General features: G+C 31.0%; 6 protein-coding genes across 7 annotated transcripts; 4 read left to right on the forward strand and 2 right to left on the reverse strand.

Moving 5' to 3' along the window:
• Positions 1-4717: 4717 nt before the first annotated feature.
• LOC114391936 (NAP1-related protein 2-like) lies at positions 4718-8628 on the reverse strand. The gene is made up of 10 exons (XM_028352958.1): positions 8411-8628; positions 8086-8208; positions 7943-7993; positions 7675-7746; positions 7337-7450; positions 7178-7239; positions 6403-6463; positions 6227-6283; positions 6047-6088; positions 4718-5137 (listed from the first exon to the last, which is right to left on the reverse strand). The coding sequence occupies exons 1-10, from the start codon at positions 8525-8527 to the stop codon at positions 5060-5062; spliced, it is 777 nt and encodes a 258-aa protein (XP_028208759.1). The 5' UTR covers positions 8528-8628; the 3' UTR covers positions 4718-5059.
• A 2239-nt stretch (positions 8629-10867) lies between these two features.
• On the reverse strand, positions 10868-13459 carry LOC114393107 (activating signal cointegrator 1). Its single transcript, XM_028354370.1, has 4 exons — positions 13199-13459; positions 12066-12743; positions 11865-11963; positions 10868-11490 (listed from the first exon to the last, which is right to left on the reverse strand). The coding sequence occupies exons 1-4, from the start codon at positions 13352-13354 to the stop codon at positions 11128-11130; spliced, it is 1296 nt and encodes a 431-aa protein (XP_028210171.1). The 5' UTR covers positions 13355-13459; the 3' UTR covers positions 10868-11127.
• A 1092-nt stretch (positions 13460-14551) lies between these two features.
• Positions 14552-18823, forward strand: LOC114393105 (putative pentatricopeptide repeat-containing protein At1g74580). 2 transcript variants are annotated; one of them, XM_028354368.1, is made up of 3 exons: positions 14552-17266; positions 17946-18205; positions 18304-18823. In XM_028354368.1, exon 1 carries the CDS (start codon positions 14791-14793, stop codon positions 17110-17112), a length of 2322 nt encoding a protein of 773 aa, XP_028210169.1. In that variant the 5' UTR covers positions 14552-14790; the 3' UTR covers positions 17113-17266; positions 17946-18205; positions 18304-18823. The 2 variants fall into 2 exon arrangements, with proteins under 2 accessions (XP_028210169.1, XP_028210168.1); XM_028354367.1 differs by having other exon boundaries at positions 17946-18144.
• Positions 18824-19005: 182 nt separating this feature from the next.
• Positions 19006-22034, forward strand: LOC114393106 (pentatricopeptide repeat-containing protein At1g74630). Its single transcript, XM_028354369.1, has one exon. It carries the CDS (start codon positions 19150-19152, stop codon positions 21070-21072), a length of 1923 nt encoding a protein of 640 aa, XP_028210170.1. The 5' UTR covers positions 19006-19149; the 3' UTR covers positions 21073-22034.
• A 1307-nt stretch (positions 22035-23341) lies between these two features.
• LOC114393817 lies at positions 23342-27924 on the forward strand. Its single transcript, XM_028355274.1, has 5 exons — positions 23342-23459; positions 23535-23747; positions 24392-24707; positions 25571-25730; positions 27148-27924. The coding sequence occupies exons 1-5, from the start codon at positions 23412-23414 to the stop codon at positions 27614-27616; spliced, it is 1206 nt and encodes a 401-aa protein (XP_028211075.1). The 5' UTR covers positions 23342-23411; the 3' UTR covers positions 27617-27924.
• A 6451-nt stretch (positions 27925-34375) lies between these two features.
• LOC114392759 (myb-related protein 306-like) lies at positions 34376-36408 on the forward strand. The gene is made up of 3 exons (XM_028353984.1): positions 34376-34769; positions 34918-35047; positions 35418-36408. Exons 1-3 carry the CDS (start codon positions 34628-34630, stop codon positions 36121-36123), a joined length of 978 nt encoding a protein of 325 aa, XP_028209785.1. The 5' UTR covers positions 34376-34627; the 3' UTR covers positions 36124-36408.
• Positions 36409-57914: the final 21506 nt, after the last annotated feature.

Here is a 57914-nt window from a genome sequence, read left to right on the forward strand (position 1 = left end):
ATTCTCCTTAATCCTGAGTTCGAATCTCTATGTTAAAAAAAACACTAATAATTAATATTTGCTGATTAAAATTTATCTTTAGATTAAACAAAATTATTTCATGCACCTCAACCAATACCTATCCAATAATAAATGAGATCTAAAAGAAATTTTAAGAATTTTTTTTACGTTAAATAAAAAGAATATAAATTAGACTTTGTTATCGAGACATCTGATACCCTTTTTGTTTTATAAAAACTAATAGAAAATAACCTTTTATATTTAAAGCTAATTTTCTTAAACTTTAGTTAGTTTATCTTTAGTTAAACTTTAACCTTAGTTCAAACATCAACGTCGTTAATCACATACTAATATATGCACACCCACGAGTGGAAGAAATTTGAATATAAACGGTGACCCTAGTGTTGTTAAATTTTATACAAATTATTATTTACTTAAACAACAAATGACCATTTCGAAAATAAAAACAAACTTATACTTAAAAAGTGATTGTCGCTGGCCTGTTTCCAAACATAACATGATAATTAAGTCATTTAATCCAACAGTCTCTTGTGTTTGAACTATATATGAATGGCAATGCATGGCGTGGAATAGTGTGAATGCCCTCTTTGCCCTGTGCTCAAACCACTCTCACACCCTTGTATCCTTTCCGGCCATGGCCTACAGAATAAAATAAAATGATTCTCATTCAATTCTATTCCCCCAACAAAAAATTAATAGGGTAACATATGTTCTATCCTCATCTCCATAAAGGAATAAGAGCATCTTCATTGAGCTCGAGTTGCTTATGAGATTCTTAAACTCAAAAACAATTGACGTAATAATTCTTATATATAAGAATTGCCACCTATATAAGTAAATCAATTTTAAGAATTATGAGACACATTTTAAGTTATTAAAAAGTATAACCGTAATTTGGAGGGAAGAAATTGTTAAAGTTCTTGAATTTTATGTAATATCATTAGAATCACTAAAAGTGAATTAAGCAACTCTACCATAATTACACTATTCAAAATGCTTGATGATGTAAAGTCTTTAATTTCTGATATTTATAGGATAATATCTTAAGAGAATTATTGAGATTGAAGATTTTTTTTACAATCTAAATGTTTGAGATGAGTGATCAATTTGAGTACTTGATGCTTTGGTAATAGATACTTTCATTTGAAAAAAATCTAATAACAAAATCATATGTTAGAATGCATACATATGAATGCCAAATGCCAATACAATGCTAAATTGACTTATTGACAGTAATATCATATATCATGTAATGTAAACGAAGATAAGGTAGTTTTGATAAAATAGGAAGCGTAACATACTATTTATTCCACTGAGAGGTAGAAAAAGATTCATGAAAATCTGTGCTTTCTACGTGCTACTTTTTCAGTGCACAAATATAGGATTTGGTCACGGCTTGTCACTTTATTCTCCAAAAGATGAATTCTGAATTGACCTTTTACTGTTCATGTTCCAGAATAATTTTCAGCACAGCATAGGGCAATGGGGCATTCATTCGATTCAGCATCAGCTAGCATAATCTCTCTCTCTCTCTCTCTCTCTCTCTCTCTCTCTCTCTATATATATATATATATATATATATATTTTTATTTTTTTTTCTCTTTTTTTTTAATCTGAAAAAAAAATTGTCTGCTTTTGGCTTTTGCATTATGGTAGTTTCACTGTCTCCAAAAATAATTTGATATATGAAGATGCCATGCCCTCTCGTGTGCCACACTCTGCCACAAAATTAAATGCCAAAGCCCTCTGTTACAATTTTGTTTTTGCTGTGTCTGAAAAAGCTGCCTCAGTTTCTAAACCCTCCTCAAGGCTGAAAATAACACTTCATTCAAAACATTTCTCTCTTTTTTGGACAACAATGCTTTGAGAGATCGATCATGGATCCACAAATGTGTATCAGTTTTGGAGCTGAACTCCAACACATGTTAAAATGTTGTATTATGGTCCTGTAGATATTAAACCTATAGAAAGAAGGAAGAATGAAACTATTGGGTGAATATTAGCCACAGCTAGATTTTCTTGCTCAACTGGCTTTTTTTGTCTTGGCTAAGATTTTATTTTAGGAGATCATAGTCTGTTTGGACACATTGTCAAAGTACATGTGATTCTAATACATGCCTGAATGTTGTAATATTTACTTTTACACAATTATAATTATAAAGGAGACTGATATGTAATTCTAATATTTTGGGCTGAGAAATGTCATCCAGTGCAATTTTTCATATGAATATGTTTCGCGACAATTTCAATCACATTTGTCTGCAACTCCAAAAGAGATTAATATGTTTCATGAAGAGTAATTGTAAATTATAATATCCACATTAAATCAATACCATATAACAAGTGAATAGTTAGTAAGATATGATATTTTTTTAAATATATGGTATTGAAGTAGTCTCTTCTTTATGTTTATAGAATATTTTGTAACCGAAAAATATTGTTGATACGATATTTTTTGAAAAAGGAAAAAAATACTAAACATCTTTTAATTTATTTAATTCATTTTAATTGAAATTTTCACTATTTTTTTAGTTTAATTTTCAGTAAAGTGCACTAATCGTCTGAAAAGGAAAAAAAATGCTAAACATCTTTATTTTCTTTTACTTCAATAAACATCTTCTTTTCAATACATCAATAAAAACATAAATATAGGTGAATGTTAGCATAGCAATGAGAATTGATTCTGGAAATGTGATAAGTTCCTACAAATTGATTGATCACGGTTAAAATTTTCCCTAACAAAGATTTTCTATTTAATGTCCAACTGTACTTCATTGTATTTGCAGAATTTTGGTTTTAAGAAAGTGAATCTAAGCACAAAATTTTATACGGTTTAGAATCTAAGGTATAAAATAATCTTATTTAAGTTGAATAAAATTAGACTATAAAATTCTGTCTCCGAGATCACAAAACCATATTGATAATGCATATTAATTAATATTCTTTATCTATATTAACATTGCATACTAGACTAACTACATATTTTATCAAGAAATATTTTCCTGGACAAAAAAGGCTTAACTATCAGATCAAAGATTACTCAATTTGGGGAAGGAAAATAAATTGATGTTAGCAGCCTTGTGGCCAGGTTGGGAACACTGATGTTGACATGATGCTTAACGCATTATATATACTTTTCACTGGCATACTACGTCGTGGTCAATTCGAAAATGCCACCGATAAAACTCCATTTTGATTTGATGTGGTGCAAAGTTTGTGGTCCATATTATCCCCGCATAAAACACGTGGGTCTTCAATTTTGAATTATGTCTCTCCTTGGTTCGATGTGTCTCTAAGATGATATATACAATCCAAGTGAAGCAACAATTTTACTAGAGGCAACAAACATTGCTGGCTACTGAAGAATGAATATCCCAACTTGTTCCACTGGGCATTGCAAACATACTCGTAAAGCACCGACCAACCAAAAAGGTTACAAATATCCTTTGATTATGTTATGGGTATAATAGTGCACTAGTACAATTCAGCTGCTCATGACTTCACTTCACTCTATTCAACCCGGTAAAAGATTTTTCGTTTGCAAGTACATTTGCCAATATCCAGGGGCCACTGAGTAGTCAATCTTCTGAGCTTGTCATACCATAATAATAGATGCTGCTTGTGGTAAACTCCACAGAAACTCATGCAATACCATGCAAAACCTTTTTTTATGTCCATAATAGAACCCACATCAACATCATCTGATATATATTTGTGCCCCCAGAAGAATTCATGGCCTCTCATGTCAATTTGCAATTTCGAGTTTCAAATTGAAAGGATGTTGTTAAGTTTTGTCCAAGATACGGTCGGGCTTAGTCACCGCATGGTTAAGCCCAATCGTGTAGTCTAGTTCCGGTTGAGCCTTCAGCCTTGTGTATATTTTTTTTAAAAAAAAAAATCCTTGCGATTATTTTTGTAAAATCTGTCATAACAATTCAAGACACCAATTATGCTATTCATGCAAGTTGATGAATAGAATCGAACAAAATTGTGAGGAACTAAAACAAGAAAATGTCTGACAAAAAAAATGAGAAATCAAGATAATCAAGACAAAATAGAAAATAATGAGTGGATGATTTGTAAAAAGAAAAAAAAGAGGAGCGCAATCAACCAAAATGAAAGTACATATATAAGTGGACAAGTGGGAGTTAAACAGAAAAAGTACCGTAATGAAACTTGATTTCTTACAGAGATAAAGCAACATGCCCCAATAAATGTATAGAAAAATCGTATTAAAATTCGGTGAACAAGCGCTTGAAAAAAGCTAAAATCTAGAATACCTAGAATTGTAAAGAATACCTAGAATTGCCTGCATAAGTTCAAGGTACGTTTGAATCCCATGAGCCAAGAAGGAATTTAATTTCACATTCAAATGCTCGCAGGCTTCTGAAAACAGTAAATTTGGGGATATGACAATCTTGTTCCGTAGTGCAAACACTCATTATTGCATCAACATTAAGTAATTACATGTCACAATTTGACGGCTCCACACGTTAACATGTATTGATGCTAGTTGCATAGAAGTCATAACTGGCCACGACTGCATGTGTGACTGTATCTATGTTTAACATAAATTCAAATGAAACATGCAGTTTATGTCCAGTTGTGACAGCAAACTGTGTTATAAAATGGTTCTGTATCGGTAGAAAAGGGATGAAAGGATCATTCCATCAGGTCGAAGGAAAACAGATCAACATAGCATTTGAAATGGTTCTATATCGGTAAAATGCCTTGAAGGGTAATCCTTATGCCAAGAAATCCAAATATACAATAAATACTGTAATTTTAATATGTAATTCCACAAAAAAGAACCGATAGAGAGCTAGTATGTTACTAGTATCACAAAAAAAGTGCATGAAGGCTGAAACCAGCGAAACAACTTCACAGGGTAATTAATAAATTATATGGTCAAAGAACCACTTTCTATATAGCTCCACCTTGAGTTAACACCTCGAAAAAATGGAAACGCTCACCACGCCTAAAAGCCTTACATACTCAACCAGACAAATAAACAGGGAACAGCACCATAATGCATTTTTCAACTGTGATTGCCATCCTCACTCCCAGCGTCATTCTCCTCTTGGTCATCATCTTCAGAGTCATCCTCATCGTTTTCCTGCCAATGAGAATTATACTTGATATGATGATATTTTGGAAGTGGTAATGTCATTAATTTAAAATACAAGTTAACATGACTTGAAAACTTTAAGAATGCTATTCTTAGGTAAAATAGCAATCAGCCGGGTAACTCTTCCTTTTTTCTTTTGGCATCAAACATCTAAAAATGAGTTCATCTTTGTTATTTTCAGATCATGAATATGATGATTACAACTTTTAGCATTTTGTTGTGTGTTCACAAAAAAATCTCTTGTTATTGTTGAAATGATATACTTTTAGATATTGAGGGAGGAAAACAGATAAAAGAGAATGAAACACTGCGTTGATATTAACTTAGATGTATTAAAACATTTGTATATTTGATTTGATATATTCATAAAACCTATAGTACTAACCCTTATATACGAATCATAATCCTAATTAAGGAAACAAGTCATGATAAGATAAAGAAATATGGTAACTATTCACAAATTCAAGACAGATAAAGTGAAACTAATACTAAGGATAGTCTAAGATATTCTAAGAAGATATAATAAAATATTTTCATATATTCTAGCAGTTATTAAAAAGAATTCACATCACATAGGTGATTTGACAATCTAAACTCTCAAGTTTCGTTTTCTAAATATATATACTACACAAAAACAGGAACAGCAATTAAAGCATTCAGTTAAACCTCTGGAGTTCAAAATATGACTCCTAGAAGTGGGTTGTACATGCTCAACATTAAACTAGGCCTCCAATAATTGCATATTAAATTGTGTATCCATTGACTGAATTTAGGATGAATTCAGCATGGATCCAGTAATTGTCATTTGTCAGATTCCATAAAACATAAAAATCAATACTCCAATCATATTTGTCAATCACCTATACTTTTTGTAAGAAAAAATGGAACTTCAATTACCTCATCATCAGCTTCAGAATCAACATCCTCTTCATCAAGCTCCTGTTCCCGAGTCAATTTTTACGCATTAGAAACACAATGAAAAAAATAGCAAAAATAAAATGAATAAATATGTGCAATCTGAAAGTACAATAGCTATTCATAAAAGAGAAGATACAAAAAGTGAAAAGTTTAACTTACATTGTTGAAATAAGTGAGTGGATTTGGCCATAAATCATCCTTGATTAATTCTGCAACCTGCATTTAGAGTGAAATATTGCTTTAGGACTAATGTGATTATGTGAAGAAGAAAAAAAGAATATACCTAAAGAACTTCAATCTGGAAAGAATTTTATAAGACCAGAAAAAAAATATACCTCGTCATGAATTTCATCCACATCATCTTTCTGCTCACAGTCACTAAACCAACTAAAGAAACTGCATTTATTGGCACAAGAAAATTAAAATAATAATCATTGGTTTCATGAACTATTTACGAAAGGAGCTTTAATAACATTTCCTTCAAAATATAATTAATAATTAACTAACAATTAAGATGTCCACACACAAAAGAAGTTTTATTAAAAGCTGCAGTATCTGCTTCACCAACTTATTCTATGTCTTGCTCCAAATTACCCTGTTCAAATGGTTGGTCAGGGCATCAAGGATTTGCATGCTTTCATCCTTGTTAAGATTTCAAAACAAGACTGGAGACTTGTAACAGGTATAAAAAGATTATTCTACCAACACTTCACAGGTCAATACTTTCCATATTCTAATCTTTTAAATAGTTATTCTCGTATAGAAAAGTATGCTACAACATAGAAAAGTTTTACAGGTAGAAGCGTATTGAAAAAATGGATACTGTAATGCAGAACATGTCTTCTGAATCAAAAGTGGAATATGGTTTAGTAATCCAATTCCAAGCAGGCATCACTAACTAGGTGCCCTTTCTTGATCTGCTAATTGATCAATTCAAATGTAATGCATGAAGTTGTGATCACGGACAAATTTGTAGGTCAAGAAAACTCCAGCCTCCAGCAGTAGATTATGTTTTCTTTTTTTCAAAAAGAAAAGGCTCAAGTTGATCTGCTTTCTTTGTTTATAATATTAATGTGCTAAAAAATTAAAACTAAAAATTTAGGCATCAACCTGATATCAATACGAGCCCGCTTGTTCCCATTCTTGTCATGATCAAGTCCATTGGGTAATCCCTGTGCATTTAAGGATTATGTTTCAAAGTCAAAAAAAAAAAGCAAAATAAAAATTGTAGATGCTGATAGGGGAGAAAAAGTGAATTCATAGCCTTACATTGCCCTCTTTCCATTTTATGGGGGTAGCAGTTATCTTTGTTGTTCCTTCTTCAAGGAAGGTAAAAGTCTTTGTAAGCTTTGTATTCTCAAAATAGGGATTGGGATTGAAATTCTGAACAAGAAATAATTAAAAAGTGGTCATTTTGTCAGTAGAAAATTAACATCTGGTTATTCTTCAATGAATAAAACAAACATTGACTTCACACAGACCATAAATTTTCAGGATGATCTAAAAGTGATTTCTAAATCCCTTCTACAAAGAAAAGCACCACTTAAATAAATACAAGGGAATTTTTATTTTCAGGGAGGGTGAGAAAGAGAGCAAGGAAAACTTACAAAGGTGATTGAGTAGCCTGATTTGACATCTTTATTATCTTCAACATCAAGAGAACCCAAATACTTAAATATCTACCAAACAAAGGATGCCGGCAATGAATTAAACTTCATCAACAGGTATTATCAGTAATCAAAGGAATAAAAACATTGAATGCATGCACTCTCTCATGTAAACCTCACAAAACACCATAAGTAAATAAATAAACCGAATCTAACTAAATTTAACATAATTGCAAAACTTCAGCAAGCGTAAGGAAAGAAGCCAAACCTTTTGATCCTCTACGTTCAGAAGTTCACAAAGGGCAGGATGACTCATAAACTACACAAGCAAAAAAGAATATAAATAATTTTTAAAATTTTTTAACCATCCTAACAATAATCAAATTAACAGAAAGAAAGAAAGAAACTCACAGCAGTGAACCAGAAATCAGGAATAGATTTGACGACATCATTTCGCTTATCGTAAACTGGCTTCCTTATCTCATTGTACTTCTGCTCTACTTCGAGGACCTTATCACTCGCCTCTTCATTGATCTACAACGACATTCAAATTCAAATTCACCATCAATACACAATTTATACAATTCATACTACGCTAGGTTTACGTTAATTCGAGGAATCAGTAAAATTCACGAAAGTACAGAACGGAGAATGAAAACCTAAAAAGGTGGAAAACATGAATTTTAATTGAGATGTTGAAAAATTGAGAGTTAAGCATAGAATGGTGACGTGGAACCTTATCGAGCTCGTCTTGGACTTCTTGCAGCTTCTCGATGGAGAGGACGAGTTCGCCGTCGATGCTATCCTCCAAATTCTCGGCGACTTTCAACTTCTTCGTGTTGTCGCCAACCATCTTCGCCTGAAACGCGCGTTTTCAAAAGCGAGGCAGAGGAAGCCAAATGAAAAGTGTAGGAAAAAAAGAAAAGTAGTGTATGGTTAGGGTTTTGCGGGTTTAGGCTCGGAATTCTCGCTGACGAGTATTAATAGGGTATCTCGGACAAGTGTACATTGAAGGGTGCTTTCGTCATTTGAAGAAGGTGACGTGGGTACATAAATTGTTATTAATATTCAAGCTTATATAATTAGACAGTAGTACTTGATATTTATTCTAATTTTATTTTATAATTTCCATTTTTGTTAAATGAAGAATTCAGATTAAAAAAAAAATTTAAATTTTTTCTAAAAGAAATTATTTTTTTAATGAACAAAAATGTTAAAAAATCACAAACAATTTGAAAATGCTTTTTATAAAAAGTTGTATGAAGGAATTTATACTTTTAAAGAAAAGGATATTTGAAAAATCAAAGTCAAACATTACTTATATATTTTATTTGACTTATTTTACATAATTTATATCTTATCAACTCTTTTAAAAAAATAACAGGCTTAAAAAATATATTTATTTTTTTTTATAAAAATACATATGATTTATGTTTAATTTTTAGTTTAATCTTATTTAAACTAGTTATATATTTTTTTAAAAATTTAAAATGTTTATTTTAATATTTATTTTAAATATTTTTCATGAATTAGTTATGTTTTTATAATTTTTAAATAATTTCCTTTAATATATATTACATATTTGTTTTGGTTTACACTTCTTTATTTTTTTCTAATATTTAAAAATATCAATACAATAAATTGTAAATATTCAAGCTGTAGACAGTGTTTATTCTAATTTTTAATTTCCATTTTATTCAAAGGGAGAATTTATAGTCAAATAAAAGTTTTGTTTTTTTTCTTCTAAAAAATAGTCTTTAAATGAACACAAATTTTAAAAATACACAAAATTTAAAAAATAGTTTTTGTGAAATTTATATGAAGTAATTTTTATTTTTTAAAAGGAAAATTGAAAAACACTAAATGAAACACTACTATAGTAGTATTTGGTTTGAATTTATTTTATAAAAATAGTTTTCTATCTTGTTAACTCTATGAAAAACATTAAAAAAATATTATTCATGCTTAATTTTTATTTAAACAGGTTATATATATATATATAAAATATTTTACATTAACTAATTATTTATTTTTCATAATTTAAACTAGTTTCTTTGAATATATATTATATATTTCTTTTGATTTTTACTTCTTAATTTTTTCTTAAATTTAAAAATATTAATATATATGAATATCAAATATATTTTTAGTTAATATAATTTTAAAGCACGGATAGTATAAAGAGATTTACTGTATCAACCAATAAAAAATCATCTCAAATATAAATTTTAAACTAATTAATAAAAAGTTTCAGTAAAAAAATTAAAATGTAAATAAACTTATTATAAATGTTATTCTCTAATCAGATGACAATATAAAAAAAAATATTATAAGTACTTGATTATAAAAGTTAAGTACTTATTCTCGTTAGTAGTACAGTATAATTAAATTCAAGTTTAATATTAATATTATGGTATTAGCTTATCAGTTAAAAGTTTTAGTAAGTTCAAAACCAGCTTCTTTGTCTAAAACAAATACAATAATGATAATATTGCGAATAACTTAAGTAGAAATAACAATGAAGAGTGGGCACAAATAGTAACACACAGCCACTTATTCTTTTAGATGTAAATTTGTCTCATACCAACATGTGTATTTGTTAAACAAGTTTCTATCCATCAATATTTGTCAAAATATACAATTTTTTTTAAAAAGTAAAAGAAATCAAACAAAACATAAAATAAACAATTTCAAAACATATTAATATGGCAACTAATTTTATACACGATTAAGAGAATTTATGTAACTTTAAATTGTGAGTACTTGCGGATATGAGTACCTTATTCCTGCACCATCAATAAATAAAAATTACTTTATCCGTATATACTCGTCAAACTATCTAGACCTATTTTGTAACAAATTTTATTCACAGATACATATCAACACAACTATTTTTGTCATCTCTAAACTTAAGATTAGAAGCAAATTATTTTGGAGTAAGTGTTTGTAGTTTCAAGAATTCAATAATGTAAAATAAGTATCACATGTTGATTTGTTTTAAAATGACGAAAGGTATTTTTATGAAAAAGTGTATTTGTCAAGTTACTCTACTTTACTAGCTTATAAACTCGTGTGACCAAAACAATCTTGATTAATATATGAAAATATCAAACCATCTTTCGTAGTTTTTTTTTCTAAAAAGAAAATTCAGACACCATTCCTTCAAATTAATGGCTCGTTAAGAGAGATACTCTGGAAGGCAAGGGAAAACCTGAAGTTACATTAAACCAATCACTGTAAAACATAAATACAAATAGATAATAGTAGTTGACTGATATTTAATATCTGAGCAGTGTATAAACAAAAATAGCGCTGCCTAAAATTCTTAACTTTCTTTCTGAAAAAAGTAATTAGGACCATCAATTTCATGGCTTAGACGCGCAAATCAAAAAGAAAATGGGAGAAAGCAAATGAAGAATGTAACAGTAATCGCTAAAAGCTGGATAAGGCACTTTACTTATCATAGTTCAGTAAACATTGACCATCATCTTCCATGATGTGCATTCCATTTCCTGAAGATACTTGCCAAACATTTTCATTTGAAGCTGTTGCCAATTGGTTTTCCATCATAACATACTTCTGGTCATTTCTATCATGCTGCACTCGCCCTGTAATCTCCAAGCACAAGCCCTTGCTTATGCCTTTATGTGATTGCTTATCTTTAGTGGATTTCCTACCAAAGCCCAGGTCCACAAAAACAGGTTGAAACGTTAGAGTTGGATTTGGTTTGATACGGTTCACTTCCCTTGCATCCGGAGGACGCAATATTCTATTTTCAAACTGTAATTCTGAAGCTTCATCTTTATTTACAAGGACCTGCAAGATATAAATCAGAATCCAAAATAAAAAACAGGCACTCTGCATAATACTGCATATGAAAACTGCTATATAAGCAACAGTATGGGGAAAAAGGTGAAGGTATCTAAAACAACAGATAGCACGACCTTAAAAAGACTTTTGCTGTTTTGCATGTCACATTCAAGACTTCAATTCTATAGAAACTATAACATGTAATATGTAAAATCATCAAAACAATGAAACAAGCATAATAACTTGATATACATTAGTAGATACCAGGAAATAGTCACATAAGAAAAGACATTTGTTTCCAACTCTACCCATAAGATAGTTCATGTTGCAGCAAATCCAACTAGTAACTTTAGGCAAGACCATATGGCTAAAATACAAACCTTGCGGCCAACTAGATCAAAAGTCACAACAACTCTATTACGTTTGGCTTTCTCAGCTTCTTCCATCTCCTCTTGTTTCTTCTTCAACAGTTCTTTCTCCTAAAGAAAAGAAGACAAAATTCAAACACTCAAATGTGGCATAGCTAACAAAAATAGTATCACATGTGAGCACAATTACAGGTTGTAGTCAAAATAGAATACCTCCTTTGACAACCAACTGTTTCCATCAATCTCATAGTAGTCACTTTGGTCATCAATAACTGTTGTACGAGCTGCAGAGTTTCGGTCATATTCAACCAGTCTCTTTGCATAAGCTTCAGCAACAGCCTCAGACTCTGACAAGGGAGGCAAACTTTCTTCCAGACCAGCATACGAGCTGCCCTCTCTTAACACAAGTGCACCACAAAAATGGCAAGGCCCCTCTCCTTCTTGTTCACAGACTATTTTGCCACAAGATAAGCAGTTGCTGACCAGCCTGTGACGACGTGCTTGACAGGAGCATGGTCTTCCCTGCTGGAACACAATGGATCCTTTGGCAGCCTCAGCAAGTGAGACAACTTTCCCGGCTTTCTTCTTCTTGGAATTCACTTGGTTCCCCTTTTGCGATGTTTTTGATTCACTAACTACAGTTGGAGTCTGATTTTCCTGATTACTGCTACTCGCATTCTTGTTGGGTTCTGCATGATTACCGCGGCCTGCCACTTTCGGTGTTTTAAATGATTTCTTAGTTCCACTAGCAGATGTCTCAACTGAAGGCGGTTTGACATACGCATGTAATTTGGTAGTTGGAACATTTGAGCCGATGCTGGATTCTGAGTAACCTCTCCGTCGTAAATATTCTTCAATCACAGTTTTCCCTGCATCCTGACCGATTATATTCTGCAAAGGAAAGTAAAGATAAACCTAATCAGAGTTAAATCTTCCATTAAACAGAGACATAATAAGATTCCATTGACAGATATAACAGAGAATCTGCTGCAAGAACCAACACAAAAATTCAGTCAAGCATTCTTCATTAAAATAAATGCTTTGTAAAGATATTCAAAACAATTCATCCATACACTTCAATTTTTGTCGTTCTAAATCAAAATATAAGTGGTTAATTAATTTAATCATAATACAAGTACATTAAACCCTAAGGTCCAAGATTTGCAGCTAGTGGAAAGGTCTGAAACTTTGATCACTTGCAGAATAAACTAAAATAAAAAATCATAAATGGATTTGTAGCAATTGGGATCTAAATTCTATAAAATACAATTCGCTATGGTTAGTGAAGTGTAATTGATACCCAGTGAAATAGAAAAGAAAAGAAAAGAAAAGAGGAAAAGGGTTACGTCAAGGTACTCTTTGGCATCTCGTGGCTCGGCAAGGTCACAGTAAGACACGAGGCCTTTGATGATGTCTTGGTCCAAACCTAAACCCAAGCCAGTTTCAATCTTGGAGCACAACTCCACCAACGCCTTCTCCAGCCACTCCCCCGCCGATTCCATCTCCTTTCTCTGCCGCTACTAACCGTGTTCGCTTATTTGATAGAAGATGGGATTCTTGATCTTTATTCTTAGGTGCCCTTTTTTCTTGTAAATCTCTTGAGTTGCTCGCAATTTTTACAAAAGCTCTTTAGTTGTTATTTTATTTATATTTTAAAATAATATATTCATGATTTATCTACAATTATGGTACAAGTTAGTAATATATTATATATTATTTTTTTGCTAAATTATGTTTTTTTAAATGGGGAAATTTTGATTTTTGTTCCTACCAAATTTGTGTTAAGTTTTTAATCATTCTACTATTAAAATATATATGTTATAGTTTTGCTAAATCGATGTTTTCTTTACCGAAAATAAAACCAAGTTTTAACCGACCATAATTTCGGACTAAACCATGAGATATTTTAATTTCAGAAAGAGTTAAAAAATAATCTATTAACCTTTTGTACTTTTCTCGTATTTGGTCTCCTTCCACCCTATTTTTTCATTGTTTCTACGCTATCAAACACGTGCTTTTTTTTTTTAGCATATTTGAAAGAATATTGTCGCAACACATCCATCATCAAAATCATGTTACCAAACACAAACTCTATAACACTTGTTCTTCACCTTTATGGTGAAAAACTATTTTATGTAGAAAAAAATAAGTTATGCAATAATAATCTAAAATAATTTTATATTATCATTTAATTACAATTAGGTGAAACTTGCATTCTTTCTAATCACATCGGGTGAAACTTAAAACATTTGCATGTTATATATATATATATATATATATATATATATATATATAATTTTTTTTTTTTTCTGACATAAAACTTATATCATACCATTGATCAACTCACTAACATTATAGGGGCTAGTCCAAGAAGTATACACCTTGCTAAAAAATATGAGCAACCACATTCATATGTTCTTTATTCATATTTAAAAAAAATGATAGTTGTAAAAATAGAAAAGGTATATACTAGAAAGGTATTTTTTTTTGTACTATATAGATATTTGATTAAAAGAATATTTATATTTAAACATCTAAGAAATAAAGATGAATATTCTTACATGAAATGCCATATCTGGTGTTTACCTAAGAAAAAAAAAGAGTATTCTCATATTATTTAATTGTTTTAGTGAAAATTTTCATTGTATGTAATTCACAATTTGTTTCCTAAAAATATCCTTGTATCATTCTATCACCTTTTAGTTTTTTCTTTTTCACATCAATTTCCTTCCTTCCCGTCTCATTTTCATGCTTTGCAAGCAAAGTGTTGGTTTCCATGAATTCAAACGTACCATAACGTTTCTTCGCCTACCAGTCGCAGAAGAGTTAAAATCATGAAAACGATTTCTGACTGAGAGAATCAAATTCATTCTCTTGATTTGATTTCATTACGACCGAATGTGGTAATCAAATTTCTTCTTTCTCTGTAAATTTTGCAATGAGTCGTACGTTGCTTCCAAAGCACGTTGCCGCGGTGGTGAAGATCCAAACGGACCCTCTGAAAGCGCTCGAGATGTTCAACTCGGCTAAAAGCGAGGACGGCTTCAAGCACACGGCATCGACGTACAAATGCATAGTCCAGAAGCTCGGCCACCACGGCGAGTTCGAGGAGATGGAGAAGCTGCTTTCGGAGATGAGAGAGAACGTCAACAACGCGCTTCTGGAAGGCGCGTACATCGAAGCCATGAAAAACTACGGCAGAAAAGGGAAGGTTCAGGAAGCAGTGGACACGTTCGAACGCATGGACTTCTACAACTGCGACCCCTCTGTTCACTCCCACAACGCCATCATGAACATTCTCGTCGAGTTCGGGTACCACAACCAAGCACACAAAGTGTACATGAGAATGAGAGACAGAGGGGTGCAATCTGATGTATACACCTACACCATAAGGATCAAGTCCTTCTGTAAAACCGCGAGGCCTTATGCTGCTCTCAGACTCCTTCGCAACATGCCCGAACTCGGGTGTGATTCCAATGCTGTGGCCTATTGCACTGTGGTTGCTGGGCTGTACGACTCCGGTGAGCATGATCATGCACGCGAGCTGTTCGATGAAATGCTCGCGCGGTGTTTGTGTCCCGATGTTGTCGCGTTTAATAAGCTCGTGCACGTGCTTTGCAAGAAGGGTCTTGTTTTCGAGAGTGAGAGGCTTCTCGGCAAGGTTTTGAAGAGGGGGGTTTGTCCGAATTTGTTTACCTTTAATATCTTCGTTCAAGGGCTTTGTAGGGAGGGTGCTCTTGATAGGGCTGTTAGGTTGTTGGCTAGTGTGTCGAGGGAGGGACTGAGTCTTGATGTTGTCACGTATAATATACTTATATGTGGGCTGTGTAGGAATTCACGGGTTGTGGAGGCTGAGGAGTACTTGCGGAAAATGGTGAATGGTGGATTTGAGCCTGATGATTTAACCTACAATAGTATTATTGATGGATACTGCAAGAAGGGGATGGTACAAGATGCAAATCGGGTGCTGAAGGATGCAGTTTTTAAGGGTTTTAAGCCTGATGAGTTTACTTATTGTTCCTTAATTAACGGGTTTTGTAAGGATGGTGACCCTGATCGAGCAATGGCGGTCTTTAAGGATGGACTGGGAAAAGGTTTGAGGCCAAGCATTGTTCTTTACAATACCTTGATTAAAGGGTTGTCTCAGCAGGGTCTTATTTTGCCAGCCTTGCAATTGATGAATGAGATGGCAGAAAATGGTTGTCTTCCCAATATATGGACTTATAATTTAGTTATAAATGGCTTGTGCAAGATGGGTTGTGTTTCTGATGCTAGTCATCTTGTAGATGATGCTATTGCCAAAGGGTGTCCACCGGACATATTTACCTATAACACTTTGATTGATGGCTATTGTAAACAGTTGAAGTTAGACAGTGCAACTGAGATGGTAAATAGAATGTGGAGTCAGGGCATGACTCCTGATGTTATCACATACAACACTTTGTTGAATGGGCTCTGCAAGGCTGGAAAGTCTGAAGAAGTAATGGAGATTTTCAAGGCAATGGAGGAGAAGGGATGCACTCCAAACATAATTACATACAACATTATTGTAGACAGCCTTTGCAAAGCTAAGAAAGTAAATGAAGCTGTAGATTTGCTTGGGGAAATGAAAAGCAAGGGTTTGAAACCTGATGTTGTTAGTTTTGGCACATTGTTCACTGGCTTCTGTAAGATTGGGGATATTGATGGTGCATACCAGTTATTTAGAAGGATGGAAAAACAATACGATGTCTGTCATACAACAGCAACATACAACATCATAGTCAGTGCATTTTCTGAACAGCTCAACATGAATATGGCCATGAAGCTCTTTTCTGTGATGAAGAACAGTGGCTGTGACCCAGACAACTATACTTATCGGGTTGTGATAGATGGCTTTTGCAAAATGGGAAATATTACTCAAGGATACAAATTTCTTTTGGAAAATATGGAAAAGAGGTTTATACCATCACTGACGACATTTGGACGGGTTTTAAATTGTCTTTGTGTAAAGGACAAGGTTCATGAAGCAGTTGGTATCATCCACCTTATGTTACAAAAGGGTATCGTGCCAGAGACTGTAAATACAATTTTTGAAGCTGATAAAAAGGTTGTAGCGGCACCTAAGATTCTTGTAGAAGATTTGTTGAAAAAGGGCCATATAGCTTATTACACTTATGAACTACTATATGATGGTATTAGAGATAAAAAGATACTTAAAAAAAGACTCCCAACTGTGAATTCTCTTCATCGAGGGGCCAGTTCGTCAGCTGTTGATTAGAAGATAATGTCTTTGGAAAGTGATCATTCATGACCATCTGCTCAGTTCTAACTTCCAAAGATGTTTGAAGGTTCCAGTAGATACCTGTTATATAATGCTGACTTTCATGGTTTTTCTCCCAGATTGCATGTCATGCTCAGAAATTTTGGTGCAGGTATTTCTTCTGCCATCTATACTGTTGCTTCTTCATTAATAGTGAATAGAATGTTGTATTGATATTCACATTTTATGACAGAACACTGTTTGATTTCAGACTCTGGTAGTCTATCCTATGCATACAACCTTTACACCACTTGATGAATTGAAATGTCAAATGCTATTTAATGTTTTCTTCCTTGACCTGATTTCCTTTCTTTTCAGTTGATATTCTTAAACAGAAAAACATTACGCAATTTTTTGGCATTTAGAATTCATTATCAACCATTTCTATATGATTCTTTCAATGCCACCATTTATTATTTATTATTAATATATAAAAGTTCTACGATTACATAGAGATAATTAAGATATTGAGACTTGTAGGGAACAGAAACACTTGAAGCATTTGGAGCCTGTTTCTACTATAATGAGGATAATTCTACACAACTGGTTTTGTGCCATGTAATGAAATGTTTTAAATGTGTTACCAAATTTTGTATTTGAAATGTGATGACTTGATGCTATCTGTCTACAAAATGTAGCTGCATTTTTGTTTTCTCCGTGCTAGCTAGTGTAGGTATGTCAATGGGGTGCTCTTGAGTTCTATGAACTGCAGTATGCTATTTTTTTTCATGTAAATGTCAATAATGATGGGACCATTTTTGTAAAAATAACACAAATAATATCAATTTCAGGACGAAGTATGCAAGTTGCAATGCTTACCTACCACACTTGAGTCTTCGTGCCAGATTTTACTTTCACAGTGGTACATTTGAAGAATGAGGAATAATGATGCTCACCTGCATACTCAAGTCCTCAATAAACAAGAAAGAAAGATAGCTGCTAATCTGTAGCATGAAAATTATAATCCAAATTGTACTTGTATATCTAAAGGTAAGCTCCTTTCGAGTTTTGACAGATGTACTGTGTGTAGTCAATGATGGTGGAATTTTAGGTACGGAAGCATAACTGTTAAGGCAGATTTTTATTTTTATTTTTAAAAAAGCATGACTGTTAATGTCCTTATGTTCTTTGTTCATTTTCATATTGTAGGTTACCTCCCCTGTCACACATGATCCCAAAAACTGTTTCTTCAGGGAAATCAGACAAAAGAACCCATATACAGGATTTGCAACATCTTGATACTACTTTCAGATTGTTATGAATGTTCTGCTTATTCAGTGTGGCGTAATTTAAGTGTGGGTAATGAAGTCCCATACATTTGTCAGGAAGAAAGATTCATATAATCATATGCCCCTGAGACCTATCTGCTATGATTTATGAAGCAGAATAATTTTAGTTTCATCGTTGAAGAATATCCCGTGAACTATATTGTGAAACGATAAAGCTAAAGAGGAATAGAATTATCTTGCAGAGATGATATACTCTGATAAGAACATTGCTAACTTTCATTATTCTCCACTGGACTCCTCTTTGTTTACCAAATGAGAGAGTAAAGTTGGATGCCTTGCAGTGCATACCATCTCTTTTGCTAGCAGTTATGTTGACAAATCATGCGAACAATTGTGAACAAATATTTTTTATGAATGAAATTTAAGGAGAGGAGATATGACTTCTTAATCTAAGGCGGGGAGTTGAAAGAGAACGTAGAAAGAGATTTACATTTGCCTCACTTGAAGTGAGTGGAAGCTCGAACAATGACTTGTTAAATCAACTCCTTGGTTTAAAATTAAAATATAAAAACTTTCATTGGCATAAAAAAATTATATTTTCATTTTGTTTATTTTATAACAAGTCAATAGACACAATTCACTAAAATCTGCATCTGACGATAGCATTTATTTATGTCAACTGTATGTGCTTGATATGCATGAGCAAAAGTGATTAAAAAGGAAAACTATTGGCACTTAGGCTATGTTTTGATACGTTTGGAAGGGAATGGAAGAAGCATGGGTTTCACTGCTGAGCAAGTGCAGCAGCCTGAAACCCACGAAGCAAATCCACGCCCAAATCTGCAAAACCGGTCTTCACACAGACCCTTTGGTCTTCGGCAAGCTCCTTCTCCACTGCGCCATCACCATCTCCGACGCTCTCCACTACGCTCTCCGTCTCTTCCACCACTTCCCCAACCCCGACACCTTCATGCACAACACCCTCATTCGCTCCCTCTCCCTCTCCCAAACCCCTCTTTCCTCCCTCCACCCCTTCATCCAACTCCGCCGCCAACCCACCCTCTCCCCTGACAGTTTCACTTTCGCCTTCGCCCTCAAAGCGGTCGCCAACTCCCGCCACCTCAGACCCGGCATTCAGCTGCATTCTCAAGCCTTCCGCCACGGCTTCGATGCCCATATCTTTGTCGGGACAACGTTGATCAGCATGTATGCAGAATGTGGTGACTCCGGTTCTGCGCGACGGGTGTTCGATGAAATGTCTGAACCAAATGTGGTCACGTGGAATGCTGTTCTTACCGCAGCTTTCAGGTGTGGCGACGTGGAAGGCGCGCAGGATGTGTTTGGGTGCATGCCCGTTCGGAATTTGACCTCGTGGAATGGCATGCTTGCTGGTTATGCCAAGGCAGGTGAGCTTGGATTGGCAAGGAGAGTTTTTTATGAAATGCCTCTGAGAGATGAGGTTTCTTGGAGCACTATGATTGTTGGGTTTGCTCATAATGGTTGTTTTGACGAGGCTTTTGGGTTTTTCAGGGAGTTGCTGCGCGAGGAAATTCGGACAAATGAGGTGAGCCTCACCGGGGTGCTGTCTGCTTGTGCACAGGCTGGGGCGTTTGAGTTTGGGAAGATTTTACATGGGTTTGTGGAGAAAGCTGGGTTTCTTTATGTTGGTTCTGTGAATAATGCTCTCATAGATACCTACTCCAAGTGTGGGAATGTGGCTATGGCTAGGTTGGTCTTTCAGAATATGCCAGTGGCGAGAAGCATTGTTTCTTGGACATCAATAATAGCGGGACTTGCGATGCATGGTTGTGGAGAAGAGGCAATACAGCTTTTTCATGAGATGGAAGAGTCTGGAGTTAGGCCTGATGGTATTACTTTTATATCACTACTGTATGCTTGTAGCCATAGTGGCTTGGTTGAGGAAGGGTGTGGTTTATTTTCTAAGATGAAGAATTTGTATGGTATTGAACCTGCCATTGAGCATTATGGTTGCATGGTTGATCTGTATGGTCGAGCTGCTAGGTTGCAGAAGGCCTATGAGTTTATATGTGAAATGCCAGTTTCTCCTAATGCAATCATTTGGAGGACTCTCCTCGGGGCTTGTAGCATTCATGGTAATATTGAAATGGCAGAGCTTGTGAAAGCAAGGCTTGCTGAAATGGATCCAGACAACTCTGGTGATCATGTACTGCTCTCAAATGTTTATGCCGTTGCAGGGAAATGGAAGGATGTTTCCAGCATAAGAAGAACGATGACTGAACATAGCATGAAAAAAACTCCTGGTTGGAGCATGATTGAAATTGACAAGGTCATTTATGGTTTTGTTGCTGGTGAAAAGCCTAATGAGGTTACGGAGGAGGCTCATGAAAAACTGAGGGAAATAATGTTGAGACTCAGAACAGAAGCAGGTTATGCACCACAGCTAAGGAGTGTCCTGCATGATATTGAAGAGGAAGAAAAAGAAGATTCAGTTTCTAAGCACAGTGAGAAGCTTGCTGCTGCTTTTGGAATAGCAAAACTTCCCAAGGGAAGGATTTTAAGAATTGTGAAGAACCTGAGGGTTTGTGGGGACTGCCATACTGTGATGAAGCTGATTTCTAAAGTTTATCAAGTAGAAATCATTGTGAGAGATAGAAGCCGCTTCCACTCGTTCAAAGATGGATTTTGTTCTTGCAGAGATTACTGGTGACAGAGTTGATTGATGAAGTAGTTTATCCAGACTTGACTGCCTTAGTTTGTAAGGAAAATACACAATTGTTTCCTGATTTTCACCAAATTGGCTTATTAGCTCAATACTAATTACATCACAGCAATTTAAAATACCTAATGTGCAATGCATGATGGTCTAATAAAATGCCTACTAGAGAAGCATTTAGTTGTCCTGTCAAGTGATTTTCTGCCATTAATGGAGAAGTATGGTGAAATGGTAATGCTCATTAAATGAGAAGAAATATAGCTAATAACTATTAGTCTTTCTATGGCACCATTTGGAGGACAAAAAGAGAAATGATACCAACAAAGTCAAACAAACTAGAGAGGACCAACACTTCATTGATGTATTCAAAATGCAATAACTATGGTCAGAACAAAAATAATTGTCAAAACATATCTTGACCCTCAGTGGTAATGATTCTTGGGGACAAAGAAACATGGACTGTTTCAATTAGTTGATGGATGAGCTGCTTAAGGCCTCCCAAATATCCTTTGATTCTTCATGGTGATGATGATCACCATAGTGATCCCTTGCTCCTTGTTCCAGTGCACCCGCCTCTAAACCAAGGTTTGATTGAATCAACAACGTGGACATCCTCATGCCATTAGAATTGGAGTTCAGTGGTAATTGTTGCCTTTAGGGACATTACGGAGGACAATGCCATTGGTCCATCATCACTGGCTTCTCTTGCAGAAGTAGTTGGTCCGGAAGAGGTTGCAGTTGTTGTAGTAGCAGCTGCGAAATGAAGTGGTCTATGATTGTAGAGGCGGATCCTAGTTGTGGTAGAAACATGTTCAATGAGAAGATGATGGAAAATTTCATTGCAACGGTTTAGTGAGCATAGTTCCATGGCATCCATGGTGCATCAAATACTAGTAGACAATGCAATAAGAGTGTTGCTCTCCATTTATATAAATTTTGTGAACTTTTAACGTCTATACCTCTTACCTACCTTTTTGGTTGACGCCTATAGTTAAATTGACATAAACAAATATTCACTTAATGACCAGGTTTGATTCTTAGTTCTGTGTAGAGAAAATCTTTTGTTAAAAGAAGAAAAATCTACTTTGATAATCTTTACTCTTAAAAAGAGATTAATCTATTGTTATTAGTTAGAAAATATCCTCTCTTTTTTTTTTAAAAAAAAAGGAGTTAGAAAATATCCTTGATGTTCATAAAAATAAAGCCTTCCACTAATTAATATCTTCTTTCTCTTCCTAAAAACTCAAAAGGAAATGATGGCTGAAAAAAAGGCAAGGCAGACCTATTATATATCATTATTCATTACTGTATTACATCAAATAGTAAGTTATGGCTACATCCTTTTTATTATACAATAAACCAAGATGCAAGACAGAGCCAATATGCTAGATTTAAGAATCTACCCTCCTTTTGCTTCATAATTTCCATTCTTTTTACTCAGCACACTTTACTGTACATTGAAGTTGTATGCTGGGACATGATGCAGAGATAAGAGGGCAGGCATAATTAAGATGAACATGACATTTATTCAGCATCCTTTTCTATCTATTTTTTCTTCTTACTACTTCCTGAATCCAAATATAGTGCAGGTGAGTAGGTGACAAATGGACTAGCATAGAAATAAAATGCAAATATAATAAATCAAATCAACAAAGAAAGCTATGAGATCAAAATATTTACGTACGTATGAGAATTAACAACTTATTTAAACCTTAAAAAATAATAACGATGAAGTTTAGGTAAATAATTTAAATAAGCATTCGGGAAAATAAAATAAAAGAACTTATACGAAATTAAACTTATTTTGATTAAAGTAGCATATGATCTCCATATATTATTTTTAGCTCAGCTTAACGAGTTTCGCGACTAACTTATAAAATAACTCGTATATTTAATTATGCTTTTATCCAAGTATATCCTTATTAATAAAAGTTTTTCACAAAGGAGTTTATTTATAAGTTTTCCTGAGAAATCTATTATCCGAACACACTCTTTAAATGCCTCTTATAAGAGCTGTAAAAAAAAAGCTGTAAACAAAATGCCTCTTATAAGTGCATTATAGAAGCTTTATGGACTAAGTGATATTTTTTAAATGAAAAGTAGAAGCAGCACATTTTTAAATATATTTTACAATTATTTGAAAGTTTAATTTTTTATTTATTTTTATCATCAATGATTTATAATAAGTTATTTTTAAAAAATAATTAAATAATGAGCTAATAGCAGAATATTTTACAGAATATGTGCTGATTTTCTGTTCCAAAAAAACATGAACGATCGATGAGATATTTCGAAATATAGTGTTGGACACCCAGTTAGCAATTAGCATAGCTATGACTGTGATTTTACCAACCCCGACCAAAAATCTCATAAATTTCGCGGTCAGCATTTTCTGCTACGGTTTTGCATTCCTAACCTTGAACTTTAGGTCTCATTGTTGAATTTTTCATTTTCAGCTTTCACCACAACCCTTTGAAGCTCTGCATCCTCTAATGGCTCTCTCCACAACATTTATGCCCCCTTCATCCCCAAAATTGAACCTTTACTCCAAAATTCGAAGACCCTTTTACCCTCACTCTGTCAGATTCCTTAACCCCCTAAAGATTCGGGCTTCAACTACTCTGGATTATTCCAACGTCTCTACGAACGACAAATCCCCCCCTTTGAAGGTGAGAGTAACTAGCCCCTCTAACTTTTAGTGGCTTGTGTTCTCCAAATTATTTTCTTTGTTTCTTTAAATTGTTGTACTAAATTCATGGATGTGTGGAAGGTTATTCATTGGACATGTGGGCTAAGTGGAATGATTGTGTATTGGTTCCTTTTCTTTTTATCGGCAAATGTTACTTGTTAGTTTGGGGGATTCAAATCCACGACCTCCCCCCTCCCCTTTTTCCTTCACCACCAAGCCAGCCTTATATCTCCTTTGTATTGGTTGGTTGTTATACTTTATTTTCTCCGATCAATTTAACACTGATCAATTTAACACCCCCTTTCTCTCTTTTAAAGGATAAAGCAAGAAACCGGACTGATAGGTAAAACTTTGAATGTTGTTTAGGTTTAGTGTTTTGCTAGGATTTAAGAAAGAAGACTACAGTTTATCAGAAATTCAGATGTCCATTATGTTGTTGATTAATGTAATAAACATTCTATTGGTTTTAATTCGTTGGCTTATAAAAACAGTTGTCCTTTCATTTGATTATTAACAGTTGAAATTTGGAGCCTGTTTGATTGTGAGAGAAAATTTTGCAGACTTGTGTTAGAATTTGTTATCATTTCTTGCCTCACACCTAATGGTTTTTTATTTTCCCATCAGACTAGCAATTGGCAATGGAAATTCAAGGACAACCTTATAAACATTTATTATGAGGAGCATGTAAAGGAGAGTCCGGAGCCTTCCCAAAATATCTTGATGATGCCAACCATTTCTGATGTTAGCACTGTTGAGGAATGGAGACTAGTGGCTGGAGACATTGCTCAACGTAATGGCAACACCAATTGGCGGGCAACTATTGTTGATTGGCCTGGCCTGGGTTATTCTGATCGGCCAAAGATGGACTACAACGCTGATGTCTTAGAAAAGTTTCTGGTTGATTTCATCAATTCACCCAATGGTCCAATGAAACAACCAGGTACTGGTGGGGAGCATTCTATTTTGTAATAATTTTCACTTGACAGTTAACATTAGATTAATCTGTATAGTTTTGAGCTATATTTCTTTTAATAGCATTGTAGATTATCCATATATTTTTAAGAATATTTGCTTATAATTAATTTCATAATTTACTTATTTTGGGCAGTTTCAATTTGTTTACCTCTATATCTATTTATGCATGATTTTTTAGTTAAGAAGTTTAGAGGCTAAAATCCAATTGTCAACTTTACTGCATTGGATTATGTGTTTGAGAAATTTTGCTCAACTATTCTTTTATTTTTCCTTTTGAAGATATAATTTCTTACCTACTTACCAGGCTTCAAAGCTTTTAGTTTTGTTATTTCCCCTTTAATTGTTGATTATGAGAAATCAACTTTCAGTGCAATAGATTATGTTTGAGAAAATTTGCTAAGTTATTCTTTTATGTTGTTTTTTAAATATATAATTCTTACCTGCTTGCCAGGCTTCTAAGGCTTTTGGTTTTGCTCTTCTTCATGTTCTAGTTTTTTTGATTGGTGGTGAAGTGTATGAACGATCTTTAGAGAGTATTTGTTTTTGTTTCATTCAAGCTAGCTCTAGGAAAATGAGAAGGTCTTTACACACTAGAGCTAGGGGTTGTTTTATCCATTAAGTAGATATTTTCATGTTACCATGTTTTTTAATGTCGTTTTATCTATCGTGACACATTGTGAATTGTGGGGGCCAAGTATGTCTTTTGTTTCACTGTCTTCTGTTTGAGTGATATTTTCTGGGATCCATATTTGCTTACACAGCTAGTTGAATATGTCCTGTCTTTGTATTGATTACTGTTTATGACTAACATAATTCATATTAAACTAGAAAATGATTTGATAATTTTTGGGGGAGGACATGCTGCATCTATAGTAGCCCGTGCTGCAAAAAAGGGTCTGGTGAAGCCCAAAGCTATAGCTGCTGTTGCACCAACTTGGGCTGGTCCACTCCCTATCGTGTTTGGTCGAGACTCTAGCATGGAAACAAGGTACTTTGATGCTCTCTTTTTAAGTGTAGATACTTTTCCTTGTCGAACACCGTAGGTCCATAGCATTGCTTTCTAGTTTCTACTGAAAGGAAAATAAAGTTAAGCCAGTTAGCCTAAACATTTCTATACTGAAATTTAAAATAGTTAACTTTGGGGTAAAAGAATTTCTTTGTAATTGTTGAGACAGTAAAAGGATACAGTGCTGGTTTTGTTATATCTGTCTCTATCAAGTTTGGATTCATTAACCGTCAAGCTCATATTTGAACCTGAATTGTAAGATTCATTGATAAAATGAAAAATAGCTTGAAATGTATCGTGTAAATGTTTTATGGTGCTCGATGTAATAATTATAAACTGGGAATTGAGAAAACAGTTTATACAGTAACACCTAGTCTCAAGCAAAATTTTAAGTCATAAGTCACAACCAAGTCTCACTATCAACTTAGATAGAACTTAATAAACAAAACCCCATGACACAGAAGTACCCAAGCAAACTCACAAGTTGTAATTCTTTGTATGTTCCTACTAAATGGTACTGGTAGCTCATTGCAAGAACTCTGAACGACATTGTTTATAGACGACGACGACAACAACAAAAGCCTTATCTCATTGGGATAGACATCCAACTGTAATTATGTTTGGCTGTAATCTGATGTCCAGAACAGTACAATGTTCTTCCCCTTATTTGCCTTAGGAGACACATGAAGTGACTGCACGAAGCCAATATTTCATAACAATGAAAACAAAACATTGATATAACCAAATAAGGTTATATATAGAGAGTGACTGTGAAGCCTGTATTAGAAGAATAAAAAGTTGAATAATGGAATAGCCTAACAAGTTTCATAGAGTGAAGGAGTGAGAAACTGTGTTAGTAGAATGAAACCAGAGCAATGGAATAATCAAATAGGGTGTGCTCCATAGCATTCCGATTGTTCTTTTTATTTGGCAATTTAAAGCTTTTATGATTTTTGAATTTGGTTTTTGGTGAGAATTGGTTAAACAAAGCAGCAGCAACAAGACAACCAATAATTATAAATTGTAGACTCGTATGATTCATATTGGTGATATGAAATCACACCGATTCATGCATGTATTGCATGATTCAAAGTCATTTGTGATTCATCACATGATATGAATTGTTAGGTTTCTGAATATTGTGGATTTTTGTGATTCAAATTGTAAATTCTGAGACTCTTAACAACTATGGTGTATCTCCTTGCTCTTGGTAACAGTGTAATATACTGTGCCTCTTAAAAGATCTTCCTATTTTTCCATCCATCAATTTTCGTTTAATTTCCCATAATATTGTTTTCATTGATATATATTCAAATAGCCATGTATGTGACGATCACCTTACCTTGTTTCACAGCATAAATAACTGGCATTTTTTCTCCCTTTCTCGTAAACCTGACAGATATGGTCTTCTAAGAGGCACATTAAAGGCCCCTGCAGTTGGCTGGATGATGTATAACATGCTTGTTAGCAACGAGAATGCTATCCAATCACAGTACAAATCCCATGTATATGCCAACCCTGACAATGTGACTCCAGGAATTGTGGAAAGCAGATATGCATTGACCAAACGAAAAGGAGCACGTTACTTGCCTGCTGCGTTCCTGACCGGTCAATTAGATCCTGTAACATCTCGTGAGGAGTTTCTCGAACTCTTCACAGCTTTGGAGGGAAAGACACCAGTGCTGGTTGTATCAACCAAAGGATCTCCCAAGAGGTCTAAGGCTGAGATGGAAGCTCTCAAGGGAGCCAAAGGGGTGACCAAGTTTGTGGAAGTGCCAGGTGCTCTTCTTCCCCAAGAGGAGTATCCTGCTTTGGTGGCAGAAGAGCTTTATCAGTTCTTGCAAGAATATTTTGGCACTGTTGCTTAGAATTGACATTTTCTTTCGGTAATTTATCATCTATCAAACGGGGAGAGTCAATCTCATTGATGTTCTGCAGCTTTTCACTTCAGTATGTTGGTGCAGCTTTTGGAGGCACAAATACTAATTGATGGAAAAAGTTTTTCCAAGGGTATATACATGTTTATGTAGTTTGATTTTATCTGATTATTATTGATTATAGAACCCCTCGTGTATATGATGCTTACAGTTATCATGTCCGACTGGGCTGATGACTTGAACATTACTTCTCAGCTGAAAGATATTAAAAATTTAAGTTCCCTTTGATTCGAACAAAATGTTTTTCATTCCCAATATCTGCCAAGTCATAAGCTCCTATCAGATAGCCTAACCAAGATGCTTGACATATTACCACCCGATGACATGAGAGTGATCCTGTATCCATGACAGCATAGGTTACTAATGAGTCATGTCTGAATTGCACGTTGAAAGCATAGGGTCTATGTATAAGCCACATTTTACATAAAAAAAAAGAAAAAGAAAAAAAAAATCAGCCACTAGCAGCATTCAGATTGGAGCCAAAAGGTAACGACGACTAACATGTGGTCATTTCCATGATGGTCAAACGGGCCTAATCACGTTATATTTTTTTATGATCCTGGGCCAATACAGAATACATATGACACACTACAGAACAAGTTCGTCAGTGTGAAAAAAGTATGAAGATGCATAATTAAATTCTGCCAACCTGTAATCTTAGTGCATGCAGTTTGCCTGTAAAGAAATGAAACAGCAGTAGTTTTTCCTTTCTTCATAATTTCTTGATTGCAAAGCAGCATGGAACGCGATTTGGTATTTTTGTTCGCGATGAGGAAAATTCAGATTCTGCCAGTGGTTATTTTTTAATTGATTACTTATATCAATTTCTCTTGTGACTTTGTGATTTGCAAAGCGTGGATATAACATAGCATCAAATCAAAACCTTTTTCTTTTTATCTGGTTATAATTGAATTAATAGGTCCAAAACTTTATGGTATAGTACCTAGATGGAAATGGGAAAGAGAAGAATAGATCGAGATGAGAAGAATAGACGTGAAATTGAAATGAAATAATATCATGACATTGTTTAGTTTGAATTGAAGGAGACTAGTATGACCATGGGAGGATTGTTTAATACCCTCAACCATTTTTGCCCACATTAATTAGTTGTATTGCTATAGCTAGGCTACAACATAGAAAACAGCTTTTTGATACTAGAAGATGATCAGTGAAGAAACTGAAATATATAGAAAGGTCGTACTGCAGGTGATGAGGTTGAGATTATATGATAGTTAGATAATGATTGTCAACTGCATATGCATGCAATATTTTCGCCATGCAAAGACGAATTCAGGTGGCTAGCACAATTCATAAAGTGGCCCTTGGCCCAATTAAAGGAAAAGCAAAACTGTCAATTGAATACTAAACTAGGTCCAAAATCTTTAACCATTTATAGATCACACCAGAATTTCTAAACAAGGCCAATGTCATTCTTACGAAGCCATAAAAAAGACCAAACAACTGCAATTAAACCAGACAAACCAGACCCAAATCCAAGCCATCCTTGCACGTACAGTACAGTGTTACAGAAAATGCAACTTAATTATTACAATCCTCATGTAGCAACATTTGGAATCCTAGCTAATTGTATATAACAGTTTGTCTGATCTTTTGCCCATGATAACACCATGAAAGATAATAACCTGAAAGAAATTAAAGATTAAATTAATGCTTTGTGGTTTCCTCCTCTTGTCTGCAGAAAACGCAATTGCGATGATAGTAACTTAGGCACAACAATGCAAAGTAGCTAGCAAGCGTTGACCAAAATTTATTGAAAAAGGACTTGTCCACAGGTCCCTCTGTACGTATATATGTACGTTCCTCTAATAATTCCCACTTAATTCTTCCATGCATGCATCCTGTTTTTGGTAAGGTACTGCATTATTCATCTCTATTATTAGTACAGTTGCTAGCTCCTCCTCATGAAGGATTTTTCTTTTCCCATTCAAAAAATCTCCTTTCACTCCCACCTACCATCCCCCCAACATCCCATTCTAAAGTCTACGACCTTATCATATATCTTCTGACATATTGAAAAGTGTCTCAAATTTTGTTTTAAAGTTTCACTTTCACCTCCAGCTGCATGCTAGCACACCCACAATACAAATCCTCCTAAAAAAAATATCCCACAAATCCTCCAGCATTTTCAGATGCGTAGAGTGGAACGAAGAGAGACATGCAAAAAAAAATGAAAAAGGAGACCAAAAAAATGGCTGATGTAATAAATAAAATGCAACAAGAAAAAAGAAAAGAAAGATGAGATGAAAATAAATTTATATTGAAGGCTAGCACATTCTATACCTTCTTCCAAACAACATAATTCTCTACAGAAACTTTCCTACTGCATAAAATCCTACATAATCCTTCAATAATTTATTTCTATTTTAAAAAATAAATAATGAGATATGGTTAATTTTTTCTTTTTTTTCTGCTGAAAAAATCCATTCCCTCTCCCGTATTTTGAGGCAAGCACTTATCAAGTTAAGCAATATTATTTAAAGTGTCAACACATCTTGATTCCAGACCCACCCATATCTTTGTTCTACAGACATATTCCCATCTTCCCCAAGCCATCTTCTCCCGTTTCCACTATTCCCTACAAAAACTTCCTTTGAATGGATTTTATACATTAATTAAATGATATATATATATATATGGGTAGTTTATAAAAAGACATAAAAGAACAAAGGTACAGAATAGAGTGCCAAATACATGAGGAAAACACAACCATAGAATATTAAGATAAGACAAAAAAAGAATCATTTTGATAATTCCATTATTTTTCTTAAAATGTAATTGATTTGTAAATGTAGAGCCAAAACATATATATCAGTAGTTTAAGTTTTATTAAATATAGGTAAGTTTTTACGTTTTTTTTTTGTCAGTGAATGATATTTTCTATATTAATAAATTAGTAACGGGTGTATATATAGGTTAGACTATTATTTATTTTTTCCAATACTACAGGTATTTTTTATTAAAGATAATCTTATTCGAATTAAATATAAAAAATATTACGAGTGATAAAATTCTTGTTGGATGTGGTTAAACCTTTTAAATAGGCTAAATAAGTTTACACTAATATGAATATTTATTATATGTTTATTTTATCCGATAACAAATACATCGATCCTTTTATTTGCTTAACATTGATTTTGGGTCATAAATAATGATGATGCATGGAAAAAAAAACTAATTAAAACCAACGTGAGGATTCGGTATTAATTTGGGTTTTGAAAGGCGTATCCACATGCGTCGGTTATATGTATGAGAGACAAGAATAAGCTGTTTGGTAGGATCAATCTTATTAAAATTGGTCCCGCATACTACCATTATCAATATTACACGAGAGATAGAATTCCTAAACTTTGTACCTCAATGAACAACAACCATTGAAAGAGCTATTTGTTTCATGGTTGGTAATCAAAACGAAAGCACAACTTAAATCAAAATCAGCCATAGATTCAAACTTCCCTTTCCCCAATCGATTGGCCCTGGCAAGATCTTAATTGGTGACTCTTTTTTGTTTAAAGTTAACCAAACAAAACCAAGTTACGCTTTTCCTCATTCAACCATAAATTAACCTAACAATAGTATTTTGGCCCTTATTCAGTTTTCATCCGAAAGTTTCATAAAATATTATGAGTTTAATGATTATGTATTAATAATATAAAATTATTTAATATTATCATTTGATAATTTTAGTTATTACAGTAGTATAAAAATCAATAAGTTTATTATTTATGATCATTTACGATTGAGTAATAATATAAAATTATTTTATATTAATATTTTTTCAAAATGTTGTTGAATAGCTATTATAGCATACTAATATTGTGTCATTAGTGTGGTAACTCTTTTTCAACAGTCACATTTGCAAATAGTATTAATGGCTATTTCGGTCTGTAAAAGATGTAATACAGTATATTATAACTTTCGTCTACGAAATTATTAAAATTTTAAAATAGTTCTTTAAATTGGACATCCGAAGTTAGTTTTTCTATTAACCTGATTAATTGATGTATGTAATATTGGAGTTATAACGTTAATTTGGTGATTAAAGGAAGAGGGAGAAATTATGGATTTAAATTCTTTTACTAACAAAAACTAATAAACTAACAACTAATATTTACTATTTAACCTTATACACATGATAATATTGTATACAATAATTTATGCAAAATCATTTCTTTTTTTGTTTTTCTCTCTCCATCACCTCATTTATATCTCAAAATTTCTCTTGTGTCTATCTTAATTGTATAATTTGTTGTATAAGTAATATTTCTCATTAACTAATGACATCGGATACACTAATTAACGTAGCATGCATGCATGTACAAGTAAAATTAATTAATATTACATACTAATTAATATGTTGATCACAATTGAATTGAGATTTTAACTTATAATATCAAGTTGAAAGTATAATGTTATTAGTTTTAATAAAAAATAAACTCAATCGATAACTGAGGCTAAATTAATTTCACAAATAAAAATATATATTTATTTGTTACTGTGAAAATTCATTTTTTAATTACTTAAAAAAACCTTCTAGGTTTATCATAGAAGTTTAGACCAAATTTTCACTATCAACATCAATTAATCATAAATTTTTTGCTTGCTTAAGTATATTTAAAAAATGACATAAATATCTTCAAATAAAAAATGAGATTGAATAATCTTGTTTGTACATATTGTCATTATAAATGACACAATATTACTTTTTTTAAAATATATATGACACTCATAATTTTTTTAATCAACCTGTATTCCTTTCTTTTCATTCTACGACTTTTCAGCCGTTCCAAACGAAATAGACCGGAGACTATGAAATTTTTTATCATGGTATTGTGCTCCCGGCATTCATATATATACCTTCTTTTTTTTTCTTTTCTTCCTTTTTTAAATTGTCTTTTTAATGATTATTTAGAAATGAAAAAATATAAAAAAGAATAAGAAATATTTTCTTTATCTTATATATTTATATACAACTATACAATCAGCATGATAAAAAATAGAGATAAACATTAAAAAAAATCATTTTTATTTGATGATAATATAAAGATATATAAATAGAGAAAAAAGAAGATATAATTTTTTATAATATTTTTTGTGTACACCATTAGTATCATTCACTTTGAGCCAATTTTATTAGATAGAATAACTATGGATGATAACTCTCTGTAACATATTATTTAATTTTAAAAAATATAATGTTTGTATTTTGCATTTAATTATAAAATTAAACAATCACTAAAAAAAATATTTCCTTTATATTGGGTAATGAATCGTAAAAATAATTTCAGATCAGATGAAGTGATATATATATTATTATTTTCCTTAAGTTAATTTTTTACCATTATTTAAATTTTGTATATTAAGTAATTAACTTACATATATATTTTTTTATTTCTTAAATCGTGATATTTTATTTTTAAATTATTTCACTTTTATATTTTTTGGTTTTAGTTTATAAAAATTATTTTAATAAAAAAACTAAATAAATAAATAACTATAAAATCTTTTAGACAATATTAATACGTACCGTAAGCGAATAATTAATTCTAGTAAGATACATCAGATGATTTTCTATCCACATCATGATCAATCATACATCACGAGGTTAATTTTTATGTACACCAAAAGTTACTTTTTCTATATTAAAGCAAATAATTAGGAAAAAAAAGGAGAAAATGGAAAATAAAAAATTGCTAAAAAAATCGATATTATTTCCTTAATTGACGTTAGTTATTGATTAGTGAAAGCGAGTATTTTATTCAGTTGATGGTTTTGTTTTTATTCACACAAAAAATGTTGATGGTTTTTTAAAATGACCGTTTATTCAAGTAAATAATCAGGAAAACAACTGTTAATATAATTGAATTCAATCCTTTTACTTCCACACGCTACAATTATAATACCTGAGCTAAAAATTTATTTGAAGTTTTAATTTAATAAATTTTAAGAATCTTTTATGGCATTCGCTACTGTTTCTTAACATTAGTATAACATGCATCTAATTAACCATACTATATATATATAATCGATTACTTAAAAAATAACATATAACTTGATATGTTTACATATGATACCATGTTATTAATTGTGATGATAGGAACTTTTTAAAATATAAAACTAACTAAAAAAATTTAAAAGATAAAAATTGCTACTGTAAATTTTATCTGCATTTACAAATTCAATTCATTATTGATGGGTATAACAGCAACATCCGACAATACAGTACTAATAAATAGATGTTTTTCCTTGTGCCAAATGTAAGGTTTTCCCAATGCTATATCGAATGCTTCCGCCACTGTTGCCATTTAATGCCCCATGGATTTGTTATTAGTTGTAGTTTGTAATGTTTTACCAAGAAGAGAGAGAGATGGAAGAATAGAGAAATTCTTACCTAGAGAACAAAATCAATATTTGCCATATAGTACTATTAACCTATTTAACTTTTAATGTTTTAATTGCTTACAATATCCTCATGCTTAAATTGGCATCTACGTGTACAAAAGTTACATATATACGTCGGTTAGGGAGAAATATATTATTTTTAAAAATATTTATTTTATACATTTTAAGCATTAATTTGAGGTGGTTACGTTACCTCAAGTTTGTTCTTAATAAAATTCCCAGCTGACATAGCTGGCTTTTCTTGTCCCTCTATATATACGTACCTGACAAGGCAATCCCAGTTTGTCTGTGTAAGCTTGTCTCTGCAATATCCATTCATTCCTAAGGAGGAATTAAGTGATTGAGCAAGCTAAGAGAACGTACCTCTATGAACAATCTATAAAGCATATATACACTTGATAGACCTAATTTGTCTCAGATCAATCTTTGGATTTCATGAGCAAAAAGCTCAGAAGAATCCAAAGAAAGATCAAGGCTAGCTAGGTGTAGATCAATTATTTTTCTTTTGACAATTACATATATATGCATAACATGGGGAGGCCACCTTGCTGTGACAAAATTGGGATTAAGAAAGGACCTTGGACTCCAGAAGAAGACATTAGCTTGGTGTCTTACATTCAAGAACATGGACCAGGAAATTGGAGAGCAGTTCCTACCAACACAGGTAGTTTTTATTTTCAACTCTTCTCTTTTTCATTCAGTTTTCATTTCTGTGTTTATATATAGCTTTACACACACATTTTTGCTTTTTTGGGAAGGTATAGGAGTAATTGATTTCGTACACTATATATTAACTTTCATTTTTTTTCAAGGTTTGATGAGATGCAGCAAGAGCTGCAGGCTTAGATGGACTAACTATCTTCGACCTGGTATCAAACGGGGTAATTTCACGGAACATGAAGAGAAGATGATAATCCACCTCCAAGCCCTATTGGGGAACAGGTACAACCTAGAAACCCTCACCCTTCCTACCTACTTTTTTTGCTTTGCTTTCCTTTCATCAATTAATGTTCTCTCTCTTTAATCAAGCCGAGGTTTCCAGATCCCAACAATGAGGATGTGATCATGAAATCAAGAGGTTAACAAAAGGAACAAGTGAAAAAAGAATCAGCATTTGATGTTTTAGGATTCTTTTGATTTTTGAATTAAATAAAGAATAAAAATGTGAATTTTACTTTATTTTACTAATAATTTTATCTCTTTTTCACTTTTATTTATCTGCAAATCAATTGGCCATTAATAAACTAATCTGCTAATTAATTATCTTTCTTATTTAATGGAATGAGCTCATCATTATATATAATGGTTGCAGATGGGCTGCAATAGCTTCATATCTTCCACAAAGGACAGACAACGACATAAAAAACTATTGGAACACCCATTTGAAGAAGAAGCTGAAACAAAGTGATCAAAGTGGGAGTGATGAAGGTGTTGACCACGAGGGACATTCTTCTTCTTCTTCTTCTAATTCACATCCAAAGGGTCAATGGGAGAGAAGACTTCAAACAGATATCCAAATGGCCAAGAAAGCCTTGTGTGATGCTTTGTCCCTTCACAAGCCAGCAACAGCAACAACAACAACCCTTGTTGTGCCTGATGATGCCACCAAACCTTCTTCAAGTTCTCATCATCAACCCTACAACCATGCATCATCCTCATATGCATCAAGCTACGAGAACATTTCACGATTGATGGAAAACTGGATGAAACCCCCAAACTCAACGAATAATTCACCAGGGTATTATTCTTCCTTCAGCAACATGGTCAATAATAATACTAGTACTACAGGATCCAGCTCTAGTGAGGGAGCACATAGCACCACTACCACTACAACACAAGATCAGGGTTTTGACTGCTTCTTGACCCTAAACTCCTCCAAACAGTACTATGGCTCTCCATCTCAGACGCAAGTGCCTCTTACTCTTCTGGAGAATTGGCTTTTTGATGATGGAGCTGCTCAGTGCCATGAAGATCTGATGAACATGTCCCTCGAAGAAAGTACCGCAGGTTTGTTTTAGAAAAAATTGCATCTTTAAGCTAAGGTCCTTTATTATGCCTTTTTTTATGAAAGCCCTCTCTTCCAAGTCTATTGAGCTATTGCAAATTAAATGGAAAACTTTTCTAGAGCTGTGTACGTACGAGAAGGGTAATTAATAGCCTCTCACATCTACAAACAAGAATTGTACATTACAAGTACATCTGTATCCTTTGTTAATTTGCTATGTATGTACCGATTAATAAGAGTTTTAATGTGTGTGTGTATTTTGGATATCAATTTACTGTCTCGAATTCAAGGATTGCAATTCTCATGGTCTAGGGTTACAAAGAATTTGAGCATTATTACCTAATATATACCTGTCAATAAAAACTAGATAGTTGAAATGTATCCCATTTAATTTCAATAGAACATTCTAATTAACGCTTTAGTATGAAGCAGTAAGATCTATCTTAAATATATTAGGTATATATGTATTCTTTGAAAAGTTTGTTTTTGTATTAAAAATAGATTTAATTGAATTTTACTGAAAGAAATTTAAAAAGCTAGCTATTTTGCCCTAAAAATGAATTTAATCCAAATAGTACTGCATTGAAATCTGAATAAAATCCAGTGAAGTTGGATTAGGGAAAGAAATAAACTAACCCATGTCAATAATTATGGAAATAAATAATCTGGTATTGTAGCATAACTTTGCTTTTTGCAGAATTTGGTACAGCTTGTACTGGTTCTGCACTCTATTATCAATAATGTTTTTGCTTATAAAAAAAGAAGTTAACTCAGTGTAGGATACCGGTATGAGTGAATAAAACTATGGAATTTATTGAATGCAATCCAAGCATAATAAACCTAAAAGCGTACTAAAACATGATGTTGGATTATTGATAAAATTCTCAATTAATCGAACTTTTTTCGTTTCTATGCCGAATAATGTTGTTCTTATCTAAATATAAAGTTTATAAAGAAGTATTTTTGGCACGTTGGGTATCGCGTTTGCGTTAATGTTAGTGAGGACGACAGAGGTATTGTATTGATCACAAGTAATTAACTAAAATAACCATACTTACATAAGTTTTATCTCCCCTTAATCTGATATATGAGGACTAAAAACAGGAAAATAAAAACATTTTTTTTGTTGAGTAACAATATATTATCCTTATATTTGATTAATTCTCAAAAAAAGTTTGAATATGTGCATGCTTTTAATTTTCAATAAATTTCAGTTTCTATTATTTTTATTTATTTTGGTAAATTTGTTTCTTAAAAAATTTATCCTTTCACTTTTACGTTTAATAAAAAGATACTATCTCTTTTTTATGTCAAGTAATTTAATATTTAAAAAAATGAAAAAGAAAAGTCACCTCAAAGAAACATTTTTCTATTTAATTAAAAACAATAATAGTACTCCCACATATCTAATTTTTCATACCACCCAAACACATATCTTTGAATGGTAAAAATAACTTAGTTTTTCACATTCTAGTTTTTACACTTTATTTTATACATATATGTCATTGATTACTTTTTCTTTATTATTTTCTTGTCTTTCTTCTCTCCAAGATTTATACAGCCCGAAGGAATGTAAAAAAAGAAAAAGAAAATAAAATGCCTTTTGTGTGGTAGAAAAAAAAAAAGATATGAAAATTTATAGATGTTTCTTCTCTTTCATTTTACCAAAAAAAAAGTGTAATGACTGATATATGTACACAAAAAATATTAATGAAGGATTGAAACCTTATTCTTTTCGAAATATGTGTATCAATCAATCTACTGTTAACTGTAGCCTATTAAATGAAGAGTTGGTAAATAAATGTTGAAATGGCACTTACCACGAGTCTTACTAATCCAACAACTAACAACCTCATTATCCCTTTTTAACTTCCTCTCTCGAAGGATCGGAGGCCACGCACTTGTTCTTCCTTCCATTCCACCATATATATATGTTATACTCTTAACAAAAGCAATAGCTATCAACTTCATTCTACTACTCCCAACTCAACCCCACAACCGACAACCAACAATCTAGTTCTGTTTACGTTGGTGGACACTTTCGGAGTAGCGCAGAACGACGGGTGCGTTACATGACGGAGGTTGTGGGCTCTGATATTTTGTTCCTGCAGGCGGATAATATTGTTGCAAGATATATTTGGTTTAGGGTTTTGGATGAAAATGGGATGGAAGAGAAAATAAATGTATGAATATAAGAACTTTTAATATTTATTCATTATCTATGTTATTTAATTTGGATATTGCTTGAGGGGAGAGAATTGAATTCAATTTCATTGGGATCATCCACATGTTAGTTCATGTCTTTTATAAATATATATATATATATATATATATATATATATATATATATATATATATATATATATATATATATATATATATGCAGGTGACTTTAACAAGAAAATTTAGTTATTGTAAGAATAAGAAATTTAATTAAATTATAAAATTATATGTATGGCCAAAATTATAAGTTAATTAGTTTATAACTACTTAAAAAATATGAACATTATTTTTTTTTAATTTTAACCATTAAAAATAATTTAATAGTGTATTTTTTTCAGAGATTCTTTTATACATCAGAGCAACAATGAACCTATTTTTAGAGATATTTTTTTATCAGTAAAAAATTGTTTTTCTTATTGTTATATTTTAAATAACAATTTATTTTTTTTATCACAAATGCTAGTTGTTAGTTTTATTAGAATGTTACTGAAAGAAATTTGAACTCATAATCAAAGATGGATTATATGTGTGTGTATTTTTTAAATTAATTAGTATAAAATTAATTTTATTTGTTATTATTATAATAATGATTAAAGATGAATTAGTGTAAAATTATGTAAAATTAGTTATATTTGTTATTTTTTATAACGTGTGATATAACTAGTGTAAATTGTATAAAACTGATTATATGTTTGTTGTTATTATCATTTAATATAAAAATTAATTTTAATTTTATGCGTAAAAATTGTATTTTTTTAAAAAAATATTCATTGAAAGTTAGACATATAAACAACTATAAAAGAAGAAAAATAAATTTCAACCCCCACCCCCCTTTATAAGATTTTTGGATTTCTTCCTCATCCCTTCAATCACCAAACCAACATTATTTCATTTTAAATCAATTGCTTACAAGTAGTTGGTCTAAGTAGAACTATAATCCGTCCCCTTAAATAATATTTCAAATTTGAACCTTATGCATAAAAAAATATGATTAAGAAACAAGATCTAACAAAAGATGATCAATCAAGTTGTTCAATGAAAATTAATCATCGACATAACTAATGATTATTTCACACCAATAATATGATAAAAAATAGAAATTAGCTTTATTGGAATATATATATATATATATATATAACAATCCATCCATGAATCCAAGTCATATCATTAAATTTTTTAGTTATTGGATTTTTTAGCTTCAAATCAATTATAATTAATTCAGTTATTGGATTTATATTTTTTCAACCAAAGTTAACCTCAATCAATTAATCAATTGTTTATTTTATTTTATTTTTAGATCAATAAATTTGAAATTTAGAGCTTAAATTTTGTTTGAGCTTTTTGAATTTTCTTTGCTTTTTATTTATTTTAGTCTAATATTGAAATATGCTTCTTTTAACGGTAAACTATAATAATAATAATAATTGAGCTATGGAATCGAAGGAAAGTAGCTATTAAAGTGTGATTCACTTTTCTCACGAAACTAATTAATACTACTGTTACATACGCTTTGGTTGGTCGAACGACAGCAAAAAGTCGCAGACACATATGATAACAATGACACCTGATTAAATCCGACCTGTTGACGTATTGGTTTAGGAATTCGAAACCATGCGCTCATGATATGAGGATGATTTATCTACTGAAAAGTCTTTTGTTTGATCTGCTATGTGCGAAAACTGTTCAAATAATATCACAAACAAGATTAATTTTTTATTTAACATGATAGGAAAAAAAGACAGATGATTAATGGATCGATCTACTGTTAGATTAGATGTGAAATGACAGATAATTGTCGGTGTATACTGCTATATTATCAAAGATAAAAAAAATTGTTTTGCTAGATATCTTCTTCACAAATTTTGTACAAGATCTATCTATTTTTATTTTTTTTTCTCTTCCTTTCTCTTCTTCTGCAATTAATTTCCACCACCAACGGATATCCCTCTTAGCTTGTATATCTTCGTTGGTACTGCAGGAAGCTAGAAATAAGAAGAAAAAAGGCAGTCATCAAAAGCCTCAAGAGAAGAGGAAGAAAATCAGCAGGCCGGAACCTTGTAGCAGCTTTCTTTGCGAGGCGAGCTTCCTAAGTAGCATTAAGAATTCGAAGGTCCTGCATGGTTGGATCTTCCCTAATGATGAATTAAAAGGATATGTTTCTGCATACTGATACTTAAGCAGTGTTTATGTTTCCCGTGTCATCAATAAAGCAATTTGCATCTGTGCTTTCAAATCATGCAGCAAGCAGAAATAAAATTAAAGAGGAGACTGATATTAGTGGGCAAACCGAGAAATCCAATCACCAGTGATAAAAATTTGGAGACTTGAATTTGACGGAGTTGTGTCTGTACTACTTTTTGCGATTGTCCAATGTATTAATAGCAAAGACTACTGTTTTAATCAATTTCTCAACAACCTAAAGTCCTAACGAAGTTCAATAAGAATCATGTATTTTATAAGAATTTAATTTTAATGTATTCTCAAACAAAAGATTATTAAAATCATCCCCAATATATAATATATTTTTGGTTTAATTATCAGTTGGTTCCTCAAATTATGTTTAAATTATTTAATTTGATCCCCAAATTTTAAAAAAGTTTAATTTGGTCCTAATTTGTTAAAAATAAATCAATTTTGATTATCAAAATTTTAAAGAAGAAAAATAGAATGAAAGAAAAATAAATATATGATATAATAATCCTTAACTTTTATTCATTAACTTTGCTACTTGTACAGTAATTTATATATATATATATATATATATATATATATATATATATATATATATATATATATATATATGTATGTATGTATATATATAATTTTATTTAGCAAATTTGATAGTTAAACTTATGATCAGTTTAATTTCGATAAGAGTAGAAAAAAATTATATTGTTAATTAAGTAAAAATTCTCCTATGAATTTTAAAATAATTATTATAAAAGTAAAATAAATAATTATATGATAATTTATAATTAAATATTATGATAAAAAAATATTTGTAATATTAATGGATTTCAATTAAATTATATATCTACATTTATTTAAAATTGACAATACATAATTAACTAATCAATAATAGACTACTGTATGAAAAAGATGAGGCACCCGTTTTGCACCATGTAAGCTTAGAATTATTACACTATGGAATATCATTTTTTTAAAAGAGAAAAAAATCAAAAACATAAAACGAAAATAAAAAACATCAAACATCAAATTACTCATACTAAATACTCTCTCAGTTTTTATAAGTGATACTTTAAGAAGCAATTACATTATATTTTTCTTTTAATAAAAATTACATTCATTTTAGTTAAAAGATATTCTAATTTAATTATTTTAATATGGACAAATCTTAAAAATATTTTTCTTACATTTAACTCTATCATTTTTAATATATTTATTTTTTGAATTTTTTTTATATTAACTCTGAAAACAAATGTCAAAACTTGATGTAAATAATATGAGTGTTTAAAGATCATATAATTTTTTAAAATTTTAAAACTAATAATAAAACTTTAAAAGCTAACTACTGATAAATGTAATATAGTTACAAAGAAGAAAAGGAATATAGAAGACTTGTTCATAGTTGCTGCTCATAGGAAAATGTTCTTTTATATTAAAAATTAAATTAAATATAACACATTTTATCTTTCATGAGCTTGATGTATAATTTTTAGTAATTAAAGAAAAAAGGTATAATTTAATAAAAAGAGGTTATTTTTTACAATATTTTAAATACATATATAAATATTATTGATTTGATTTGTCCAATATAGAATGAGTTTCTCTAACAAACATTTAAAGCTATTGATTATGATACATTTACTACACTTTACTAAGCATATATTTTTAATTACTTTACTGCTCAAATAAATTAGTAACAAAACAATATATATATATATATATATATATATATATATATATATATATATATATATATATATATATATATATATATATATATATATATGAAAAGTAGTAGAACACTAATAGTATATTGGAGTTATTAAATTTCATTTAATTATAATTATTCAACTAGCCTTACTAGTCAAAAGATGTCATCATCTCCCCTAGAAGAAGGATTGCCTACCAAGTAGGAGAGTTGACATCACTAATACAAAAATAACATTTTAGTCATAATGTCAGATCTACACTAATTATTTAACAACAAATGTAGAAACAAATATAGTGACATTTTTTTTTGTGATTTATGTGAGCATTTTTACGTAGGTATGATAGGTTATACCTTTACCCAATATAAAAACTTTTTTATATTAGTTAAACTTTTAATGATGTAAATAACTTTTTTTTTACATCGATTAATAAAATGTTTTACTGATGTAAAAAGTTTTAAAAACTCTTAATTCCAGCCAGCTTTCGTTCCTTCTTTTCATGTGTTGAGCATTATACTTTTCTCTCCCTCCTTTAGGGACTAATTAAAGAATAATTTATCAAAATTTAAAAATAATAAAATATTTTAAAATTTCAGAAACTAAAATAATCTATTAGATATACCTCTAAATTTAAGGAATAAAATAATCTTTTAAAGTTTTAATACCCTCAATATTCAAATACTTTAAAAGTTATACACCAACACCTTTTATTAATGGTGTTATATATATATATATATATATTGCAGCGTTACGTATGACCCCAACCTTTAATAAGAAAACCCTCCCAACGTGCTATCTGTATATGATTCAGGCAAATGCCAAGTAACTGGACAGAACCTTGTGTGGGATACAAGACATTGTGGATTAAGTAAATCATGTGGCACAGAAAGAAGTGCAAAATAATAAAGGTTGGCCTTATCTAGAGGGGTCACTCGCACTTATATCACAGTGTTCATATGTGTCAATTATATGGTACATTTGGGAGGGGGGGGACCCTAAACTTAAAGTCATCGTTCCCTTACCGTCAACTCTGGCAACCAATTTCACTTTCATATATATGAATGCAGAATAAATTAATATTAATTATTGGTCTACGTTACGTACTGCCTACATGATAGTTGATTCTCAGTGAAGGATAATAACTATATTGATTCCCTTGGATCGTATGAATACTATCACACATTTTGGTTCACAAAAGGGATAGAAAATATCGACAACTTGTGCCCTTAATTACCTGGATCTTTCATACACATGCATGAATTAATGTTTAATTTGGTCCCATAGGAGGGTTATTATAATAATATTTTCATTTTCATTTTATGTATTTTAGTGTATACAATTTACAAAATAAATATCTATCTATATAACTAAGATTTACAATAAATAAATATTGTTTTTACTATATAAATTATATGAGAAAAATGATTATCCACTGATATTATAAAAAAATTTATACCTTTATTTAATCATAATCTATAATGTATAATAAGTTTGTTGATTTTTAAAATAATTATTTTAAAACAATTTAAGCGGTATTTTATGATTAGATAACGACGTAAAATCATTTTTTTTACTTTTAGTACATAAACATTAAACTCAAATTATATTATAATTAAAAAATTTAATATATAAATTTTATTGTAAATTTATGATAAATAATTTATATTGGGATGTAAGATTATCTTTAACTATTAATATTTAAAAAAATATATATTCAAATTCAATTTAGAAATAAAGATATGGATGATAGATGAAAATATAAGAGATTAAGAAAAAAAATTTAAAAATGTCCTCATTAAAAATATAAAAAAATTATAATTGAAAAACAATTCATAAAAGCACTATATTTTCAAAATATTTATTCTAGTATATATATATATATATATATATATATAAAGAAGTCTTGGAGGGATAATTGAGTGTAAATTATTTTACACTAATTTTTTATATTCAATTTACTTATATTAGTTTTTACACTAGAACCCTCAATTAAAAGAAATGCCAGCCAAATCAGTTGATACAAATAAGGACATAAATCCTGGGACAGAATAAAAAAACTTTGCATCAATATCCATCTCCAAGTTGAGAAAAATAACCCTTAATTGCCTCAATAATTTCATTATCCAATTATCACTATTAACATCGAAGGTTGCAACTGAAGCATCTAGATCCCATGCACGTCTAGTAATATTCCTACACAAAGGTCAAGTGTTAGTCAGCTATCTATGCTGCCAAGTTATGACATGAATTGAAAGAGACAAATTAAAAGACAAAAGACGGTTAACATCAGAACACATATATAGGGTTGAATTTTTACATAACATAAGGAATATTGATAAACTGACCCTGGATAAGATTAAAACATTTTAGTTTCTTTTTCTTTATAGCCAAGCCAAACAATCTCTACATCTACTGTTCACCATAGTAATTTTTGGAAAAATTGGATATTCCCATGGAGTACTTCACCATCAACGTTTAATTATATATAACCCAATCTTAAACAGATATTGCACCATAATCCAAGACACCCTGTCGCAAAAGCATCAACCCCATAGTCCAAAACATCACCCTCATATATTTTGTAGTCAATGTTGAGGGGGGCAGAGAAGGCAAATTACACATAAACAATTTCATGAAAATACGGACAACATTGAAGTTAAATGACTCATATGAAACTTCTCCCGTACTAATAAGATTAACTAGTGTAATAATCTGAGAGAATCAAGTAGCGGATTGTCTTGCTAGTTATTATGGTCTGACTATAAATACAGTTTAAAGTTTTTGATTTTGTTCCTTCATTTATTTTAAACTTTATTCTAGTGGATGTATCCTCAACTATTTCTTCTCTCGGTTTTTAATTTTATGTAGTCTTGGGGAATTTTTCCACTCTCATTCACCAAAAAGTTGTAAAGAAATCTTGTGGTATTAAATATATGTGTGAAAATAATTGTGAATATTAAAATATTTTTATATTCCTAATCATAAACGTACGTATTATATTATTTGCATTTATATAAACATGTTTTTTTAAAGAAAATATTACCTTTGTAAATATATTTTTATTTTTGTTGTATTAGATGTATATATAGATTTTTTTTGCTACACGTATATATAGATATTAATACGTTTAGTCTAACATATAAATGTATTTAATCATTTCATAGCAATTATCATATTCATTATTGATCATTATTATAATAAAAAGTATAATTATTATAATAATTACTAATCATCACCATTATTATAACTATAATTATAAAAAATCTAATCTGATTATATATCTATCATGCGTGGCATTTTGTTTTTTTTTTAAAATTAATATTAAATAAATTTATAACTTAGAAATCTTGAGAATATCACGTTTAAACATTCCTTTCGTAACACATTAAACATTTCAATCAAATGATTTACATTCTGCTGTTAAAGAATATCATGTGTAATTATTTTTTTTTTCTATTTCAAATGAATTATCTTTAAAAAATCAAATAATTTTATTGTTTAGGGCTATTTAGAATGTCACTGTAGACATTCCCTAATTATTTTTAATACTTATTTTTCAACCAAACTTATTTTTTTCAGTAAAAAAAACAAATTTTTTAAAAGCGAATCACTTAATTCATTGATACAAAATTTTCTAATTAAGTTCAATTAATTTTTTAGGTAACATCCATGTAGAGCTACCTGAATGGCTATTCTTGATCTTCACTTGGCCTGGGAAACAATATCACTTGTTAATCTATTCCAAATTAAGGACGCACTTTCCCTAATTAAGACGCGTTTTCATAAGTACTTTAACATTCATATGAGGATATGTTTGGATACCCGTTGGATATTTCAAACATATTTTGAAAACCACAAACTCAATTCGGTATCATGTTTAAATTTTTCGAAAAAATAATTTTATAACCTATTTTTGGAGCAAACCTGAGTTTGGATCAGAAACAATAATTTTATTGTTTTTAAAAGTACATGTACTTTTAATTTATATATTTATAATACAAACATGAAGTAAAACTACTTTTAAATGATATTATCCAAACAGAATTCATTTTATAAACATACTTTTAAACAAAAAATATCTAAATATAAATCATATTATAGTAAACTAATTTTTATCAAACTTAAATTTATAACACACTTTTAATTTAAACTTTAATCAAAATATGCACTTAGAGGTACATGACCTGCTATCATTCGTGACGTAACATAAACACATTTTTAATAACTATTGGATGGATTAACGACTTATACTAGGTTGTGTTATCTCAACAATGACCATTGAATCATGAATAAGTTTTGATTTGGGTATATATAACATTATTGTTATTGTGCCTTTCCTTTTCTTTGTAGATATAAACTTAATAGTGATATTTATTCAATGTACTTTTCTTAATTGCTAAAATGATTGATTTAAGGGTTGGCCGAATATAATAAAATGGTCAATTTTTTTTTTTTGCTTCTACAGTTATATACAAAACATACTTTAGGGCCCTAAAGAAAAGGGTCATGAATATCCCAAACATCCGGGCTATGTTTCATTTTTTTTCTTTTGTTAAAACATCCGTGTATCTTTAATTTAAGAAAAATACCTCTTAACTTCTGAATTTTCCATTTTAATTTACAATATACAACGAAAAGTTGTGTAATGTAAACTGACACGCCTCATCAACTTATTAGTTATTACATAATGAGTCAAGTTTTTTTAAAAGTATTTTGATAAAAAAAAATTAAATAAATAAAAAGGTTGGGGAGTTGGAAGATTAGATAATGATATGTGAAAATGAATTCCTGAAAGCTAATGGTGGGCGGTTGGTATTCATAGCCCAAAAGGACAGCGCACGGTTGAGGCTTTTGCTTTGGGCACCAAGTGTATTGCTGATACACCCAACATTTAAAGTAAAATGACGAAAATGTCTTTCATTTAAAATTTAAAAAAGCACTCTCTCTCCATCTCTCTTCCTCACACGTACTGTTCAGTCTTCTTCTTCCTCCTCTACGTCGTATATGTGATTTTGAGCTTTCGTACCTCATCTGTCTACGCCGTGGTCGTCTTCTTCCACCGCCATAAGTGATATGGGTTCCTTTCTCTTTTTGTTTTTACATTTGCGTGAGTAAAGATTGGGAATCCGTATAAGGCATATGGGTTGACAATCCGTATGACTTATACGGATTGGTAAATCCGTATAATTCATACAAATTGTTATATGGATTATCCAATCCATAAATTTATTTAAATTTGAAAGAAAAAATATTTTATAATTTTTTTAAATTTTAAATAAATTAATATTTAAAATAAAAAAATTTGTAATAAATAAATATTGTTGTATATTTTTTTGTTTTTTATTTAATTATTTATATTTGTTTTTTGAAGTTGGTTTTTAATTAAGAAGTTAAGTAATTTTTTATTTTAAAACAAATGTATATATATTATTGTGATTTAATTTTTTTTAAAAAGTATAAGGATTGGGAATCTGTATGGCTTATACGGATTGCTAATCCGTATGACTTATACGGATTATTCAATCTGTAAATTTATTTTAATTTTTTTATTCAAATTTGAAAGAAAAAATTATTTTATAATTTTTTAAAAAATCTAAAATAAATTAATATTTTTGTTAAAAATTTGTAATAAATAAATATTGTTGTATATTTTTTTATTTAATTAATTATATTTGATTTTTGAAGTTGGTTTTTAATTAAGAAGTTGAGTAATTTATTTATTTTAAAACAAATGTGTATATATATATATATATATATATATATATATATATATATATATTATTGTGATTTATTTTTTAAAAAAAGTATAAGTAATTTTGTTATATTTGATATTTTAATTTTTTTTTATAAATTTGTTAGATATCATAAATTCCAAATTTTTATTAGTATATATTTGACAATTTAGTTTAACAACAAAATCTAAATTTGTAAATTACAATTTTTTTTATTGATATGGTCATATATATATATATATATATATATATATATATATATATTATAGTCGTAGTATTAAATATTTATATAAATAGTGTTTGAAAGTATAAAATAAAATTTTTTGTTTAATAAGAAAATTTAAAGTTATTGTCACAGTAATTTGTTGAAAAATAAAATAGTGATTTGTTAGAAATAAAAAATAAAACCGTAGTTACATTTTGGTCATTAATTTAAGTTTACTAGAATTAGTGATGTCAACTCTATATATTTGAAAAAAAATTTCTATATACATTTATGAATATATTAAAGTAATAAAAAATTTATTTAAAAATAATAAAAAATTATTTATGAATTATTAAATTGTAATTGATTGAAATATTGTTTGAATGCTTAAATAAATTGTTGACTGTTTTAATGTGCAGATTATGGTTAAAACCAGAAGTTTGGGTCAGGCTTTAGACAGGATTATAGAAAGAGCCTTAGGAAGAAAAGTCAAAGGAGATGTGGATGAAGTCCCCTTGTGACGAAAGCCCACAACATTTGCACGTAAGCAACGGAAAATTGCACATGTTGCTGGGAATGTTGAGCATGTGGATCATTCATATGACGAGATCCATGAACAACCTAAAGAAGCGACTACTGATGATGTAGTCACTGATGTCGAGGGTTTTCTAGGCGGATCCCACGACATATCAATTTTGATGGACTATATTTATCATGTGACAGTGAAAGTTTGGAATTGAGAGGTATTTATATTTTTAAATAAATAATATTTTGGTAAGTATTTGTTATTATTGTTTAAATGATTTAAATTATGATTTTTAAGAACGTACTGAACTAAAGTTATCCTCCCATGAAAGAAAAGTTGAGAAATTTGACAGGTTTGTTCCAGAGATTGAAGGCTTATTGACTGTCATAGGATTAAGTCCTTTGATTGCATATTCGTTTGACACTGATGATCGGAGACTTATATCGGTATTTGCAGAGAGGTGGCATAAGGAAACTAGTAGTTTCCATCTTCTTATAGGAAATGTGACTATAACCCTCGACGATGTGACATCGTTGCTACATCTGCTGATTACAAGGGCCTTCCAAAGCTTCGAGGTTTTTCATGTGACGAAATCGTCTTGTTGTTAGTTGAATTGCTTGAAGTTAGTTCAGAAGAAGTACGAACTGAGACAGTACAATGTCATGGGACATATGTTAGACTATCCTGTTTGCGAGACATATATCGGAGCAAATGTGATGCAACACAGTGAACTGTAGCAGCTCGAACATATTTGTTGCATCTGATAGGTTGCACACTCTTTGCTAACAAGAGTGTCACACACGTTCATGTGCCATCATCTCACACTCTTCATCAACCCATTATTTTAACATTCATATCACTTTCAAACTATACAAACTACAACTTTCAAATGAATATTCAAACTATATCTATTTAAAAGTTTTTAAATTAACAATTCTAATTTTATCTAATTAAATAATAAAATAAATTTATAAAAAAACCTTACAGATTGACAATCCATAAGTTATATAAAACTTACGAATTATCAATTTGTAAATTTTATATAACTTACAGATTATCAATCCCTAAGTATTACGTGAAAAAAAAATCAAGAACTTACCTCCACCGTTAATGGCCAAACCAATCACTACCACAACCATCACTTGCCGACGAACCACTGAAAATAATGCACCTCCTCCAAAGAGGACACAAGAACGAACGACAAAATTTCACGGAACACCTCTCACGAGAACGAAGGTGAAGAAAAATAATACAAGGTCGCGTGCAGAAGGAAAGCACTGAACAACAACTTATAACCAAGGAGTATAATGGGGATTTTAAAAAATTGCTGGTGTACTAGCAATTCTGTTGGTGCCCAAAGCAACTCCCCACGGTTGAAGGTATCATTTTGGGCTGCAACAAAGCAAAAAGATATACAAAGCTATTAATCATACCCTTTTTCTGCTCTTCATTCTCCCATTTTTTTAATATTTCTAAAGTAGTCTTATTTTCTCTCACCTCTACCCTCACTCTCATACCCTTCCCTTTCTTCTTCTCACCCCCCCTCTCACCGTTGAGTCTTCTCCCTTTTCACCTCATTTAATTTTCTTTTCTCTATTTTCTTCTTTCAAAGCTATCTCGGTCTTTCATTTTTATTTTATTTTTTCATTTTTCATATACCTTACGGATACTAATTTTCATAAGGTAAAATATATAAAATGAAAATCAGTTTTCATAATGTATTTTCTTAATACATTACAAAAGTTAGTTTTAGTAATGTTAAAATTTTATATTACATAACTAATTTTCACAACGTGTCTAATATCGTTGAGTCACACTTTTTAATAATGCATTCTAAAATCTAGTTTATCCCATTAAATACCTGTTTCAACTTATGTAAAATTATTCTAGATTAATAAGCGGTTTCAAATTTAAGTCTTAGACATGAAACTGTGTTAAACATTTAAAAAGAGAGAAAGTTTTATTGTCTAAAAGATTGTGGATGATAGTTATGATCTAGAGCAAAAATAATAAAATATTTATGAAAATATTACTTTTGTAAAAAAAAAAATGGACAAATGATTGCAAAAGGGGGAGCAATTCAAAAGCAGCCCCCCAAAGACACACAACACTCACAATAGCTTTAAGTTGGATATACCACGGGAAAAAAAATCCGCACTAAATAATTTAAATTAATATTGGACGAAAAAAAATCTATTACTCCATAAATCCACATGTTAAATTAATGTCAAAACCTAAGTCCCGGAATTTTTCGAGCTTGTGAATCTTACAAAAGGGGAACATTCTCTTATTCATTACAATGGAAGTACTATTGTAACTCTAAACAAACATTATGAAAAATGTTAGGTACAAAGTTAACGTTAGGTACAAAATTATGGTTTTTATTTAATGAGTAGTATATCAACAGGATAAAATTAAATTATAAGTATTGAGTGTAAGGCAATTGAAAGAACTGAAATTAGGCATTTGAGTGTTAAGAATTCCAGTCATAAGATGTATAATGCACATCATATTTATAAAAGCTCATCCCAAAATAACATTATTATTTCTTAGTTTATATATGATACTAGATCATATATATATTAGTATATTATTTAAAAATTTCAATATTTCATCGATCATGGGTATGTGACGCATATGGTTGTTTTGATTAACAACTTAACATGGAGAAAGAGACGCCCTAACCAGAGAAAGGGACTTTATTAAAATTTGGATGCTGATGGAACGAAAGGCACTTTAATATGCCGGGTGGTTGATCTCCATAGTCATACTAATTGATTAGTACAGTTCGTTCATCAATAATCTATATCCAATGTAGAGTAGCATTTTCCAGGATGGGAGTCGCTATTTGAAACCGGCAAGCTGGCATGTAGCAAGGCAATGAAATCCTTTGGATCCATCTATTGATGCACACACCATGCAGCCATGGTAATAAGGTTGGCCATGCTAGAATTAATAAATTTACTGTTTACTGTCTAGTCTCTTAACTTGTATACTTGCGTATAAAATAGGATCTTAAAAAGAATTCGATCAGGTATAGAATAGGAAACGATAAATATTTATATCCTTTGTATCAGTACTGAAGATGATATTTCATAGGATTGATTGTCGTTCCCCGCAATTGTAATCAGGTGGCTGATTCCTTCGTGCGTGTTTGAAAAAAAAAAAATTCAACTTGAATCACCGTTCTCTCTCCACATCCATTTGAAAATAGAAACAACTTATGGATCATTGAGACCTTTGGATGTTGTTTTTGTAGCGGATGTGATGTGTAAACGCCATTCAAAACACCTTAATTATATCAGCGTGTTTGAAACTTTAAATATATGTTTGACTTGTTTTTTCATCTCAAGTTCTCAACAAAGTTACCAGTTTTAATTTCTGCACTTTTTATTCATTTGACGTGATTTGCAGGCATGGTGTTTGGTTAGAGATTCACCTAACATTAAATACTGTATTCTTAATTACCGAGTTTGGAGATTAGTGCTGAATTAAATTGAAATGAGTTATTTATTATTCATTAATTTACATCAGCATGTCACTGCTTGTTTTTAGGCGTGGATAATCCTCACAGAACGTTATTAAAAACATCACATAGCTTTCCTCCAAAAAACTGGGTACGGTTGTTAAGAAGCAAAGGGCATCATCAGGTTCACAGTATATTCTCTTATGACAATTATTTAGTGATTTCACTGATTTGCAGTGACGATATATCAACTAATTTTCATCTTAATTTTAGGTATGCGTTTGAGCGCATCCGTTCATTTGTGTGTTCACAAAAAATTCTATAGGTATTTAATTATTTCCTAACATCAGTACAAATTTTCATCTTAATTAATTATTCCTATATTGCCCAACATTCAGGATAAATTTAATGTTTTAATTAAATTAATTAATTTGTTAATATGATAAATTGTTGAATTAGATGTTATAATAAAGACCGAAGATTGAGAGTACCTTTTATCAATATTGGGATGTTAATTAGACTTAAAGTTGGGTTTTAATCTCAGAATATATTCCTTCAAAATAAAAATCTCAGAATATACAAGTTAGTTCATTATTTTTAAAGCGTTAACAAGTGTTGTTTGCATGTATAAAAAAAAGTGTTGTTTTATCAACTAAATTGCTTAATAATATATCGAAGGAGAACCATTATATTCATCAACTAAATTGTTTTTTTAACTTAAAGAAATATTGCTGCTTTTATCATGATTGGGATGCTAGAATTTTCATTTAGGCATATATAAGTTAGTTCATTATTTTTGAAGGGTTAAAAGTTTTGTTTGCATGTATAAAATAGTGTTGTGTGCTTATTAAAAATAATATAATATTCAATATACTGCCGAAATGCAAAGATTTACTTTTTTTATTTTTAAATTTATGGAAAGTGCTTCCGATCGACCACTAGTTGATATTTATCTTTTCTTAAAAGTATTTTTATTTTATAAAAAAATATTTTTACAGTTTCCCTCTTAAATTTATCACATTAGCTTCGATTTATTTACTTTAGATATGATCTCAAACACATTTAGACCTCTAGTTATCACATCAGGTCATCAACTATAGATATATGGATAAACACTCAAGGTATATATGTTTGATTTACTTTCTAGTTTTTAGTTTTCATTTTTTTTTAAAACAATTTTATACTACCAACAACTAGTTTATTTCTTCTATAAATCTATTAAATTTTGAAGATTCTTTTGTAAAAAAAAAAGTAAAAACAACTTAAAGATGATTTTTTTTTTCTTAAATATGTTTTTATCCTCTTAAATTTGGGTTACTTTTCATTTTTGTTCTCTAAATTTAAATTTGTTTCTCTTAATTCCTCAATTTTAAAAAATATTTTTTTTTAGTCCCTATCCATAAAAAAACATTATAATCATCCCAAAATTAGTTTGAGGAATTTAAACCTATGTATTATAATATATTTGATTTCAACTTTTATATATACTTTGAATGTCAGTAACTTAAAAAATGATATTTTTTTTTCAATTTTAATGATATAAAATTATTTAATTAGTATTTTATTAATACAAATTTTATTATGATTCAACTAATATCTTGACCAATTTAATAAATTGTCTAATTTTTAAAAATATTATTCCTGTTAATAAGAGCATTTAATTTAATTGACTGATTAGATACGTAAGTTATTGTAAATTTTATAATACTATCTTTAACTTTAACTTGTATGAATAAAAAAAAATATTAGTCCAACTTGACACTTTAATTGTTTTTCATTATTTCTTTATATAGTATAACTAATCATATTTATACTTTTTTCTCTCTTTCTTTTTCTAAATGTCAATTAGCAATAACGTGTTCAGACATCTTTTTCCTTATCACATTCACATATCTTTATCTCTCCAGCTAAATAATGCGCCCAACTGAAAAGGATCTGTGTTGTCACACTGAGGGTATATTTAAATACCCGCACTGATAAAAATTGAATTAGGCGCAGCTTCTGGACTCTTTCCTTGAGTTATTACCGTTACCAAACCAAGACGCTAATAATAATAATATGTAATAAATATACTCCTACAGTAATGATAATTTCCCGATATACAAGTCTACCAGATATAAGGGATATCATCACAAGCTTACTCCTGTACTAACCATGGCAACTCCCCTTTTCAAGAAAATAAAAAGCTTTCATGAGAAAGATTTACCTATAAAGATAGCTAATTTCACGACAGTGGAAGAGTTTTGGCATTATTATCGAAAAAAGGCTTTCTTAATGGTTCAAAATAGTCTATAAGACTACAAGCACTAAAGGTAATCTATAATTACGATTTTTGATTCATTGTAATAAATAGGTCACTTTACAACAATTTAATACGTAATCGCTTTAATTAATAATGTAATTAACCCCATGAAAAAATACAGGTTCAAAAGCTAAACAACTAAGTGTGTTTAGACTAATGTTTGTAAACTTAGTTTTAGATCAAATATAATTTCAGTAAAACAAATAAATTTATAATAAATTATTTTATACTTCAAAGAAATTTCTAAAAAATAATTAAGTGTATGGCAAAATTTAATGTAAAATTCTCAACGCAACACAAAAGTTAATTACTTTTGAGTTGCTTCTATTGAAATCGCATTTGACCTCATTTTTCTCCATTTGAAACGCAGGACAATTTTTTTTTTCCAAACGTGGTCTGAAATGGTAAAATCCCATTGAATGTTTCCAAACAGATGTTTGTGAGTGGCAAAGGCAGTACCAAACATATACTAGTGTACTAATTAATAAGAGTCTTATTACATTAATTAACACATGTAAGCCAAGTGTTTTCTTATAACATCAATTGTAAAATCTACACGTGTATTTAAGTCCATAAAATGGCATAAAATATAAAGTTATTTTATTAATTATAAAAACTAATAAATTTAGCATCAGAATAACAATCCTTTGATCGCTAAAAAAAATAAGAACATATGTTTTAAATTAGAGACAGATTTCTTTAGTCATTGGTTTTAACTTTTTAGCAGTCATGAATTAAACACAATATTGAAAATTTTCTCTCTCAATGAAGATATATATTTTTTTTCCTCATTTTATGTAAAGATCGATATATATCTAATTACTTACGCGTGATAGATTAATAGTGGCATATATATGGACCTAGGTCCTTCAGAATTCACATTGCTAGGTACTGGAAGCGTTTCTCGGATAATGAAATTTTGGCTTCTGCTGGACATGAAGATATGGGTAGTGTGAGTAATTAAGAACAATATGGGAGTAGTGCCCCCTACACGCATGGTCTTCAATGGAACTAAACAGCCACACACACTTATATCAGTACTTATTGACGTTAGCCAAAAGGACAGATTACTATACAGCTAGCTAGCAAGACATGCATCACACCACATTATATTGTTTCAACGCCTTCCTAAATTCTGCTACTAGAAAACTATACACAATTCCACATCTCAACGCTGGCAAACTTGTGCCATTGTCTTCCATCTAAAACCCTCTCTCCCTAGCTAGCTATTTCAATTCCCCAATTTATATACATATATACATATATTGCAATTCTAGCTAGCCATTGATATATAAATTGGTAGCTAGCTCTTTGTGTTTTTCATATATTGAATGAAGTGCTAGTAGTCTTTCAAATATATATATATTTGTGGGCGCGCGCCATATATATATATGGAGAATGCGGGCTCTACTAGCTAGCATTAATTAGTGGTATATTTTTTAAGTGGAGATCGATCAGCCAAACTGATGAGAAGAATTGAATTTTCAATTCATCATCTCATATATATTTTTTTATTGGTGTATATTAAAATTAATTGATATGTCTAATTAATGTAAAAGAGTTACGTCCATGTCTGATTGACAAGCACGAGTCCTTGTCCTTTGCCACCTTCTCAAATGTGCACATGTTACTGACCCATTGTGGGCTTGTCCTTTCTAGTTCTTTACTTTGAGATAGTGTTGGTGGTGGAGGCTCCTCATGCCTGCTTGAACATGTATTACTATTGGATTAATTGAAGAATCCATTCCTTTCAACATCTAGCATGTCTATGGTGTATTCATTCGTATTCTTCCCCCATCCATTCTCTAGCACAATAAGAATATTTTCAAAATCCTAAATACGCAGATCTCGTGGAAGCGGCCGGTTGTTAGTTACTTCTGTTTTCTTTCCTTTCTTCTAATTTGTACGTATTTAATAGTTCGTCCTATCTTTGCGCTCAAAACCATGCAGTGAAAACTAAAAAAACATATATGTCAGGTTCAATTCAGAACACATTCAACCATATATCCTATCTTTTCATTATGCAGGTTAAATAAATAAATAAATAATATACACACACAAACATATATAGAAAACTGTTTTAGCTATATAGTTTTGATGATGGCAGATATTGAAGAGCATGTATATAATATAATATTGAAAGTTATAATGATATTGTCCTTGATTTGATCCAAAGGGGGGAGAAGATAAGGGTCCACACTTCATATAAGAGAGTGGGGGAATGGTCTTATAATTATTAGAATCTTACAAGAGTTGTTGTCACAGTAGCTAGGACCACAGCAATCTGCCTTTTGAGTATCAAATTGGACCCACTGCAGATGTAAAAATTAGCGGCTGACTCCACTTAAAATAGTTTAATCTCTGAGGGTTTGGCCGAAAAAGCATGCAATTTACTGATCTCACTGACTCACTCACCAATTTTGCCGTGTAAATACAGCTAGCCTGGCCTAATAAACGTAATGTATTCCTTTTGGTCCTTTTTCTTCTTTTGGAAGAGTAGTAGGGGCTTTTGGAGAGATAGGTGGGCTATCAATTCTTGAAGACAAGTCCAGGGTTGTATGGCTAGTGTGAGGACAAGCATTCCCTCCTTCAGCTCCCATTTTAAGCTTTGTCCTCTTCTCAATTTGATGGCACCACCAGACTTATCATTATGATTTTAAATAGTGTTCTCCAATCACAATTGTAATGCCAAGATATTTTCACTTATTGTAATGGCCATTGTGATTACCTCAGTTATATTTTTCTATAATTATCTGTTATAAAAAGATTTTATAACTCATCATAATCTCCATTGTGACCGCAATTTAAAATCAAACTTCAAAAACAAAAAAGAGATGATCTAATTCGTGCAATAAACAGGCCTTAGCTTTGAGTCCTTTCTCTTGCATTGTTTTGTAGCCAATTAAAAGAACCACCGCTCCCTCTTGATGATGTGTTGTGCCTTCATTCGCTCATACACCAAGAATAATTAATGCTTTGGTGACTAACTTCTCCATCTACTCCCTTTGTGCGTGTCCTTATACATATACTACTACTTCCTCTTGAAAACAAAATAAATTTCGAGCAACAAAAAGCTTCTGGTCAATTCCTCATGAATTATGATCATTTTTTTCCATCTCTTCATTCTACCTATAGTGCTTCCTCACCTTTACCCCTACTAGCCACCCGTTTATAAATCTACATGCTAGGGTTAGGGTTATTCACCAACTATTCGTTAATTGTATAGACATAGCTAGTGTGCGCTATTTTATTTACTATATATCTCCACAAAGCTACCTATCTATCTTTCCCGTTTTCTGGGTATGTTTTCGGTGAAATGAAGAACTGAAAAAGGATCCATCCAACGATCCATCCCAGGTTCAGTGCTAATCAACAATAGAAATCGAAGGAATTGATTAGGGTTTGGGGAAGATGAAAAAGAGGCAGGTGGTGGTGAAACGAGATTACGCCACGT

Source organism: Glycine soja, chromosome 17 (genome assembly GCF_004193775.1).
Source record: "Glycine soja cultivar W05 chromosome 17, ASM419377v2, whole genome shotgun sequence".
NCBI lineage: Eukaryota > Viridiplantae > Streptophyta > Magnoliopsida > Fabales > Fabaceae > Glycine > Glycine soja.

Bases quoted from the DNA above. Each gene is read 5' to 3' on its own strand.
- LOC114391936 (XM_028352958.1), bottom strand. From the start codon at position 8,527: ATGGTTGGCGACAACACGAAGAAGTTGAAAGTCGCCGAGAATTTGGAG. The intron at 8,209-8,410 runs GTTCCACGTCAC...ATGTCGTTGTAG, and splicing joins TCCAAGACGAGCTCGATAAG to ATCAATGAAGAGGCGAGTGA. The intron at 7,240-7,336 runs GTAAGGCTATGA...TTAAATGCACAG, and splicing joins TAAAATGGAAAGAGGGCAAT to GGATTACCCAATGGACTTGA.
- LOC114393107 (XM_028354370.1), bottom strand. From the start codon at position 13,354: ATGGAATCGGCGGGGGAGTGGCTGGAGAAGGCGTTGGTGGAGTTGTGC. The intron at 12,744-13,198 runs GTAACCCTTTTC...TTTCCTTTGCAG, and splicing joins ATGCCAAAGAGTACCTTGAC to AATATAATCGGTCAGGATGC. The intron at 11,964-12,065 runs GTATTCTATTTT...TCTTTTCTTTAG, and splicing joins ACAGTTGGTTGTCAAAGGAG to GAGAAAGAACTGTTGAAGAA.
- LOC114393105 (XM_028354368.1), top strand. From the start codon at position 14,791: ATGAGTCGTACGTTGCTTCCAAAGCACGTTGCCGCGGTGGTGAAGATC.
- LOC114393106 (XM_028354369.1), top strand. From the start codon at position 19,150: ATGGAAGAAGCATGGGTTTCACTGCTGAGCAAGTGCAGCAGCCTGAAA.
- LOC114393817 (XM_028355274.1), top strand. From the start codon at position 23,412: ATGACTGTGATTTTACCAACCCCGACCAAAAATCTCATAAATTTCGCG. The intron at 23,460-23,534 runs GTCAGCATTTTC...TTTCATTTTCAG, and splicing joins AAAATCTCATAAATTTCGCG to CTTTCACCACAACCCTTTGA. The intron at 24,708-25,570 runs GTACTGGTGGGG...ATATTAAACTAG, and splicing joins TGGTCCAATGAAACAACCAG to AAAATGATTTGATAATTTTT.
- LOC114392759 (XM_028353984.1), top strand. From the start codon at position 34,628: ATGCATAACATGGGGAGGCCACCTTGCTGTGACAAAATTGGGATTAAG. The intron at 34,770-34,917 runs GTAGTTTTTATT...TTTTTTTTCAAG, and splicing joins AGCAGTTCCTACCAACACAG to GTTTGATGAGATGCAGCAAG. The intron at 35,048-35,417 runs GTACAACCTAGA...TAATGGTTGCAG, and splicing joins CAAGCCCTATTGGGGAACAG to ATGGGCTGCAATAGCTTCAT.